The 71,860-nt window shown below is 40.1% G+C and overlaps 5 protein-coding genes and 1 long non-coding RNA gene across 7 annotated transcripts; 3 read left to right on the top strand and 3 right to left on the bottom strand.

Annotated features, from left to right (window-relative positions):
* The first annotated feature begins 3,361 nt into the window (after positions 1-3,361).
* On the top strand, positions 3,362-15,365 carry LOC107226266 (1-phosphatidylinositol 3-phosphate 5-kinase). 2 transcript variants are annotated; one of them, XM_015667026.2, is made up of 14 exons: positions 3,374-3,920; positions 4,297-4,511; positions 4,800-4,989; positions 5,579-5,816; positions 6,006-6,212; positions 6,299-6,516; positions 6,598-6,940; positions 7,029-7,389; positions 8,113-8,383; positions 8,639-11,387; positions 12,104-12,654; positions 13,060-13,392; positions 13,624-13,785; positions 14,077-15,365. In XM_015667026.2, the coding sequence occupies exons 1-14, from the start codon at positions 3,806-3,808 to the stop codon at positions 14,274-14,276; spliced, it is 6,153 nt and encodes a 2,050-aa protein (XP_015522512.2). In that variant the 5' UTR covers positions 3,374-3,805; the 3' UTR covers positions 14,277-15,365. The 2 variants fall into 2 exon arrangements, with proteins under 2 accessions (XP_046586048.1, XP_015522512.2); XM_046730092.1 differs by lacking the exons at positions 13,060-13,392; positions 13,624-13,785; positions 14,077-15,365 and having other exon boundaries at positions 3,362-3,920; positions 12,104-12,313; positions 12,394-12,566.
* A 959-nt stretch (positions 15,366-16,324) lies between these two features.
* Positions 16,325-17,876, top strand: LOC124292687. Its single transcript, XR_006902546.1, has 3 exons — positions 16,325-17,246; positions 17,624-17,713; positions 17,803-17,876. It is a non-coding gene; the product is annotated as an uncharacterized LOC124292687 (long non-coding RNA).
* A 7,924-nt stretch (positions 17,877-25,800) lies between these two features.
* On the bottom strand, positions 25,801-36,667 carry LOC124293009. The gene is made up of 5 exons (XM_046731904.1): positions 36,028-36,667; positions 32,546-35,632; positions 31,922-32,500; positions 26,035-26,236; positions 25,801-25,816 (listed from the first exon to the last, which is right to left on the bottom strand). The coding sequence occupies exons 1-5, from the start codon at positions 36,665-36,667 to the stop codon at positions 25,801-25,803; spliced, it is 4,524 nt and encodes a 1,507-aa protein (XP_046587860.1).
* Positions 36,668-36,775: 108 nt separating this feature from the next.
* On the top strand, positions 36,776-38,683 carry LOC124293008. Its single transcript, XM_046731903.1, has 3 exons — positions 36,776-37,635; positions 37,750-37,950; positions 38,575-38,683. The coding sequence occupies exons 1-3, from the start codon at positions 36,776-36,778 to the stop codon at positions 38,681-38,683; spliced, it is 1,170 nt and encodes a 389-aa protein (XP_046587859.1).
* Positions 38,684-54,684: 16,001 nt separating this feature from the next.
* On the bottom strand, positions 54,685-55,216 carry LOC124292883. The gene is made up of 2 exons (XM_046731368.1): positions 54,881-55,216; positions 54,685-54,761 (listed from the first exon to the last, which is right to left on the bottom strand). Exons 1-2 carry the CDS (start codon positions 55,214-55,216, stop codon positions 54,735-54,737), a joined length of 363 nt encoding a protein of 120 aa, XP_046587324.1. The 3' UTR covers positions 54,685-54,734.
* A 1,064-nt stretch (positions 55,217-56,280) lies between these two features.
* Positions 56,281-57,321, bottom strand: LOC124293007. Its single transcript, XM_046731902.1, has one exon. It carries the CDS (start codon positions 57,319-57,321, stop codon positions 56,281-56,283), a length of 1,041 nt encoding a protein of 346 aa, XP_046587858.1.
* Positions 57,322-71,860: the final 14,539 nt, after the last annotated feature.

Raw genomic sequence — 71,860 nt, 5'->3', positions numbered from 1 at the left:
TTTTTAAATCGAAATTCAAATTATTACGGTCGGTAAAGCGTTTCTTGTAGAAAGGGAACGGTTTTTCTACCTGCGCGTGTACTAAGGTGCTTAGGTTGTATAACCTTGCAGAATAAACTGTCCAAGCGTTTCAGTTCGTTTTTGACATCCACGACGTATAGACATACGAGTGAAACTCCCAAGAAAAAAATCAAGATCTGGCATCGCCGATTGATCGTAAGTAAACGATTTATCTAAAATTTTCTAACTTCAATCTTTAAACGTGTTTTTCCTGGAATGGTGTTTTTCAAAACGGTGTCCACTCTCAAAGGAAGAGTTTTGAAGATATCTATTTCTAATTTTGAGAGAACATTCTCAACGTCATTCTCTATCGCGCTATGGAAGCTTTTTTTTTGAAATCTTCCAATTTTTTTTTTACGAAAAACTGTCGAAAAAAGGGCCAAATTCGATACTTTTTGTTCAAACCGCCGCTATTTTGTCAAATTTCGAAAAAAAAACCTCCATAGCGCGATAGCGACTTTCCTACAGATTAATAACCTTTTTGAAATTTTTGTTTCAGATCAAAATTGCGGCCGCAATCGTGGACACCGTACAGGACCTTTTTTTTTAACGTGTCATTTCAACAATTTCTTTAATAATTATGCACTAAATATATGAACGTAAAAAAAATCATTTTGTATTCGGCATGAATGTATTTATTTATAAAAATAAAACCAAACCGATTAGTTTATTACAACATTAAAAAAAAAAATCGCGAAAATCAGTGATTTTTCGAAAGGTTACACTGAGACGATCCCTTAATTGTGGGTAAACTTTGGAATTTACAACATATCTCAAATGACACTTTTGTAGCGAATTCTCTACAAATGCTTTCAGGATCAAATCTGTGTCATTAAATACGGTTGCGTGGTAGCAATTGTAAAAAAATATTAATACATCCCTAATGTTATTTAAATGGTAAAACTTCAAATTCCAAGAACACCCTTTTAAAATCTACTGTCAGATATATCTTTTCGCGTAGATTCTTTGTGTTAAATATAAAACGTTTTTCAGATTAGAGCAACAAAACAGTTGCTTCAGGACGAAACACTTTATGATTAAGATATAATTGTCGGTAAGAAAAAATTAAAGATTATGGGGAGATGTCGGTGATATTTAAAAAATCGTTACTAGAAGATGAATGAAAATATCCTAATAAAAACTTTTAGATTATTATAATATCGGCCTCAAAACAAACTTTCAGCCTCCTGTGATGTAAGTATATGCGCAAGAAATTTTTTACAGCGGTGGGGTAAAATCTTCTCCGAAAGGTTTCTTGCATATACATTTTTATCGGAGGAGGTTCAAGTTTTCTTTCGAGGCATATAATATCACAACCTAAAAATTAGTGGTAGAATTTTTATACGACTTTTTTTGCCCGTGTAAGAATTGAAATACTCTATTTTAATAGTCTGAAAACAAATGTGATGTAAATCAGTTAATTCAAATACTAATAATAAATGCAATACAATAATACAAATATGCAAGACTCTGAGACAAGTTGGTAACCGGTGAAATTAATATAATTTAACATAACTGGGTGCATTATTTGAATAATTTCCGGTTAAATTTGATCCGCGTACTCCTAAGGTTCATGTTCTGACAAAAGTGTGATTGCCAGGTGCACCAACAGTGTACTCTTTCAATAGAGAAACATTGATGGCTTCGCCCATCTAGTCTGACCGTCTAATGAACGACTCAGCGCCACTGAAGCTAAAAGACCCAAGTGTGGTCAATGTTGCGCCCTACATTCTCGGGCTTACACTTCCAGACTGTAACCGCTTCCTGGTAGATCTCGCAACGTATAGTTAATTGATCACATGACTTTCGGCAATAGTTGTCACCTAATCAAATGTGATCACTAGCAACTTCCTGCTTGAAATATAAAACATACTTTGATAAATATCTGAATCCCACGTCTTACACTCATTTCTATTAATATTTATGTTCATCTGTGTTGCAGTTCGATCAATTGCAACAAAAAATTGCAGACCCTTGACTAATGCTAAATACGAGGTCCATTTCTAAATCAAATCCATCGGTCTTGTCAACTCAGGAATTACGTTTTTAATGACCGCCAAGTTTTGAAAGCACTTTTGCGCTTGTCAAATGATTTCGGCAAAAATATTTTTCTGGTACTAGAGTTTTTCTATCATAGGAAATTGTAAGTAGAAAAGTGATCGAGCTTGATCCGAAAAAGTTCGGATACTTTAACTAACTATGTACTATACAACTGAAGAGTTATAGAATAAATCACTTGTTATATGTGATTTTATACTGCTTCACTAAATATAAATGTCCTCATGTTCCGTCACACGTATTGACGTTGAATAAGAGTACTCAATAGTTTTGCTCTAGTGTAACATCTTTGCACGTGAAGTCAAAGCCCTAACAGAATAGCAGATAGCTAGTTACACAGTCGAATTACGCAAAGTGATCGTGAATTAAGGTTATACGAGCACTTTTGTAAACTGAATTTAGTCGTATGCGCAATATGCTTAATTATCAAATCTACACTAATTCAGTTGTTGAAGACTGAAGTTAAGCCTTGATGTTCGAATTCCGGTGCCTTGGAAAATTCTTAAATTTAGAGAAGGAACAGTGCATCATTTCTATGTATCCTGGCAACATGCAGATCCTCAAATAACATCAAACTACAGTAGGTTGAAATTTACTTGGGTTTTTTAAGAGTCTAATGGATTTCAAATCGATATGCATGAAGTATATTCATTGGAAATGTGAATTAACAATCGCAGTTAAATTAATTGTTTTGTAAATATCATACCATCGGTAGCATGTAAAGATGAAATATGTGGTGTTTAAGTTTTTAATCACGAATTTTCATTAAAATTACGAATGAACAACATTTTGTCTGGCTAAACATTTCTTTAAGGTTTTTTCTCTATTTTTTTTCATTGGGCACTGGGTGGTCTCCAAAATTATTTAGATATCTTCTTCAACTTGCTTGAGCATCAACTTTTATTAACCCACGTTTCAATTTTTCATTTTAAATCTGAATAGTTTTCTTGGAAGACTTGTTTGTCGCTAGAGTCGCTAGTTTCTCGCGTTTCGAATACTGCTGCTACCTATTGGTAAGTTTTTCATTCTGCGAGGCGGTCGATTATGCTTCGGCCAATCGTGTAAATATTCAAACGGAAATATTAAGAGTTGTGTTTGCGTGCTAAAATTTATCGTTTAATTTGTCAAAATTGTTTTCACGTACTTGTCATATAGGAATCATATACTTGTCGGTTATCTTTTTTTTTTTTTGTACTACGCGTTTGAAACTCTCAACTTTAGTTATCAGACAGATATTAGTTTAGTTTCTTCAGATTTTCGTAACTTGCAAAGTAATTGGAGAGAATGTTCAACCAAAACGTTTCGATTCAGAGTTTTCGTTGCTTTTTGACAGGTTCTTTGGGTTATTTCAATGACTTATTCCTACTTTTCTGGGCCAATCACAGTTTACGACACAGTGGCAAACACCAATGAGAATGCGTCTCTTCTACAGCGGCGTCGAGAACTCCGAGAATGTATCCGTGCTGCGACACGTGACTTGAATCAGCTGTTCCAGACAGATTGCTGTCAAAACCAAATGCAAACTTGAGATTGCTTAAGATCACTTCGAACATCTTCTTGGACGTAAGACGTTGGTCAGGACTACTTGTACTGTTTTAAGTTGTAATAGGCTGTGTACAAGAAAACCTGACAGTTACCATGAATATAATCAAAAGATAACTAACGCTGAGCTTAGTAGATTGGTAAAATGAACAAAAATATGAATTCCCCGTCGAAATTGACGGAATTTGCTCCACTGAGTCCAGAAGAGAATCAGCCAGTCGTTGCATCTCTCTTCTCTAAGTTGTTCAACTTTACCAAAGGTAAGTCACGTCTTGAATGTTTGAAGGTATTTCACAATCATCGGAGAATAATTAATATCAACTTCGTATCACACGCTTTATACTAAACTTTTATTAATAGCTACATTTGTAACATGAGGCGATGCCTCCCAAAAGAGATTACCATTTCGTAACTGCAAATGAACGTTCGTGAGAGATTAACTCTCTTGTTTGTGAATATGATAACTGGCCAGTCGCGTTAAAGAAAAAATTTCCTCTTATTTCAATCTGACTGATTTTACATTTTGACTAAAGAACATCAGAAATTTCTCATAATAATATATTATTGATGAAATATACATAATATTAGCAATTACGAAGTATGACATATAATATTCAGCTTAGTTTTAATACTCAGGGTCGTTGTCCAATGATGGCTCGGCAACCTCTCCTAACAATGATGAACAAAGCTCTTCCGGAGAATCAGAATCATGGAAACAATCTGATAGTGTGGAAAAAACTCCAGATGAAGATACCTCGAGCGTTATGAATTTGCCACTGGACACTATTGAAGGACGTAGCCTGCCTAATGTTCTAAAGCGTATCAGTAACATTGTAGCGCTAAAAAGCAGTGTATGAAATTTGTTATCAAGTAATGTTTTTTGTTCTACAGAGATCAACTTTGCACTTTTCTACAAATGTTTCCAAATAAGTCATTTACGTTACTCTACAGAATGGATGCCACTTTTATTCCAAACTTACTAAACTTTCGCTTATTTGCCTTCAGTGAAAATCAGAGTATGAGCAATCAGTATTTTTATATATGTATATATTTTATATTCTACATAAGGTAAAAATTGTGAGTTTGGTACATAAAGGTGAAATTACGTATGATGTATTAATTATAAAATTGTTTCATAGAATTTACAATCTTACAAGGATACGCAACTCAGGAGTTACTGGATGCCAGATAGCGTCAGTAAACAATGTTACGAGTGCGGCGAACGCTTCACAACTTTTCGTAGAAGACATCATTGCCGCGTATGTGGCCAAATCTTTTGTTCAAGATGTTGTTCTGAAGTGATTCCTGGAAAGATCATGGGTTGTACTGGTCAGTTAACGAAATAAACTTACTGTTTAAACAGGATAATTGCACCAACGAATGAACCATTCTACATAGATTATCATTCCACAGATTATGTATTTGAGATTCTGTGAGATTTTATTTTCTGTTTAGGCATTCTTCTTTACTTAATTTGGTTAGTCAAAGTTAATTATGGATTTGCAAGATATATGCAGTTAGGTTTTAACAAGGGATTCCATACTATTTCAAGACTTGAAAAACCAAATAAGTGAAATAAGACTGGCTTTGTGAAAATGTAAGAGTCTTCAAAACTTCAGTCTCACATATTTAATTGAAAATTTTTATACAACTCTGGGTTGAATTGCATATCACTTTGAAATATGTTAAGTACTGACTACTTAATTGCTGAGAGCGCGTTTTGAAGTAATAGAACTCAATGTTGAGTATCTTAGTGTTGTTGTTATTGCTGCGTATTGCCTGAGTCTTCTCTAAACCGTATGAACTCACATAAATCCCAGACATGGGGTAAAATCCCTTATTATATTTCCACATTGTTTCTAGATCTCATAATATATTATTGAATTACAATTATAAATGTTATTTTTTTTTTCTGTAGGTGACTTGCGAGTATGCACTTACTGTTGCAAAGTTGTTTTGTCCTATTTACAATCTTCCGACATGGGTGCTGACCTGACAGCAGATCTCAAAGCGTTACAAGAAGACTTACAAGTTAAGTATGGAAATGATATACCACAGGCAGCTCAGAGAAATGTCAACGATGATACAGACCCTGAGATCCAAGTCAGAAGAAAGACTAGCGTTGGATACATGGAAGAAAAATATGCTTTGGGATGGTACTTGAATATGCCACATTGTTTTTTTAATTTGCATTATTATCACCATCGCCATTCTCATTAGTACCATTAACAATATGATTATTATGCCACTTCGATATGATGTTCCAGTTGAAATTCTTCTGCTAAATCTCTTTCACTTTGATTATCGAAGTTTTACAGTTAATTATAATCTTTTTGACTTTCCAGCGCTTCAACAGGATACTTGTCGTCCGAAGAACGAACTATGGCTTTACAAAACTCAGCGTCTCTGAGAATGATTTATGAAGAAATATTCCGTTCTAGTCAGGCTATCATATTACAAACTCACCGACTCAGGCTGCGGAGTTACCCTAATTGCTGTCTGGGTAGCGAGCTAGTTGATTGGATGATAGCTCAAAATAAAGCTGCAACTCGGTAAAATCCACTGTTTATTTGGATTTGTCAAACGTAGTGATTGAATAATAAATTTGTGTAATGTTTCCATCAATCTTATTTCACAGTGTCCAAGCAACAGCGATCGGTCAAGCGATGCTAGAAGCAGGATTTATAGAGTGTATGCTAACGGAAAATGTGTTCACGGATGGTCCAACAATATTCAAACCATTGAAACCAGCCAGAGTCCAAACGAATTCAGATTTCTCAGCAGACAAGCGAACAACTTGCGACGCACAAGAGCCTGCCTGGGTGAAAACTATTCCTCAACACGATTCAACTACAGGTACGAATAAAAATTTTTACTGACGTTCTGCTAGCATTGAATTTACATCAATCACAGAATTTGAGATCGTTATACTTACAGATTCCGAAAGCGAAACTAAGCAACCGAACTCAATGTTTTCTACAATTGGCCGTATGCCATCATCCAGTTCAAGTTTTTACTTGGATTTAAATCTGGAAGCTTCGACGGTGACATTGAAACGTCCGACGTCTGAAGAATTAAGTGTACTTTCAGTTGATAGTATTGACAACTTGGTTGAAAAGAAAGAAGTCAATTTTACAGCACATGAATGTAACTCCGGTGTTCCAGACGAATTATTAAAGGATACACTTCATGTTCAGGACTACAAAGAAAAAAATAGTTGGCATAAATCAAATAACTTGAAAACTGCTTTCGGTGAAAGCAATGCTTACAATAGATTGGAGTAAGTAACAATAGTGCCGATTTAACTTTTAACCTGTTCAGAAGGATGATGTATTCAACCAGTACGAATTTTCATTACTTGTTTCCAGAACTGCTTACAAACAACACGAAGATTCGTTACTCAAACAACTTTTGAACAAAGAAGGCTTGGCGCAAAGCTGGTCAGAAACAATCCTTCCTATAGCGCATCAAATTGTTGATCAAGTTAGGCCAAATCTCAACCATGACGCCGACGACATGGATATCAGACAGTACATTCAAATAAAAAAGGTACCTGGTGGCAACAGAAATGAGTGCGGCATCATATCTGGCTTGATTTGTAGTAAGAATGTTGCTCATCGAGGCATGAACGCGATGATAGCCCATCCGAAAATTCTACTGCTACAATGTGGTTTGACATACCAACGTGTCGAAGGAAAATTACTGAGCTTAGAGCCAGTTATGTTACAGGTGGATACAGAAAATTTTTAAGTCAATCAAGATGTTCAAGGATGTATGGGACTACAGTCAGGATAACAAAGTGATGAAAAAAAAAAACAAGACAAAGAAACATAAAACATTACTAAAGCTAATCTAGTTAGATATATTATATCTAAATAATTTACGATGACCTGGCTCAAAATTTTAAATGCGAATTTTCCATGTAAATACCGTCGTCGGTTGACAACTGTAGAGAAATTACATTGGTCTATTATTTTTAATGGAAAAAAACACAAGGCTTGACTGATTTACTTTGGGTAACAATAATGTATTTATTATCAAAACACAAGTCTATCAGGTGTAAATTGTCAAAATTGTACACATCGGATTTTTATTTTACTAACTGATGAGATAAAGAAAGAAACAGTCTCAACAATTTTTTGTGCATGAATTTTTCAAATGCTAAACTAATGTGATTTCTCTATCGTTGTTGATAACAAGGTGTCTGTAGTTGAAATTCCGCGTTGAAGCATCTGCTTCTAGGTCACAAGAACTTTTTCGGCTTTATTCAATTCAATGTGGTTGAGTTACACTTTTCAAATCTTTGTTATGTCATGTTTTTGTTTCATCACATTTTTCAGCTAACTGTACGTCACATATATCCTTCATTTGGAGGGAAAAATGACTCCAATAGATGGAAAAATCGTTCAGGCCCAAATCGGTCCTATTATAAGTTTCACGTAAAAATTGCAGGAAAATGAATACCTAGGTCACACGGTTGCACGAATAACAGCACTTGGCCCAGACATTGTGTTGGTGCATCGATCCGTATCTAGATTAGCTCAAGATCGACTGAAAGACTGTGGTGTTACTTTGGTCTTGAACGTGAAGCTGAGTATCCTTGAAAGAGTGGCGCGATGTACCGGAGCAAATATTGTTAATAGCGTGGATGCCCATATAGCAGGGCGGTATCGTCTTGGCACGTGCCAAAAGTTCTACCTTAGGAATTTCCCAAACGAAAACAGTGAGTGAATATAGTCTCAGTATTTGATGACTTGCAGATATTTCCCTGTGACGACAATTTCACACACCATTCAAATAAATTTAATTAGGACAAAGTACTCTAAGAATAGTCTTTGGGCAACAACTGAATTGGTGCATGTTGGGATCCTTATTTCTTTGAGATGATCTGTTTGCCAATTCAATGTTTGGAATAAGCAGTAAAAATTTAATTGACTTGGTATACATATTTTTGCAATAAATTGTACTGTTTTTTCAGATGGAGTGAAAACGTTAATGTTTTTTGAAGGGTGTGCAAATTCGCATTTAGGGTCTACTATATTATTGCGCGGAGGATCTCAGAACGAATTGAAAAAAGTTAAAAAGGTGACATTGATGATGATCTTTTCTGCTTACTCGTGGCGAATGGAAAAATCATTCCTCATGGACGAATTTGCCAGACCTCCATCGCCGAAAGCTGATGCATTTCTGGACGAAAATTCACCTAAGAATTCAGTCGATAATGCTGACGAACCGGAAGATGTGCTGAGTATAGAAAGAAATGTTGACAGTATTCAAATAAACATGTTCCCAGAGAACTATGCTACTGCAAATGATATTAGCAAAAACGAATTTTCAAAAGGCGACTTTGTCTTTGATAAAGACAGAGATCTACCATTTGAAGTCAGTAGAAAAAATGATGAAAGTGAGACTCAAGATATTGACAATCCATTATTTAGTCCCGATACTTTCAAACAAGGTTCCACAGTACTAAAACAAGATTCAGATCCATACGATACTCTGAAATTATTCAAATCTAAATCGAAATCAGTTGCATCTCGTGATAAAAATAATGAAACTTCCAGCAGGTATGGAAGCAATTCTATTGAACAAATTATAAGAGATTCTGAACAGTTTGCCACAGCAAGTGAACAAAATATAGCTACAGAGCCGATCAAAAGCAATACCAAACCTCATAATGCTAGCGAAATAAATCTGATAAACAAAGAATATAAAACTGATGATGTTGCAATGGAAATGAATTATCCTAAATCTGACGATGAAATGAGTGAAAAAGTCAAATCAAAAGATAAAGCGGCGTGCGAAGAAAAACGTACTTATAGTAAATCTGTCAGTGATCACAGCGATCCACTGCATCAGTATTTGAATGAAGAGAACGATGTTTTCAATGAAGCTAACTTAACTGTTCAGCAATTGAGCGTTGCTGATTTACCATTATCCAATAAGTTCAAAAAAGCATTAGACGATACAATACTCAGCGTATCTCCATATTTAACATTTTCCATACCCTACCTAGAAACGGAACCAGGACGGAATTGTACACTCAGACAATTTTTTCCCAAAGAAATATATCATTCCATGCAATTCACAGATAAAGTCGAAGGCGTTAGGTCAAACAGTATATCTGCGGAATGTGGGTATCAAGATAATCAAATGATGAATTTGAGATTGAAACCACCTCATGCTTTTGTTGGGACTAATATAACTAACAGTGCGGACAGCCGGGAAGTTCAAACACTTTTGGCTAACTTCCGAGCATGCGGAAGTCGAATATATCCTACAAATAATGTTATAATGGATATGAAACCAACTGTGGTGCCGAACGACAGAAATGATCACATTGCCAAACGGCTCGACTGCCTGGATCCCTTGACACATCAGAGGTTATCCGTTTTGTTTTGCAGTTTTTCTCACAGCAGCAACACTACTCCAGCATTTTGCGTAAACCCTTGGGTAGTGAACATGGATTTGTATGGTAGAAACGACATTGCTTTGGGGCTTTTCCTCGAACGTTACTGTTTAACGACCGAATACATGTGTCCAGCACAAGCATGCAGGGCACAAATAGCTCAGCATGCTCGAAGATTCACTCACGAAGGAGGCTGTGTTCATATCGGTTTAAGCAAATTAGGGAACGAGCCGTTTGGCCAGGAAAACACCAATAGAATATTAATGTGGAGTAAATGTAACAAGTGTAAGAGTGTGTCGCCTGTTGTTCCCATGTCAGATGACACATGGTCATTGTCGTTTGCCAAGTATTTGGAACTAAGGTTTCATGGAAGCATTTACATCAGGCGGGGAAGTGATTCTTGTCAACATTCACTTCATCACGATCATTGTCAATACTTCAGCAGAAATAATATGCTGGCAATATTCAAATACGCACGAGTATCTCAATGGGAAATATCTTTACCGCCACCGCTAATAACAATCAATTACGATCCAAAGCAACACAGCAACGTCATAGAAGAGATGAAAAATGTGGCACTCAAAGGAGACGAGGTCTTTTCTAGCATTCGGGATAAGCTTGTTACCTTGGCTATCGACCCTGAAAGTTTGAATGCCATGAAACAGCAGCTATCGAAAGACCAGCAGTACTTCAAAAATAAAATTGAAGAAATTCAGTTGAAGCTAACATCACCAACATTAGAGAATAAGAAAATGGAGGGCAGAAATGCTGAGAAAATTGTACAGTCATTGATGTTTAGGATTGAAGATGGTATTGTGATTTTAAAAAGGCTAATATCCGAGGCAGTTTTTGGCTGGAATAACAGGATCCTAGAGATCACTGCCAAGAAAAAGGATGATAAGCAAAGGAGGTTCGCGGAACGAGCAATGACGACTGGGAGTAGCAATTTCATTGAATCAGAAGGATTCGTTATAGATGATGCAGCACCTGAAACACAACTTGAGAGTCCAATGTCAGCTGACTATAACGCTGTCGATGCAGTTACCGCAGTTCAAACTGATTTGCAAAGCGATTTTGTTGATAATTCAGATAATGAGGTAGTAGAAAACAGCAATCCCGAGGACATTGTAGTGATTCATGAATCCCCTAAAACTCATCATAGGTCGTATTCCGACGTGCTGCCATTGGCGTCGGACGATATACCGGACAAGAAGAAAAAGAAGAAAACAATATTATCACAATTACTGCCGTCGGTCCCCATCATCAACCCTATCCAGTGTCCGTTGGGTTCTCTTGAACATCATTTACTTTCATTAGGGTAGGTTCAATATGTGTATAGTAGAGCGCTTTTGCTACAGTGCTTAGTCTTTTTGAGGCTTTGTTCTAGACGAGATGCATGCATTTTTTGCATACATCCATAAAAAAATTGGAAAATTTAAAATGTGACACACTCTCATATGTCACATAGTACAAATACGTACGGTGTGCTTTAAATGTGGAAGATTTTGTGCAATGGTATCCACAGATATTTGAATAGAACACAGAGATTAAATAGAAAAATTAAAAATACATTTCATCGACAAACAACGTTATTGCTGTGTTATTAGAATTTTTAATGGAAGAGATAATTTGCAACGGTTTGGTGCATTGATGATATTTGAAAAGTCTAATCAACTAGAATATGTCAGTCATATACAAAATAATTTGTGCGAGTAAAAAAATTGAGATTTATCGATAACAGTTTTGTACCTTTTGTTCATGCATATTCAGAATTTGCAGCATCTACATTGCGATTAAATAAAATTTGACTTTTGAATTCCTTACAAATTTTCACAAGGTTTGAATTCCATTATTAAGTACTTTGTAATTTGCAATCAGTTGAAGTTTTATTTATAAATGAAAATTAATTGAATCTTAATGTACAACAGCAATGCTACTGAAATTTGTAAAATATCATAGAGAACTAAATTTGTACATATATGACATACCACTTACAGTATAAGTTACTGTATTAAGTAGACTTATTAATTGCAGGTCAGTCGTACCGATCGTTGTGTATGAGTCGGAACCTTCGTCCATAATAGCCTACGCACTTGATTCTCTTGACTATAAACATAAACTGCAAGAACTGTTACGATCTACAAAAGGCTCTGAGTTAAATCCGAGTCCACTTTACAAGCGGAAATTCTCTGATAACAAGGAAAACGCATCTGAATTGACACAATCAATAGAATCAAAACGGCCGTCAGTTCTTTCTTTCTTACGTGGCAGCAGTCCCAATCTTGCCAGTCCAGTTGAAACTGAAAAAAATTTACTGTCAACAGACAATTTGCCACAAACTACCGTCGCTACTCTTGATTGTGAAGAAGACAAAAAAGCACTTAAACATCAGAATTATATAGAAGTCCAGTTTAATGACACAACAACGAATTTCTTCTGCAGAATTCATTTCGCTTCACAGTTTGCTGCTTTGAGAGAAAATGTTTTACTTTGCGGCGAGGATGGATTCACCCGGAGTTTGAGTCGAAGCGTTCAGTGGGTTGCTAAAGGTGGAAAGAGCGGCAGTGCATTTTGCAAGACTAGAGGTAAATCATTTCCGAGTATACTATTGTAAAGTTCAACAACGGGTAATATAAAAAATCACCAGTGAAAACACTAGGTTTCTAACTCGATTATGGAATAGTGGTATTTTTGGAATTCTACGGTGAAATTTCTTATCAACCCGTAAAGAGCTGTGTTCAATGAGCCTTTTTGGTAATAAATATGCATAACATTAGCCAGTTTTACTTGATGTTGAATTTCAATGTGGTCTAACTTGAAATTGGAGCAAAAGAAACAATTATCTGTGTATTTGGTAAGCTTGCATTAAAGATAAGTACATATGGTGCCCAGCTGCAAAACAAATGTTTGTTCTTGATATGATTCTGAAGTTTTATATTTCTATTTAAAAAAAATCTCCCTATTATTCATGAATTTTGGTAATGTTTCAGATGACCGTTTTATTTTGAAGGAAATGTCTCGGTTAGAAATGCAAATATTCCTTGACTTTGCACCTAACTATTTTGCGTACATGGAAAAATGTCAGCAAACGAAGCAGCCGACGTTACTTGGAAAAATTATTGGAGTATACAGAGTATCGTTCAAAAACAATACTACTAACGCTGCTCTACGAACTAGTTTGTTAGTTATGGAGAACCTGTTTTATAACAGAATCATTAAGGATAAATTCGACCTAAAGGGTTCCGTGAGAAATAGACTAGTTAATCCCGAAGAGACAGATCACGAAGGAGAAATTGTTTTACTGGATGAAAACTTGTTGAACAGTAAGTAAATGGTGAAGGTCATCGAAACTGTTATGTAACACTCTTCACTTACAAGTGGTTCGCATCTGTTTTCATTTTCTTGATCATTCAAACATACTGAAATTTGAATAAAGTTCACGGAACCATAATTTTACTATGAGTTACTATTAATTTGTTTAGTGGAATATTATGCGATTGGTGAAGTTTTCATGAATTTGATCCAATAACTGAATAAGCATTGTATTATTTCAGTGAGCTGTGATTCTCCGTTATACATAAGACCTCATGCCAAGGCAGTTCTAAATAAAGCTATAGAAATGGATACAAAATTTCTAGCTGATAATTCTGTGATGGACTACTCATTGCTAGTAGGTTTGGAACCAACCACCGATGAACTGGTACTAGGGATTATTGGTAAGTTTGTTCGCAAATATGGAAACAAATGACGCATTAGTGTGATGGCATAGATAAATTCATATAATTTCTAAATACCATAACTCACTATATTCTTGAGTGAGGACATCTTCAAGATAGAGGATTTTATACTGTATATATATTTTTATTAATTTACAATAGTTCTCTGAAACATCTAGCCCGCCCCATGCTGGTGTTTAGCAAAAATAAGTAGAATAAATAAAATAGTTCTGCTTCCAGAAAATACCTATTTGAGACAACATAAATGATCCATTGTTTACTTTTCCATAGATTACATACGTACTTTTACATGGGATAAGAAGCTGGAAACAATTGTAAAGAGGTCGGGCATCTTGGGTGGTCAAGGAAAACTGCCAACTATAGTATCGCCAGAGGAATACAGAGCCAGATTCATAGCAGCAATGCATCGTTACTTTCTACCAGTGCCAGACAGGTGGACGGGATTAGGTCACGGAGTAGAATTCTCATAAAATAGATGTAATCCTAGAACATAGTTATAATCATGAATCCGTTTTTATGGAAAATCTATGTTGCTATCATTCAGAGATTGTCTACTGAATATTTAGTTTTATACAATTATCATCAAGTTTCCTAGAGTTTTCTAGGCATAAGAATATCGCGAAATGGCATACAATGAGTTTTGTAAGACAAAATGCAATATCTCAATTATATACCTATTTGAATTATCATCATTTTACAATTTAGGATAACCTTGCTAATCCGAGCGAATGTTGACCCAGCCTAGCTCACATAATCGAAAAACGTTGATAGTAGGGAACAAAGAAATCAATACATTTTTGAGTGATAACGAGTAAAAAACATGTATATTCGGCTATGAAGAAAACAGACTTATAATGATTATAAATAGAATTATACACACTAATTCACGAAAAGATGTTACAAAAGTAAAGTTAAACTGTCATAGACGTACGTATTAGAAGTCCTAAAAATGCAGATATTTTTACTGTCGCAAACCAGACAAGAACTCGAATGAAGCGGGCTCGAATAAGCAAGGCTTTACTGTTCCACTAGTAATTGTAATGCAGAGAGATTAGTCTTCACATCAATTTTTAGCTCAATTTTTTTTTCATTGTTAATGAAAATGAGCTAGTATAAGATACCAATAAATATAATGCTTATGTAATTATACTTGACATGAATCAGTGGCAAATGAGGTCATTATTTTGAGCTTGATATTTACTCAGCAAGATAATCCGTAAATTGATAAAATTATTAGTTATCAAACTTTCTATGAAAAATAATATATATAATATTATTTGTACGATTGATAAGTTGTATTGTAAATTAGATTTTGATATCTACTTCAAGTGAGTAAGTGATATCATACTCAATCGCATCATATTCTAAATATATTTATTGTAATCATGTGGTTCTAATTGGAAGGTGATGTAAATTGTATTATATTGTGGTTATCGTTGTTCTCAAGAATGAATTCGACTTTACACTATATTATGTGATGCAATCAATCTCATCAGTGAAACTATAATATTTCGATTCATTTAAAATTTGTTGTCATAGTAAAATTTCATAAAAAATTAGTTTTTACCTGGTTTTATTCCATTGTGTTCCACAAGTATCCAGATATTACGTAAGACAATGCCAAAAATTGGAATCATTCAAAAACATTCTGCACAGAACATTTTTATGATGAGAACGTACTAATTGTCAAACTTTGGTGTTTTTTTCTTTAATCCAATTCTAATGTTTTTGGACTTACTTGATTTAACACGGAGGTCTCCAAAAATTACAAGATTTTCTTTTTTACTAATAAATAGTTATTTCCAAAATGATTAGAAATGCGTTTAGGTAAGAATGTTACAATGGTTGTTTGTAAAGAATTACATTTATGCGTTATCACTATACTGTAATATGAAATTTCTCAAATATTCTTCAGATAATTAGTTAGGATCTATTCGGTGAGGAAAATGAGCTCAGAACGTTAGGGACAAGTAAAAGTACCAGAGTTCAATCATTTTGAACATTCTATAATTAGTATCAGTCTATCTGATAAAATACTACCTAAAATCAATAAGAGCTGCGCCTAGATACATTACTAATAATAAAATAACTTTCTAATTCAGCTAAAAATTCGACTAAGTTTTAACTATCCTCGTCGTTAATTTTTGGAGTTTTAATATCCAATTTCAAACATTGAACATAGTTAACTAAACTTCCAATTAAATGTTTTGTCATATTAACCGATTGGTCAAACTTTTTTACTGCAGCGTACTTGATCAAGTTCTAGAATCCGAGGTTCTTTTTCATTTTTTGACCTTCCAATTTGATTTACCAACTCTTGTTGTGATCAAAACTGATGTATTTGGTTACGTGATTCCTCCTGTTGTTTCTGTAATTCTGCACATTGATTGTTTCCATTATCCCGCTCTAAAGTCAAATTTTGCTCTTGCCCTGGTAACAATCGAACTAGGATTAGTTATTCGCATTATCTAGTTTTGCCATTCATACAACATACATTCATTTTAACAAAAGAATTTCCTGTTGTTTCTCTAGCAATATATTTTTGGATTTCTCTGTATATTTAAAATTAATCAATCATCCATCAGGTCAACAATGTTTCCGCGTATCTCCCACGCATTCGAATATCAACAAATTTTCAAACATTAGTTTTTGGAAATTTCGAATAACTACCCAAAAATATTTCGAATATTCGAGAATTTAATGAATTTCAGAACTAGCGGCTGCTCGAGAATCGGACGAAGTACAAATTTGGCGGTCGCTTGGTACGCGTCGTAATATCGTGAGCAAGCAGAATTCAGTGCCCGTACAGCGTTGACTGAGGATATTCGATGTAAGTGCCCGTATTGGCAAGGAACGCGACTCAAGCGACATCTGATGTTTACATTGAATCATGCTCGAAAGTCGCAAGATATGCGTAAAAAATAACAAGCTGCTATAAAAAAATTTATTTAAGGTTATATAAAAATATGTATATACTTTACGGTCCGGGCAGTTTTCAGGACTTATACATATAAGTGTATATATATATATTTTTTTTAATGTATTTATATTTACAAAATACTTATTACTTGTAGAGTGAAACACACACTAGTTGAGTGAGGATGCTACAGAAATAGGTTATACATTACTTACTTTATTCTCTTAATTGCGTTTATCCACTTTTTTCTTTGCTCTACTTTCCAACTAGCTCTTGGAAATGTGTAAAATTTACACTGACTATTTCTGCCTGTATTTTCACAATTAACAACTCAACTACTATTATGATCAACAATGGCTGGCAAAGGAATATTATGTCCACAAACAAATAAATTATTGGAAGAAACCATCGATGGTGCTTCACTTATTTATGATTCAGTTGAAGCTCATAATTGTGAACAATTGAGGTGGATAAAATGTCATGGACGTCCGCAAAAGGGGAAAAAAAGTGAGCTGATTGAGAGGTTAGGCATCGATATTTGTTTACTATGTGAAAACTTATGAAAAAAATTAATTTTTACATTTTTATTCTAATTAATAATGTCAATTAATTTGTTGTAGTTGAAAAAACATTGTAGTTAAGATGAGTATTACTCATGGTAACAATTTATAAAATAAGTCATTTATATTTTGCGGCTACACATGGCATAATTAATAAGCCAAATGTAAATGTTATACTAAATTGAATATTTTTAGTAGTCTTTATTATACATAATATCTTTAATACGAGATAGTATATGAAAGAGTTATTGAATTTTTAATTAAGATTAATACATTTTTATTATTTGATATTATTCATACTCTACCTGTGCAGCTGCTAAAATATTATCTTTTTTTGTAGGATCAGATCCATTTGCTTCTTCCATGTCAACTCTTTCATATTTTTCAAATAAGCTGGTTCTTTCTTTAATTAGCTATAAACAGGTTTGAGGTTATAACTCCGTAAATGATATTTATGTATAAATTATTGTATACCTTACCTTATTGATTGATTCATCACTATTTTTAAATTCTTGACAGCTTAAGGGATCAGGATTTTGTTCAGTTGGACCACTTTCTCCAAGAAAATGTATAGTGAGCAAATATAAGTATCCTTGGTAATATCATCAATAGATCTAAAACCTCGGTCACTTCTGCCGCATTTTTTCACCCATAATTCATATTTCTCACATTTTGCACATAAATTTATGTGTAATTTGCTTGAGGATTTGATTATCTTTTTGCGATATTCCAGACAAGGCTTTGGAAAATTTATAAAATAATATGTATTGCCTTTAAATGACTTGTACCGTGAGGTTCTCTGTACCGTGTATCACTTTTACATACTTCATAACAACACCGTTTCGTTGTTCCTTTTTTTACAAACAACATAATTATAATGAGTGGCAAAACATTTTTTCCCAATTATGTGACTTATTACTTTACTTTTTTTTCAATTATTTTACACTAAATATGCTTAAATTAATAATGTTTTATTTTTAATTGTCATATGCGGGCACTTTAACATGATTGTTTACAAAAAGCAGTACGAAAAAGATGGCTGATGCTAACGCATGCGCACAAAAAAATTTTTAGGAGAAAAGGCTCGGAACAGATTAGTACAGCGTCGTGACGCTAGGTAAAGTCTGGCAGAAGCTGTTGCCCGTGACACGAACATGCTCGGCCGGTGTTAAGGTAAATACTGCGATTCAGCTCAAGCCAATGTTATATATACAGGATGTCCCTAAATTGTGGGACACAGACCACCCAGCGTGATACCTGACTGAAATCCAACCGAGAATCTCTTTACCGGGAGTTCGTCCGACGCATAGTTCGAGAATTATAGGGTGTGTTCGGGGAGTCGCTATCCGCGCTATCTAGCGCTAAAATTTGTTCACGGAGCCTGACGGTGGTGCTATCAAATGGTTCGTGACGTCATCAATAGTGGCGTGTAACGTCATAAAAATTCACTGTCAATGCTATTTTTTCCGAGGTGGTGTAATGACAGCGTTAGTGTTTGCGAACTCTGTGAACTCGAACGCTATCACTACTCATCGTGATCCTAACCTCCTTCGTTCATCGAGCAACCAGCATTCCGACAGCAAAATGAACAATTCCGTCGAAGTCAAGACTTCGGCAATGTCGTCACTGTCACTCGATGATACGTCGATAATTTCCTGCGTTATTATCGTTAATATTCGCAAGAAATCACTACGATCCTCCATGTTTCACTCAAGCACGGTGCAAAGTCCCGCGCAAATGTGTTAAGATGGCCGAATGCGATCGCAACGCAAATAGCGTTCGTGGAGCGTGCAATCGCTGACACGCAATTGGCTCTCCGAACAGCATTAGTAGCGTTTGGGTTTTTAGTGTTGATAGCGACTCCCTGAACGCACCCATAAGCGATAGCGCTAGGCCAATCAGAGTGCACCATTTCATCTGGATTTGCCGCCACGGATGTTGCTGTTTTGTTCGTCTGGGTGAATTATTATTAATCGTTTACGAATTAAATATCGACACCTCCCCTCTCTCCCTGTTGTACCCCATCTCGAGCGCTGACCTCGGTATTGTTGCCGCGGCACACGCTGCCGGCCGCACACCCACGGACGCACACTCGTGTGTGTGAAACATAAGCGAATGCCCAGCTACACAATACTATGAAACACACATTTACGAGTGAAAATAAAAATAAATCTCCAAATAAATCAGCCGATTTAAGATTTAATGTTATAAAACACTTCCAATCATTGATGTATGCATAAAACTAGAGATTTTAGATGATTAATATGCCGTTAGGGTTCACAATTACTCATTCAATCAATCTGGCTTGAGATCTTCAGAATTATGCTTTCCGAACATTTTTTTGTGTCTTTGCAACATAATTTTTCTATTAGTTTTAAATTCATCATTGACATCCGATTTTTCAATAATGCGAGGGAAAAATAACTCGCTGAATTGACGTGTCAATAGTTTTGTAAATCAATTACGATTCACCTGAGTTAACACAAAATAACTGAATAAATGAGAATTCACTGAATCACTAAAAATGGTAACTGAAATCATGAGAATTATTTCAGATATAACTGAATTAGGAAGAGTTGTAATAAGTCAAGTTACTTTGAATTTGAAATTTTATGTTTAGAGAGAAAAATAATTAAATTCGAATAAGAAAGTAATTTTAACTGCAGAAGAAGAAAATTCCCAAACATCTGAATTCAAATGAAGCAATTTCAATTTAATAAATCCATCTGAATTTGAGGAAAAATAATTATTATTATTTGGAATAGAAAAATGAAGTCGAATTACATGAATAAATTCAATTACTTCAACTCAAAAAAATATGGTAACATTCAAATTCCCAGTTATTTCCTCGTCGATTCAATGCGGGTCTGGAGTGGCATGTAACGTTGAAATTGCGTTGAAATTGTTGAGATCAATGCTAGTGATGGCCACTTATCTGAGAATAATCGATGTATCGATTTATCTATTTCAAAAAAATAATCGGACACGGCTCGATTGAATTAGTAAAAATTAATCGATTTAGTAAATTTCTGCGTGTAGTCTTAATATCAGATGAGATATTTTGATAATTCATAGTCTTATTCAAAATATTTTTAAGTTTGATAAATTTCGAGTAATTGATACTTAAATCACATACATCGATACTGTATTGCATCGTCCGTATGAGTAAACAAGCGGCCTAAGGGGTTAGGTGGGTTACAAAATTTCACAAAATCGAATTTTTTTTTTTGCTCATTTTATAATTGAATATTTTGAGAATATTCCTTTAAAATTTTAAAACGATCCGAGTCATATTCTAAGAGATATAGCCTTTGGATATTTCACCCATCAGGCTATAACCGAGCGTGACGCAGGTACATGGAGGCAGGTATATCGAGGCAGCTGCTTAGCTATCGTTCGTTTGTCGTCTTTGTCCCTTGCTTTTCGCTTACCTTTTCTCCTCTCTTTCCCTTTCTATGGTCACATTGAATTAGTTATTTAACCTATCTTAGTACTGGAATTTAGTTGAATGTTGTCAGTCGAAATGCAAGGTTGCTTGAAGTTATAAGTATTCGTTGTGAATTTTATCGAGGTTATTCTAAATTTTGTGAAAAATGCATAAAGTTACAAGATCTGATCAAGCATCGGGTGCTCAGAGAAAAAATAGACCCAAAAAAAGAAGACAATCTTTCAACCCTAAGACTGCAGAGGTAGACGAGAAATCTTTCACCAGCACGTCTGCGAAAAAACTGAGGAGTCAAGACGAAATACACGTGCCAGAAGACGGTACTCTTGAGTATGCCATTATAGACTTTTTTTAGTATTTTTAACACTATCAACTTTAGTGAAGTGCGGTAATATAATAAATGAAAATGGACAGGACAAAGTGTGTAATGGTAAAGTTGATTTTAAACAGTGTGTGAAATTTGGTCTTGGATTTAAAATTCAGGTGGAATGCGAAAATTGTATGCCGAGAGAAATTTTATCATGCCGAAAAATTGGTAGATCATACGAAATAAATCGCAAGTTTATTTTTGTGATGCGAATACTAGGCTTAGGACTTGCTGGATGTAAAATATTCTGTGGTTTGATGGATATAAGTTCCTCATTCTTGAATGCATCAACGTACAATTTTTATGTTGATAGAATACATGAGTGCGTCATAACTGTTGCCGAATCAATTTTGTTGTCTGCTGCAAATCAATAAAAAAAATTAACGTGTGATGAAAATAATGTTGAAGATACGACAGATGTTAGCGTGTCAGGTGATGGCACGTGGAAAAAACGTGGGTTTGCATCATTATACGGTGTAAGTACGATTATTGGCTACTATTCTGGAAAAGTTATAGATGTTTTTATAAAAAGGTTCTATTGTAAATTGTGTGAAACGTGGAAAAAACAACTTACCACGGTAGAGTATGAAGAGTGGCAAGAGGAACACGTGCAAAAAAAACGAATGTAGAACCAATCACCAAGGACCATCTGGTAACATGGAAGTATCATCAATCGTTTCAATGTTTCAACGATCTTTAGAAAAATTTGGCCTAAGATACAAAAATTATATTGGCGACGGGGATTCCAAAACATACTCCGGAGTTCTTAATGCCAAACCTTACGGCGAAAATTTTGAAACAAATAAAAAAGAATGCGTCGGACATGTACAAAAAAGAATGGGTACCCGTTTACGCAATTTGGTCAAAAATACAGTGGAAATAAAAGAAACTAAAACCGGTAAAATAATAAAAAAAAAAAAATTCTTTCTGGTAAAGGCAAACTTACCGGCAAATTGATTGATAAATTAACAGTTTATTACGGATTAGCTATAAGAAGAAACTGTGATTCGGCACAAAAGATGAAAGACGCAATATGGGCAACTTAAGTAGATATACAAGGAGAGTTCTGGATAGAAACACCTTCTTTACCGACCAAGCCGACCAGTCCGCCTATATATGTATTAGGGTGGGTCAAAAAAATCAAGTATTTTTTTTTTTGGATTCGACACACGAAAACTAGTTCCTAGCTACCTCTAGAAAGTACTTACCAAATCTAAGCTCTTAATATTAACGGGAAGATTATGCTCATCATAGTTTTCCATTTTCAATTTAGTCTTATATAAAAATGGCCATATCTTATCACCAATAGATTGTTAAATTAGTTGCATCGTCAATATTTATAGGAAATTGAACGCTCTACAAAAATGGTCTCTTATACTTTTTTCATTAATCTAACCATTTAAAAGATATTCAAGGTGAAAGGTTGAAGTATTTTAAGGAAAATAACTTTTTGTTTTGAATTTTGTAACTTACTAAAAAATAATTATTGTCAAATGAGTTTCAGATATTTTCATAGGAAATTGAACGCTCTACAAAAAAGGTTTCTTGTGGTTAATCGATTACTGTAACCATTTAGAAGATATCCGCAGTAGAATCCCAATGCCTGTTGATTTTAATAGATTTTAAATAATTATTTCCAATTTATCCATTTATTTGATGGATTTTGAGATAATTTATGATCTATTCCAGAAAGAGAAGGTTTTTATTTAAGAAATATCATCAAATATATCAGCAGAAAAAAAAAATTCTATTTTACCATATGAAATTTTATAATTCAATACAGTATTGATACAAAAATATATTTTTTCTTTTTGTTTAAGTTATAAAAATTGACTTTTATTGCAATTCGGAAATTTTGCTCGATGTTCCTTGACAACTTGCAATAAATATTGAAACTGGTCTTCGTTTTTTGTCAAGCATTGGTTGTATTCAGATACCAGCGCTACTCCACGCTCTGCTGCGTCATTTACAACTTTTAATTGCCTAAAATAGTCTTCATTTTCTTTATAACTGTCATCGGAAGTCCACAATTCAATGTCAAGATCAAGAAAATCATATGGTAGGTCGAATATTTTAAATAAATTCAATGATCTCTGAGAAATAAAGTCACTCAAATCCTTTTGAATGATTGAATTTATGTTCTTTCGATCGATTTCAAATCTTTTAACTTTAGATTTAATACCATCTCGAGTTTTTACAGCTTCGACTATTTTCTTTTTCATATCAAGTGGAACAGTATTATCAAACAGTGATAAAATGGCGAGTTCATCATTTAAATACCACAAATGTGAAGTCATTTTGTCAATAGTTGCTGATGAAATTGAAGCATCAATCTTTTTGTATTCAATCAGTTGTTTTAAAAATTCTAAATCGTTATTAGCAGCTGCAATCGCAGAAGTTGATGAAAACCAAGCCTTCAAATATACCATTACTGTAAAAATGCAAATCTGCCGTAGACTATTCAATTCTCTGGTAGTGAGATCAAACTCATCTCTAAAAATAAATATTCTTAGGCTATAGATGGCCTTCGCCATCCATCTTGCATGATGAAATATATTCTCAAACAAAAGATAAGACATTACTTGCAAACTGTCATTCTTTCGAAATAAACTCAGATTCTCATGAATATTGTAAAAATTCATAAATTGAATGGATAAATTGGAAATAATTATTTAAAAACTATTAAAATCAACAGGCATTGGGATTCTACTGCGGATATCTTCTAAATGGTTACAGTAATCGATTAACCACAAGAAACCTTTTTGTAGAGCGTTCAATTTCCTATGAAAATATCTGAAACTCATTTGACAATAATTATTTTTTAGTAAGTTACAAAATTCAAAACAAAAAGTTATTTTCCTTAAAATACTTCAACCTTTCACCTTGAATATCTTTTAAATGGTTAGATTAATGAAAAAAGTATAAGAGACCATTTTTGTAGAGCGTTCAATTTCCTATAAATATTGACGATGCAACTAATTTAACAATCTATTGGTGATAAGATATGGCCATTTTTATATAAGACTAAATTGAAAATGGAAAACTATGATGAGCATAATCTTCCCGTTAATATTAAGAGCTTAGATTTGGTAAGTACTTTCTAGAGGTAGCTAGGAACTAGTTTTCGTGTGTCGAATCCAAAAAAAAAAATACTTGATTTTTTTGACCCACCCTAATATGTATACATCCCAGACGCAAACCCTTGAAGTTACCCCCCACTCTCGTAAGATAAAACGTACTCTGCCGGCCGTTCGTCGGTAAGACTGTCGGTAAAAAATCCTCCAAAAGACCATGATTGTCGGTAAAAAATCCTCCAAATGACCATGATCGTCGGTAAAAATGCCTGAAATTGCCGTGGTGTTACCCCTGGTGGGATAAGTTGTGTTCATTGTCGGTAAGGAAAGCATGCTCATCGAGCGGGGATCGATAACCGCATTACCGAGCGCACTCCGTGAATCCTCAGGCGTTCGAGCGGTCCCCGTGGATCCTCGAACGTTCGACCGAGAATCCTGGCTTGTGTCAGGTTTTGAGAGCTTCCGGAAGGTTTGAGAAGATTCTCACGGCCTTGAACGAATGTAGGCTGACATACAATGCGTTCGACAAGTTTCGACTTGACGGCGAGCGGCATGCGGTCAAAGGATTTCGATGCGACGTTGAATTTGAGACAAACAATTCTCGGAATCGAGCGGCATGCGGTCAAAGAATTTCGGTGCGACGTTGAATTTGAGACAAACAATTCTCGGAATCGTCCGACGAAAACAATTCTCGGAATCGTCCGACGAAAACAATACTCGGAATCGTCCGACGAGTTTCGACTTGACGGCGAGCGGCCTGCGGACAACAGATTGCGGTGCGACGTTGAATTTTGGAAGGTTCTGACGTACAATCGATGACACATCATTTCGGTAGCTTCTAGAAGTTTTTCAAGGATTCTGTGTACCTGGTGGGAGGAATACGGATATGAAAGGCTGAAATTCAGGTCCGAAAGACAGTCTTGCACCTTCAGCTCTCATGAAGAAAACTCCAAGTAAAGCAGAACTAAAACAGCGAATCGATCTGTTCTTAAAAAATATTCACGACTTGAAAACCATTGTGAATCAGAAGTCAGAACTAAACAAAGTGACAAAAAAGTTCGTAAATCTAAATTTATCAAAAAAAACACGTAACTGTTGAACATTAAAAAAATGGATTTCACAAAACTGAACAAAGTGGCAAGCATGACCGAATTCCTGCCGACAAAGAAATTGACGGAGCTAGAAATTTTCAAAATCTACAAAGTCACCAATATCCGACGAGTCCAAACGAGGTTTGGACAGCGTATCGTCACAGATCTGAACGATAAATTCAGCATATTCTTACCGGCACGGATTGTGCGACTGCTCAACGAGGACGAGACTCAGTACCAGAAATTGACGCAGACGATGGAGGAGGAGCGGCTGCTCTTGCAGTATCTGGGCGGCCAGTATGGGCAAATCGAGTTCAAAGATGCGTCGACTCTCGCCTAACTTGTACACCGTACCAGGACAACGTGTACAGCGTCTCCTTCTTACACTACTGTTCCAATTATATATGTATAGAAGAATCAATTACAATAATTAACATTTGAGAAAATTGAACAATTGATCGATGTAAAATTTTTTTCAAAAAATGTTTTATTGAATAAACAAAAAATGCGTATTCATTTTTTTTTGTTCTCTTCAACGTTTTAGTCTACTAATGATCTGAAACAGAGAAAAAAAAACAAGTAATGTAATTTTAGAAAATTGAAGAAACCTAGGATCATGTAAGTTTTATAATTGTTATGATACAAAAATAAAGAAAGCAAATAAATTTTGTCAACATCATGAAACTATTGTATCACCCGATACTTTGAAAACGAAAAATTATCAAAAATGAAAAAAAATTGTTGTTTTTTTGTTAAGATGTAATATCAGCTTACACTTTGCGAAACCACCAGGTGCCGTCAGATTCCTGTTCCAGCACCGTCAATACTCCTGCCTGGTGCACGTAGATTTCACTTTCGTTGTTTTCAAAAGCAGCAATTGCGATTTCGATCCCGTTCATAAGTAAGTTGACCGGTAATCGACACGTCCATTCTCGTGGCACTCTGATGGTGGCCGTAATCCGTACGTACTCTATGTCTGAGGAGACATCAAAAAATGAACACACATACGTTTGAAGTTTTGATTGTCTATTGTTAAAATTTGAGAAAATAATTCCATCAGACGTCCAAAGTCTTGATTGCCCATTACAGAAGCTTAAAAAAATTGTAATATTCTGATACAACTCACCGATCGAGATGGTGGTGAAATTATTTGAACAATTTGTTGAAGCAAGCTGAAAAAAAAAACGCACACCCGTTAAATTATTTCTATTCACTCAAGTAAGATCGAAAATTGTTGTACACTCAAGGTAAAAACTGTATGAGTGCACTGATTTCAATCACCCACCTTGACGGTTTGCAAGTTCAACTGCTAATGAATTCATCAGACGGACGGAGCACCCCACTCTGCGTACAGCTTCTTCGTATGTCTTAGGTTCACGATTAAACTAATACCAAATCATAGAGTGGTTGACACTTGTCGGTTACGTTTGCAGGATATATCCTTCTCACTCTGCCCTACTGCACTAGTGCGTAGGCCTGGAAATCGTGAAACTGACACCGTGGGCAAAGTAAAACATCCCCGTAACGCTCCTGGAGAACGATATCTACTAGGCCTATCACAGTTGCATGTATAACTCTAGCGATTAGTTCACACTCACAGCTCTCTCTCGTACATGAGGCGTGTGAAACTCCTTCGCCAAATTCCAAGAACTGCCTTTCTATCTTCCACGCGCTGCAGGTTCATTCGAGTAATATCTTGAAATTTTTTTCGCTCAAGAATATTGCATACGGTTGTTCCCGAACTTTCGGTAATGTGTGTGTGAGTCACGTCGGTGTTTACCCATAAAAGAGACCGGGTCAGCGTAGAGCGGTCATTGTAGAGCAAGCTTTGTAACTCTATCTTTGTCAAGTGTGTGTGATCGAAAGAAGAAGAAGAAACATGGATTCCGAAAAGTGTTTGAAATTAATACAAATTATGGAAACGGCGTTCAAGATTTTATCTGAAAAATCGTCACCGGTAGAAATTGCAAAATGGATTCGATTCGGAACCCAAAATACCAGGCTTTTGAATAAAATCTTACGTAACAACGTCTCAACGATCGGGGAGAAGACAAGAATTTTGACTACAATTGGAATTCTGAAATCGTTGACAGTCAAATTTCAACAATTTCAAAAAGTGGGTGACGAATTACGAAGCCGACGAAGAAGCGATCGAGTACGGTGGGAAGATTTGGAGACAGCTTTCGAGAGTTGAATTCGAACGGGAGCCATTATCAATCTGCGGCATGAAGATTTGAACAGGTTTTTGGAAGATGCGAAACACCTCGTCGTTGCAAGACTGAAGAAAATGCTACGAAAAGTGGGAAGTTTAAAAGCAAACTGTGTCTTGTGTTGTAAATTCAATATAACGAAAAACGCTGAACTTGTTGAGGAAATGAAATATTTTAACACCAGAAACCAGATCATCCTCCAGCCAGCTGACATACACGGGTGATTCGAAGAGAACGTAAAGCAAAAAGTGTTGGCCAACGTGGAAGATTTTCAAGAGAGAGACTCTGATTGGTCGCTGACCGAAATAATCAATTTGACTGTAAATATCAACAAGTACGTGCCACTGCGAGGCGGTGTGTTCACATACACACCACTACCCAAAGATATTCAAGATAAGAAGGCTGTCGTTAACATCCGAAACAAAGACGCGTATTGCTTCCTCTGGTCGGTCACCGCAGCCCTCTTTCCAGCCAACAACAATCCCAGCGAAATCACTTCGTATCCACATTTCAGCTCAGTGCTACAATACGACGGTTTGCATTTTCCAATGTCTTTAGACCAGATTCCAAAATTTGAGAATCTTAACAAACTTTCAATTAACGTTTACGGTGTAGACAGTGCGGAAAAACAAAAGCCCAGTGAAATTGTACCCATTTATTTGAGTCGAAACAAGTCTGACATGCCTACAATCCATCTTTTAGTAATATAGTCTGAAAACGACGACGATGACGATGATAGTATGGAAAATGTTGAAAAGAATGTAACACATCATTTTGCATGGATTCGGAATTTATCACGGTTGACAAGTTTCCAAATTTCTAAACGTAATGGTCGTACTTGGTTGTGCGATAGGTGTCTATCACACTTCCAATCTGAAAGGTGTTTGATCAAGCACAATGTAGATTGCATGAATTTGAATAAAACCAAAGTTATCTTACCGACAGAACAGGACAAGATTCTCAAATTTAAAAATTTCAAGCACAAAGAAACCGTTCCGTTCTGCGTTTACGCAGATCTAGAATGTTTACTGCAGCCCACACATGAAAGTTTTGGGGAAAATAGAACAATTTATCAGAAGCATCTTCCGTATAGTATAGCTTACTATCTGCATTGTGCGTGTAACGATTCGCTTTCAAAATTCAAAATTAATCGCGGAGAAACTTGCATCCAATGGTTTGTGAACGAGTTAAAGGCATTGGCACTTTCGTTAGAGGGATATTACAAGACTGTTGTACCGATGGAACCACTAAATTTCAATCAGATCAATGAATTTGATTTATCGGCAGTCTATCATATTTGTGAAAAACCGTTTACGCCTACAGACGTGAAACATCGGGATCACTGTCATTTCACGGGAAAGTACCGTGGTGCTACTCACCGCAGCTGTAATCTAAATTACCAAAATTCGCACACCATCCCAGTGATATTCCACAATCTTTTGGGTTACGATTCGCATTTTCTGATCAAAGCCCTGGGTACGTCATTCGAAGGTACTGTTAAACTATTACCTGTCAACAAAGAAAAGTACACTTCCTTCACTAAATTCGTTAAGGGAACGGATGTAACGTTCCGTTTCATAGATTCGTACCGTTTCATGCCTAGCAGCCTCGATAAATTATCGTCGTATCTGGACGATTGTCAAAAAACAATAACACGTAAATTCTACAGTAGCTTGAACAAATTTCGGTTATTGACTAGGAAAGGTGTCTTCCCGTACGAATACATAGACAGTTGGGAGAAGCTCGAGGAGAAACATTTACCAGCCAAAGAACAGTTTTATTCAAAATTGAACGACCGGAATATATCAGACGACGATTACGCACACGCGTGCGACGTATGGCAAACTTTTAACGTCCAAACTTTGGGAGAGTATTCGGACTTGTATTTACAGACGGACGTGTTTTTACTGACGGACGTGTTTTTACTGGCTGACGTTTTTCAAAATTTTCGACAGAATTGTTGGACGACGTACAAACTGGACCCGTTACATTACTACACAGCGCCCGGTCTGTCGTTTGATGCAATGTTAAAATGTACAGGCATCGAACTCGAGCTTCTCACCGACATAGGCATGGTTGTGTTTATCGAAAAAGGTGTTGAGGACTCGGGACTGACGGGTTTATATAACTGAAGTATACGAGAAATAAGGTATGAAATAGTAGGATAGCGAGAGCGTGTGTTTAGGAGCGTGTCTGCTCTGTGGCCCGTGTCCACAAGTACTGACTCAGCGGTCGTCTACGACTCTATAGAAACACCATAGGTGGCGCGACCTAAAGGCACGTTTTCACAACAAAAGGTATTCGTGGTGGTGTATCACAGTGTTCGAACAGATACGCAAAGGCCAACAACAGGTACATGGGAGAGGAATTCGATCCTGAGGTCGAAGAATCTTATCTCATGTACTTTGACTTTAATAATTTGTACGGTGCTGCTATGAGCTTTGCTCTGCCATACAGTTCCTTCGAATGGGTATCAGACTTCAGACAATGCGACGTTCTTACCATCTCCGACGATGCGGAGTTTGGTTACGTGCTGGAGGTAGATTTGGAATATCCTGCGGAACTGCATGAAACTTATAAGGATTTACCATTGTGTCCGGAGCACTTTGTACCTCCGATTTCGACCAATAAACAGCCAAAATTGACGCCCACGCGATTTTTCAAGAAAAACTACGTTGTTCACTACAGCGTTTTGAAACAATGCTTACAATTAGGCTTAAAATTACTCCAAATTCACAGAGTTCTCAAATTCAGGCAAACCCCGTGGCTCAAAAAATATATAGATTTGAATACCGATTTGCGAAAAAAATCTGACAACGAATTTGCGAAAAATTTTTACAAGCTAATGAACAACGCAGTTTTTGGCAAAACTATGGAAAACGTGCGAAAGTACAGAGATGTTCGATTGATCACCGAATGGGATGGACGGTACGGTGCGAGAGCTACCACAGCCAAGCCTAATTTTCACAGCTGCACCGTTTTCGACAAAGAGATGGTTATCGTCGAAATGAGTAAGACGAAAGTCAAATTGAATAAACCATTGTATGCAGGTTTCTCCATCCTGGATCTATCTAAAACATACATCTATGATTTTCATTACAATTACATTAAGCAGAAATTTGGCAACCGAGCAAAATTAATCTACACGGATACCGACAGTTTGATTTACAATTTTACCGTCCCCGACATATACGAACACATAAAGGAAGACTTGCACAAATTCGACACGTCGGATTATCCTCTTGACAACGTTTACGGAATACCTCGAGCAAACAAAAAAGTTCTCGGCTTGATGAAAGACGAGAATAACGGGAGAATCATGTCGGAATTTGTAGGGTTACGAGCTAAATTGTACGCATTCCGAGTCTTGGGAGATGAAAAAGACAACAAACGTGCCAAAGGTGTTAGAGGATCAGCGTTAAGAAAAATAACCTTCAACGATTATTTGGACTGTGCGTTGAAACGTGAAAATCTATCCTCTAATCAGCATTTGATATTGAGTCGAAAGCACGAGGTATATACCGTAGAACAGCAGAAAGTAGCACTGAGCTGGAATGACGACAAGCGGATCGTGTTTCAAAACACGACCGACACGCTTCCGTGGGGTTACAAGCCTGCACCGTAGCTTTATAATTACCGTAATCTGTGTAGGACTTAATTTATAACTGTACCATGATGTATAAAGTATTATTATTATTATGTAGGGCTTAATTTTTACAACTGTACCATGATGTATAAAATATTATTATGTAGAATGGTTAATAAGAACGCTCCGAAGTATAAAAAAATTGTACAACGATGCATGTGTCTGTTGATTGTCTAAAAAAACAAAGATGCATACTTGTCATGTGTCGGGTATTGTTTAGAGAGAAGGCAAAAAGATATGGATCATCGATGTGGGATCCGCGAATTAGTGATGAGAACGAGTGTGAATGAAACGAAAGTGTTGTTGAAATGGAGAGAGATAATGATTACCGATAAACGAGACTTTTATTGGTTTCGATGTGGCGATACAGACCGTATCGCAAGAGAACGTTACAGAGAGTGAAGATTTTACAGAGCGAGAGAACACATAGATTATACACATACATGATTTCGAGATAGTAGACAATACATGAGATACAGCTGATGGGTTTTGAGTCGCGACACGGGCAAGCGGCGAGATTTGACGCAGAGACGGCAAGTAAACATTGCACGCGAGTGTGCGTACATGTGCGAGGACGATTTTGAGTATCGCGAGACACACATTTAACTATTCGATACCTTGCCGAAACATACCGCCCGCTTCGCTATCGGTAACGATCGCGAAATTAGATTATGCCGCCCGCCGTGCGTTATTTATTCTTAGAGTCAATAATAGTCTTAAGAGGACACTGGAAGCACACACAATTTTACGATTGGACGTTTTAACACAGAGGATTTCGTTTTAACGGTCACAACGCGAACGAGACCGTCGGTTCCCGGATGCACTTCGATCACTTTCGCGAGGGGCCACACAGATGGAGGTAGATTTTCGTTTTTTACGAGAACGATGGATCCGATTTTGATGTTCCCGTGATGAGTCTGCCATTTCGAGAGGTTTTGGAAGGACTGAAGATACTCCGTACTCCACCGTTTCCAAAAATGCTCCAGCATTTGACGCGAGTGTTGCCAATGCGATAGCCGTTGAACTGGCACCTCGATGAGTGTCGGCTCAGGAATTGTGTTCAATGCTGAGCCGACGAGAAAGTGTCCTGGAGTCAAGGCACTTGGATCCCGTGGATCGTCCGAGATAGCGCAAAGAGGTCGAGAATTAAGCGTGGCTTCTACTTGCGTGAGGAACGTCGCGAATTGCTCGAACGTTTGAGTAGCTTCTCCGATGACTCGTTTGAGGTGAAATTTGACTGATTTCACTCCGGCTTCCCATTTTCCACCGAAATGAGGCGCGGAGGGAGGATTGAACCGCCACTGGCTTCCGTGTGATGCGAGGATGTTTGCGATTTCTGAGAACTCCTTTGACGATGCAGCGAGAAGACGGCGAAGTTCTGAGTCTGCGCCGACGAGATTCGTTCCACAATCGCTTGCGATTCAGGCACAAATTCCTCGTCGAGATGTGAAGCGTTTGTACGCCGCGATGAATGCCTCCGTCGTGTAGTCCGAAACTAGCTCGAGATGCACAGCCGAGGTCGTGAAGCAGATGAAGATAACGATATATCCCTTGCATGATTTCGCTCCTCTTCCGCGGGAGGCTCGAATCGAGAATGGACCAGCGTAGTCAACGCCAGAGTGAAGAAACGGCCTTGATTGCGTGACTCGAGACTGAGGGAGTTGGCCCATCTGTTGGCTGCTGAGGGTGGCGCGATGACGCGCACAAGGAACGCAACGATGTATGAACATGCGGATCGGTACTCTTCCTCCCAGGATCCAGTACCGCTGTCGGATTGTAGCGAGAGTGAGTTGCGGACCTCCGTGGAGCGTCAACCGATGATGATGATCGATGATCAATGTGGAGAACGATGATTCGCGAGGCAAGATGAACGGGTGCTTTTCGTCATACGAAAGCAATGAGTGATTCAGTCGACCACCGACTCTGAGGAATCCGTTCGAATCGATGAACGGCGTGAGTCGCGATAGTGGATGACTTCGAGTGAGACTTAAGCTTGTCTCGATTTGGCGACTTTCTTCTGCAAAGTACGCCTGCTGGGTCACCTTGGTCCAAAACAGTTGGGCGTCGCTCAATTCGAGAGTAGAGATCGGTCCGACAGTGATAGACGTGTTTACGCGATTCGATGTCGTCTTCGCGAGGAACCGATTTGCTGCGCGTTTACACAATGATGTGACTTTGAGGATAGTCGATAGTTTTGAGTAGCGATCGACGAGATCCCAGATTTGTAGCGGCTTAGCAGTTGCGATGTGCGTCGACAGCCCTTTTCTTTCCTCGAGATGAATGTTTTCTTCCGGTCGCGGAGATAAGGATGGCCAATTGACAGAAGGCTTCGAGAGCCAGGATGGTCCGAAGGTCCAAAGTTCTGATTTTTGGAGTTGCTCCGGAGATGCACCACGAGACGCAAGATCAGCGGGGTTTTCAAAACCCGAGATGTGATACCAACGAGCGCGCGCGAACTCTTGGATTTCCGTTACGCGATTACGAACGAATTCCTTCCACCGCGATGGGTGGCTTTTGATCCACGCGAGCGCGACTGTGGAATCCGTCCACAGATAAACCGGGGTGTTTTCGAAATTAAGAGTCTTGTCCACATGACACATCAACCGGACGAGAAGATTCGCAGTACAGAGTTCGAGACGAGGAATTGTCACCTTCTTTAGCGGCGCTACTTTAGTTTTCGCGCACACTAGTGAAACGCTCACTTCGTGAGTGTTGATATACGTTCGCGCGTAGATCACTGCGCCTAATGCACTTTGAGAGGCGTCCGCGAAACCGTGGATCTCTATCCCGAGAGATGCTGAACTTAACCCGATCCATCGTGGGATGGTGATAGCTGAGATGCCTTGAAGATCTTGTAGAAACTCGATCCATCGCGAGGACAATGAAGCTGAGAGCGGCTCGTCCCAGTCGAAACCGAGTGCCCACAATTCCTGCATAAAGATTTTGGCTCTGATCGTGATCGGCGAGAGCCATCCGAGAGGATCGAAGAGCTGCGCGGTTTGTGAGAGAACTTTTCGTTTCGTGAAATTGTCCCGAGTTTGATGAATTTGCGGAGAGAACGCGAACGCGTCGATGTCTGGTCTCCACGCAAGACCGAGAGCCTGAAAGAATGGACTTTGATCGAGATTCAGATGCATCGCGATCTCTTGATGGTTTCGAGAAATGTCAACGAGAGTTTCTGGGTGGCTTGAAGTCCACTTTTGAAGTTCAAAGCCGCCCGCCTTGAGCAATTGATTGAGTTCGTTGATTTTCTCGCGACCTTGATCAACGTCCTCTGCTCCTGAGAGGATGTCGTCGACGTACGTGTTCTCGAGAATGACGTGGCTCGCAAAGGGATACTGCTTACCTTCGTCCTGAACGAGTTGATGAAGAACACGGATCGCGAGATACGGAGCGCTTGCAAGACCATACGTTACCGTAGTCAGTTGATATTCTTCAATCGGTAGCTCTGGTTCTTCCCTCCAGAGGATTCGCTGAAAATCTTGGTCATCATTGTGGACCAAAATTTGTCGGTACATCTTGACGATGTCTGATGAGAACGCGACTGGATATTGTTGCCAGCGTAAGAGAACGTCCGCGAGGTCGGTTTGCACTTTTGGACCGACGAGAAGATTGTCATTGAGAGAGAGTCCGAGGTTGGTTCTTTGAGACCCGTTGAACACGACACGCAACTTTGTTGTTGAACTGCTGTCGCGAACTATACCGTGATGGGGAAGATAAAACACGCGGGAATTGTCTTCAGGTGTATTGATAGCGCGACGCATGTGCCCGAGTTCACGATATTCACGAAGGAAGCTCGAGTAAGCCTCCTTGAGTTTCGCGTCGCTACCGAACCGTTTCTCCAAACGAAGGAGCATTTGATGCGCGGGATTCCGCGAGTTGCCGAGCTCTACCGAATTGTCCTTGAGCGGCAGCCGAACTACGTAACGACCGGTCGCAGTTCGAGAAACCGTTTCGCGAAAGTGTTGCTCACAACGCTCTTCTTCGGAAGTTAGTGCCAAAGGTTTCGACACTTCTTCCTGCTTCCAAAACTGCTGCACGAGATCGAGCAGTTCGTGATCGAGGGAGCATTGGAAGCCTTGGACTGCGCCATACGAGGGGCTTGCTGCTTCCGCTGAAACGCAGCCGGAGAGGACCCAACCGAACTGAGTTTCTTGCGCGATTGGTGTTCCTGGTGCTCTTCTTCGAACTCCTTGACCAATGATGTTGCTGTAGATGTCAGCTCCGAGAATTACGTCCATTTGACTGGGATGTGCAAAGCTTGGATCCGCGAGGTTGAGTCCTCGTAGATGAGGCCAGTCTTCGACGAGAAGTCGAAATGAGGGTAGATACGATGTGAGTCGTGGAAGCACGAGTGCCTCCACCTGACACGAGAACGAGGTGTGAGCACGAGATTGGAGTTGCAATGTCGCGATGCCGCGAGTCACGGCCGATTGATGGGCTCCGACGCTAATGATCGGTATCGTTGCTTGATGCCGACTTAGTCGCAATTGTTGCGCTAGTGACTCCGTGACGACTGAACTTTCGGATCAAGATGATTCATCTTGACCTTGGAGATTTGTTGATTGAAGTTATTCTTGGATATGAAGGTCACAACTCAAAACACTTTTTATCGTGTTAACGTTTCGGCCCTGGTGGGGGCCCTCCTCAGAACAATTTTATTTAAATATCTGTCACGAACAAAATAAAATAAAATAATGTACAAATAGGTTTGACAAAATAAGACATATTGGTGTAAATAATATGCAAAGGTGTTGAAGCAAGTATAAAAGAGGAATTACCTCATATGAGATGACACTTCCATTTACATAAATGCGTGTTGGTAATTGATGAATAAATAGAATAAAACAGGTAATAAAGACAAAAACCGAAACACACTACGTTCGCGACACGTAATTCTTCCAAAGTCACCTGTTTTATTTGGCCATGTAGGAAATGTGATACGATACTTTGTTGATGCATTGTCCTGTGTATCTCCCACTGATCTTAGATACTCATCTACTGGTGTTGGGACTGGGTAGTTAGCACTCTTCACATATGATAACAACCTTTCTTCATTGAAAGTTGTTTCACCTCGGTGTGCTTTTATTGCTACTTTTCTTGCATAAAGATGTTGTGTACAATACCACGTGAACATTGATTTTGATACAAACTTAGCAAAACTTTTATCGACTGTGTGAATGACGTCGTATTGTCGTTCTACTAGAGGGATAAATCCCTCAAAGCTGTCTGCAAAATCATTTCTCGCTGCGTATGGTACTAGTCCTTCGAAACCTTCTGTGTCGAAATCTAACCACATAGGGTCATTTTTCGGAGTGGTTTCCACCGTTGATAGCTTCTTTGGCTGAGGTTTTGAACCAATTTCTGGCTTTGGTGCCGTAGCGATTGGTCCTGGTAATGGTTTTGGTTTGGAACCGCCACCTCGTCCTTTCCCATTCCGGGAAGGTCCGCCTCTACCTCTGCCTCTAAATCCTCCTCTGCTAGAAGAAGATCCTTCGTCTGTAGCTGATGGTATGCTTTCGTTAGCTGATTGTTGTTGGTGTTGATTCATATTGAAATATGTAATTCAACTTTCGCTTCGCCGAGCTCCGCTCTATAACCTCAAATACTCAAAAGAAAATTTGGGGATGTGTTATCGATTGTTATCGACGTACTAAAAATGGGACCTAAATATGGCATTCCTTTTAAGAATAACCGCATCCCAACCAACAAACTCATATCGGATTTCGAATCAAAGATTTCCTGCATTCCTTCCAATTCTCGTAATACGGCCCGGCAAGATTTCACCAACACAATAAAAAAGTTCATTAACACTCCTGCTCCCCTTAACGCCGATAAGAATGTCCTTCATAAAATCAAAGAAACCAAGATCTTCCAAAACAACAATCAGGACTTGCTTTTCTTGAAGGCGGATAAGGGAAACAAGACTGTTGTGATGAACAAACTAATGTACGAGGCTAAAATGTTGCAACAACTATCTAACAATAATTCTTATAAAGTTGTTAGATACGATCTCACCTCTACTTTGCAACAAGAAGTAAAAAAACTAACAACTGATTGGGTCAATAGCAAATTCATCTCTAATCAACTGAGACGTCAAATTGCAAAAACGGATTACCTACCACCTAGAGCTTACGGACTACCGAAAATCCACAAACCTGATACACCGGTACGAATTATTGTGTCCTTCACTGATAGTCCGACGATTAATCTGGCTCGTTTCCTCAGTAAATGTATAGGTAACAACATCATACCTCCCTTGTCACGGATAAGAGATAGTTTTGCGTTGGTGAATGCTATTAGTGACCTTCGTCTTCCAGCTGATTATATTTTAGTTTCACTGGATGTTATATCCTTATTCACTAATGTACCACAAGATCTTGCAATTAACGCTGTCAAACAGCGCTGGCATCAGCTGGTGGACAAAATTCCGGTCCCACTTAACGAACTCTTAAAAGCATTGCAAATATGTTTTAAGGCTGCCATATTTAAATTTAACCACAACATATATGCTCAAACGTATGGTTTACCGATGGGCTCACCGCTCTCTCCAATTTTGTCTGACTTGGTTTTGGATGACCTTGAACAACACTGTCTTAATAAACTAGACTTCAAGCCTTCATTCTTTTTCAGATACGTAGACGACATAATTACAGCTGTCCCTTCGCATAAAGTCGCAGAAATGCTTTCAGTTTTCAACAGTTTCCATCCGAGACTACAATTTACATCTGAATTAGAGTCTAATCACCAAATTAGCTTTTTAGATTTCCTGATTATCAATGATAATCAGCTCATTAAAACTGATTGGTTCCACAAGGCTACTTGGTCACAAAGGTATTTAAATTACCATTCTCACCATCCCAGATCATACAAAATTGGAACGATTAATTGCTTAGTTGACAGAGCGATCCGACTCTCAAGTATGGAATTTCACAATAAAAATTTGTCCTTGATTCAGCAGGTATTATGTAAGAACGACTATCCACCTCGCCTGCTCAACAAACATATAAAGTTTAAATATGATTCCATCTTGTCACCTACCAGCCCTAACAACAATGTCGATACAACTACTACACAAACCATTCAAAAAAGCTATATTTCCATCCCATATGTTGCGGGTTTGTTTGAGTCACTCAACAGAACATTCTCCAAGTACAAAATTCAATTTGTGGGCAAATGTGCACATGATATATCCTCGATGTTTGATTCGGGTAAAGACCCCTTACCCCTGGGCAATCGCTCGGGTGTAGTTTACAAAATACCTTGCAATCATTGCAACAAAGCTTACATAGGCCAAACTAGTAGACAACTACACACCAGGATATCCGAACATAAACGCAATATCCATGAACACGAGGATAATTATACTGCATTGACGAGACATGCCATCGATTTCGACCACTCTTGTAATTATTCTCAAGCTAGCATTATTGATGTTAAACCTTTGTATTATAATAGGCTACTGTTAGAAATGTGCAATATCGTAGCACATCCTAATTCTGTCAACCGTAAACAAGACATAGAACATTTAAGTAATATTTACACCTCTGTGATACGACCATTGTAAATTGTCCATTACCGACTGAGCTTGCTCTCGATTTTACCTCCTTAACAAAAAATTGTTTTCCGTTTAACCCGTTGACTCTGCGTTCTCTGAGAACTATCGAGATCGACCTCCTCCCACTACACACTAGACGTTCAACTTGTGCTCATGTGCTCTGACTCAACCATAACGGCTGTGCATTTTATTTCATTTTATCAAACCAACAATAATTATGAATTCGTGGGAGTTACGTGTCGCGAACGTAGTGTGTTTCGGTTTTTGTCTTTATTACCTGTTTTGTTCTATTTATTCATCAATTACCAACACGCATTTATGTAAATGGAAGTGTCATCTCATATGAGGTAATTCCTCTTTTATACTTGCTTCAACACCTTTGCATATTATTTACACCAATATGTCTTATTTTGTCAAACCTATCTGTACATTATTTTATTTTATTTTGTTCGTGACAGATATTTGAATAAAATTGTTCTGAGGAGGGCCCCCACCAGGGCCGAAACGTTAACACGATAAAAAGTGTTTTGAGTTGTGACCTTCATATCCAAGAATAACTTTAATCAACGAACTTTCGGATCCTTGATCGAGTAGAGCGCGAGCGATGATTCTTTCTCCAGTCTCCGGATTCGAGGCGATCAATTGCACTGTGGCGAGAAGAACTGGAGAGCGCTTGATCATTGTAGGCTGAGCTGAGTGGTTGCTCACCTGAGAGGCGCTATTCGAGATTTGTGCGTTCTGCACTGCAGGTTGCGCTACTGCAGCCTGTCCTTGAGATGTGCCGCTGTTAGCAGCTGTCGAGATTGAGGAAGAGTTTTGATGCAGCAAGGAATGATGTCGACCGTTGCACCCGCGACACGTTTTGTTGGATCGACAGTCCTTCTGTTGATGTGGACCAAGACAATTGAAGCAAAGCTTTTTCGCAGAAACCACTTCCCTTCTTTGATACAGAGATTTGTCGCGAAAGGTCGAACAGAACGCGATGTAGTGGTTGCCTTTGCAACAAGCACACGACTGTTCCTTTGATTGCGCTGTATGTGACCTTGTCGTCTGAAGATTTGACCTTCCTTGCGATGAGTGCGGTTTCGACGTCGCGATTTGATTATGAGCATGAGCTTGCTCCACGGCTTCGAGGGTGTGGATGCGACCGATGAGAAACGCCTTGAGCTCCGCAAACGTGGGGGGCTCGAGTTTCTCGCTAACACTTTTCTCCCACTCTTCGAGAGATGCTGGGTCGAGCTTGCGAACCGTCATGTGCACGATGATGTGATCCCCTAATTTCTCGGGACTATCGAGAAGTTCGAGCGCGCCAAGAGCTTCGCAAGTGTTGCTGTGCAAGCTCTTCAGTTCTGATCACAACTTTTTCGTGACACGAGGAATCGCGAAAAGTGTCGCGAGATGAGAATCCGTCAAAAGTCTCTTGTTTTCGTACCGTGAGACGAGAGTTTCCCAGGCTCGAGGGAAGTTTTCTGCGGTGAGAGAAATGTTTTTGACAAGTTGTAACGGTTCATCGGTCACACTGGTTTTGAGGTAGTGCAGCTTTTCCACTTCTGAAAGTTGCGAATTTTCGCGAACCATCGACGAGAAGAGGTCGTGAAACGGCTTCCATTCTGAGTAGCTGCCCGCGAAAGTGGGCAGTTCGATACGCGGTAACCGTTTTGATGATCCTCCTGCTGGTGCGTCTTGAGGAGCTGCAGCGGCTTGCACGGTTGCTGCAGGCGCAGGCTTTAGCGATTCGAGAAGATCAAGCATCACTCCTTCGCCACTCAAGAAGTGCTCTTCACACAGCCCGTACTAATCTTTCGCGAAGTACGAAAGCTTTTTGATCGCGTCGAGTTGATCACCTTTTGCTGCGAACTTGATCTCGCTGATCTTTTCGTGATTCTCTTGGAACTTATTCCAACTTGAATTTAAAGCATTAAGCCGCGACTTCACCTGCCCGTAAGTGATTTTTGCCTCGCCGAGCTTGCGCAGGTTGTCGACGGCACGAGAGATGCGCCAAATGTAGTCGTTTTGACGTTCGATATGTTCTTCGATCGACATGTTGATGTACGAGAGGATTTAGACTCACGCGACGAACTGAGTTTTCACGAACGAGACACAAACACACTGATAGTAGCGCGACGCGATTCACACTTCGAGAGATCGGTGTTGTTGACGCTCAGATCTTAGTCACGGTCACTACAGAGGACACCGCACGTTTGAATTTAACGGACGCGACTGATTTTTGTTGATGGTTTTCACCGATAACGAGATTGTTCACTTTGATAACGTGAACTTTCGCAACTTGATGCACGTGCGATAGTTCCGTTTCACTCACTAGCTAATTCGTTTTCCCGTAAGTCGCAACGATTCGTAGATCCGATTCGATTCGCGACTGATCCGGCTCGAAGGACCAAAAAATGTTTAGAGAGAAGGCAAAAAGATATGGATCATCGACGTGGGATCCGCGAATTAGTGATGAGAACGAGTGTGAATGAAACGAAAGTGTTGTTGAGATGGAGAGAGATAATGATTACCGATAAACGAGACTTTTATTGGTTTCGATGTGGCGATACAGACCGTATCGCAAGAGAACGTTACAGAGAGTGAAGATTTTACAGAGCGAGAGAACACATAGATTATACACATACATGATTTCGAGATAGTAGACAATACATGAGATACAGCTGATGGGTTTTGAGTCGCGACACGGGCAAGCGGCGAGATTTGACGCAGAGACGGCAAGTAAACATTGCACGCGAGTGTGCGTACATGTGCGAGGACGATTTTGAGTATCGCGAGACACACATTTAACGATTCGATACCTTGCCGAAACAGGTATAAAATATAGAGACACATACGTTTCTACAAAAAAAATTCATTTATTCAAAAGTTACATGTCCGATTCGTTTATCCAACTGTTGTGTGTATTGTCAAAACCTAACCATTCAACTTATATTTTTCTTCCACGCTTCTTGAGCACCTTCTCCACCAGATAGATATCCGGATGCTTAACCTTGAGGAGCTCTTGTTCGTAGAAACCACCAGCGATGGGTTGATCTCGGTAGTCTTCGAGCTTGTACGTCACAGGATGAGTATTTTCCACTCGACTTATCGTGAATATTTCAGTCGTCCAATTGGGAGTGTAACCTTTCTCGAAGACATTTTTGAATTTGCTGATTCGAACTTTGTCGCCAGATTTGAATTTTGCCGATATAGTAGGTATCGCTCGAAGCCCTCCGTACGCCTGACGCAATAACAGCCTCTCGTTTGCAACGGTGACATACGACGGTTTCATTCTTATGGTTCGGTGTTTGGTGTTGTTGTAAGCCGAAACCAAATCAGATAAGATATCGAGCCACTTGTGGCTTCCTTGCATGCTGAACCGTGTCCACATTTTACTTTTCAGCGTGCGATTGAAACGTTCACAGATCGAAGCCTTCAAATTACTGTACGTGGAGTAAAGTTTGATTCCGTAGCGTGTCATAAGCGATTCGAATTTCGAGTTGTAAAATTCCGTTCCTCTGTCAACGTGTAAATTTTTCGGTACCCGTCCTCGGACAAGCACAGATTCCATTGCCTTCGTAACATCATCTCCAGACTTGCTCTTTATCGGTATAGCCCACGCATACTTTGAAAAGATATCAATGCTGTGAGCATATACTTGTAGCCTTTGTTTTGTCCAGCGTACGACGTCATATCTACAAGATCCGCCTGCCAGGTCTCGTCGATGCCGCGCACGTCTACGCGTCGACGCGGGTAATTCCGGCGTGCAGGTTTATGCAGTTCTGTCACCAGTGCTTGCTTTTTCTCGTTCATATTCCAACGCTATTAATCTGGTGTCCAATTTGGAAATGATTTCCGCGTTTCGAATCGACAAGTCTCTGCCTGTTTCAAAGTCTGTGTAGAAGTTATCCAAGGCTTTCTCCGTGGTGATCTCCAAAGCTTTGATCATTTGATTGAGGTTGTCGATTTGTTTTTGCAGCACGCTGAATTTTCGTCATAAGGTTTTTAAAGTTACAGCATTGTACGGCTCTTCGGGATCTGCGACGTTGCACAGTCTCTTGTTCTGTATATCGTAATGCCCATCCGCTGTTATTTGAAACCCGACACCCGGAGGACCGCGAGTGCTCACAGCTGTGTTTTTATTCAGCTGACGTCCAAACACGTCGACGCTCATCTCGTAAATGATTGCAGAGTCGACGAGAATTGACTTATAAATGATTCCGGCTTCCCGCAATTCTTCCAGAATCGACATAATTTCATTGTTGTGACTTGTATTCCCAGCCGCTTGAGATACCAGGAGTAAACGAAGACGTTCCACCAGCTCGTTAGCGTCGTCCCAGAAAATATAATCTGTTTTAACTTCTTGTCGAGTAACCCAAGCCTGAGGTAGCAGAACACCTTTGCCCGTACGCTTCGACATCTGTGACGATGGTGATACGTCTTTGCCTGACGTAGAAATATTCAGCAGCTCAGCAATTAAACGTTTCAATTTGGCGCTCTGAGCGTTTCGGATAGGTTCGGTGGCGCTATAGTACTTTCTGTGAGCATTTGTTGCGAGAAGGATATTTCTGTAATTCTCCCTGTCGTTGCGGGTAACGTGAGCGCTGTTGGGCATCTTTTTAAACAGCAGCTCCAGCAGTCCTTGAGTTTTCGGATAGAGCGTGCCGCCTATGCGATCGGAATCGCGCTCGAAGCTTATCGGTGAGTCACCAACCATCAGCCCGGCAGTAGAAAGACTCCGTACCCCGTACACGGTATCCAACTCGTGCTGTCTTTGTTCATCGTTGAGCATCTCAAGATATTCATCCTCTGATCTCACCGACGATTCCGTGACGGTTTGATCCTCTTCCTCTGCAGTTGCAAAAGAATCTTCCATTTCGTTCTTCGGCTCATCCTTCGTTTCAGTTTTGAGTTCTTCCTTCACCTCTTCCTTGACAAGTTTCGTGCCTCGAGAAACATTGACTAATTTCTGCAGCGGGGTTACCACAGGTTTGAAGACATCCTTCATTGTTTCCTGCAGCGACTCTTTTCCCGTCTTGAGGATTCTGTGCTTACGACGAATCGCATTATTCGCTTGAGCGATACGATGCAAGACTTCTTTTTCCTTACGAATTTGCTGCATGTTGACACAACTAGTTCTGGAAAGCTACTGTTCCGTTGTCTTTGAAGATCGTGTATTTTATTCTTTTGTCATGTTTATGAAATTGTCAAATCCCCTCCTATACCGACAATTACCGAGCTCTCTATCCTTGTCGATCACTACGAACCCATATTTGTCACCGTTCCAGCATGTCGCACACAAGTCTTTAAACTCTACGTACGACATATCGGTATTTACATGATCGTTGTACACATGTCTCAGTTTCACGTCGTCTAGTTTGAATAAGACCAGCAAGTTGGTGTTGTCGCGCACGAGATGCTTAGGGATTCGAGCGTACGTCTGACGAAGATAGAAACAGTCTACGTCGTGATGTCTACCCATACAAAAGTACGCGTGTATGTTATCCTGCTTCTCGCACGCTACGTCATCGAATATCATGATCGAGTTAGGTTGCGTCTCGTTCGGTGCAATGACGTGCTCATGCTCGTTAAAGGGGTAATACTCAACACCGTCGACATTTTCGAGCACTTGACTCAGAAACTTGTATTTCGGTTGATTGAGAGATTTTGAGTAAACGTACAGGTTTTCGAACCTCAAACCATTTGAAAGCGTTATGAGCGTGAATGAAGCGTTGGTTCTGCCACAGTTAGATGGTCCGCAGAATACCGCACGTACACTACTCGGCAACAATTCGCCATGATGCTTCTCTGTTTTGTACTCTGCTGCGTAAATTGGTCAAAATTCGTCACGGGCAGCTTGGTCGATTGTGTCTCGAACCTCATCTCGAACGTGACTGCCTGGATTTTCTGTGAATGCATCGGTGAAAACAACTTTCTCTCAGTCGCACAGCGGACATGATTGTGCACACACGTGATCGTAAGCGATCGTCAAAAAGCGACCAAGTGGAAAAGGTTTGGTAAATAGCATTATCAACAAACTCTCGATCGAGTTGCATGTCCCGGTTACCAATACTGCGGTCCTGGTACGAACTTGACAAAAAGACTTGCGAGAGGCGATTTCGGTATCAATCCTCTCGATGCAGCGTGTAAGAAACACGATATAGCGTATTCGAAAAATCGTGAGAACCTTCAAGCTAGAAGCGTTGCGGATAAAATATTAGCCGAAAAAGCCTAGAAACGGGTTCTTGCAAAGGACGCAAATTTGGGTGAGAGGGCAGCCGCTTGGGCTGTAGCTAACACGATGAAGGTGAAAACAAAGTTAGGCATGGGGTGTCGAAAACCAAAGAACGTGTCCTTGAACAAAATCATACAAGCGGCAAAACAGTCTATGATTCGGAGCTACGACGGGAAAACGAGCAATAATTCTACACACCTAAGGTGCTCGAGAAGCTGTAAAAAAAGGTGATAAACATAATGTCCGATCACCACGCGTTCTACCGATACCCTCAAAAGTTGGCGGATTTCTACCTTTTCTCATACCTATTTTTGCCGGTCTCAGCGATACGGGTGCGTTAGCGGGAGGTGCTGCGGGTATAGCAAAGGCTGTAAACGATGCGAGCGCGGCTAAACGAGAATTGGAGGAAAGCATACGGCATAACAAAACGATGAAAGCGATCGCCTTAGGTAAAGGTCTCCATCTCAAACCTTATAAAAAGGGTTTCGGTCTTCATCTTTCAAAAAACTAAATGTCAAGCTACCACGCCGAGCGTTGACCAACTGGGATTTGCTGAAGTATGCAAAAATCATGAAAATTCCGTACTTCCGAGGTGTCTTTATGCGCAACGAAATGCCCAAAACCGGGCCGCGTAAAAACGAAACAGCTGTAGTCAATCTCGACGATTAAGATGGTCCTGGGACACACTGGGTTGCGTATAAGAAACGCGGCAGCGATGTAGTTTACTTCGACAGTTTCGGTCATCTTTAACCGCCGTTAGACCTCGTGAAATATCTCGGTATCTTGGTAGCGTTAAGTACAACGACGAAAGGTATCAAGATTACGGTACATTCGATTGCGGACACTTGTGTCTGAAATTTCTAAGCGATGAGCTGTATAAACATGGCACGTAATTTAATAACGTCAGTCGAGCGCTCGCAGTCATGGATGATTCGTTTACATTAACGATATCGGGAACGTCGTCGATTCTCGAAGCGCAATATTTTCCTCGGATCGAACTTGCTCTGAACAAAAATTATGTTCTCGGTCTCGTTGAACTGTTGACCTTCAATTCCATTTCTAACGTCGATGTCGGTCACAATAAAATATACGTAGCCAATAAGGTAGTCACTATATCCACTGGCAGCTACGAAATTGAGGATATTGAAAAGTATGTTCAAGACGCGTTAAAAAATACCAACATTGAAATCAGCATAAAGCCTAACAATAATTCGTTCCGCAGCGAAATCTAATGTAACCATATCGTAAATTTGGAACCTGAGGATTCTATTGGTCAGCTTCTCGGATTTACACCGCGCGTATTGGCAGCTAACCAAACTCACCATTCGGATATGCCTGTTACTATTCTCAAGGTCAACGCGTTACGAGTCGAGTGTAGCATTACAACGGGCGCCTACGTCAATGGACATAAAGTGCATACTATTCACGAATTTTTCCCTATCGTTCCACCGGGATATAAGATCGTGGAAGTACCGTCGCACGTCATTTACCTTCCGATCACCGTCAAGACCATAGATCACGTACAGCTTCGGTTAGTCGATTAAGACGGAGATCTGGTTCATTTTCGCGGAGAAGTTATAACTTTGAGACTGCACATCAAGGGTATGTTCCGATATACACTGCGACCACTGTACAGTGTAACGTGAATTTAGTATACTGGGAAATCGTTCCTTTATAGTCAGTTACAGCGGGTTGCCACTCAATGCTAGGGTATGGGGACCTTATTTGATCATTCCGAAAACTTTTAATACCAACTCAAACGACGTTAGAAATAAAATCCTCAAGTATTTGTAAATACTTTAAATTTTATACTAGATTTGGTGACAACCCTGTTTTCTAGTAGCGCACTCTACTGATAAATAAATCAAACAAATCAGACTGCTCACAGTTGAAGTAAAATTAGGTAGCGAGGTAATCGCAAAGTTTGTTGTAGCTGGTTGTAGCTAAGCACATGCGACTGCAGACTATGACCGGAACGGGTGTAGGTTCGGTTCCCAGCTGGAATATTTTTTTTTTTTTTTTTTTTCAATTACAGATACAATTGATAAATATTTTTTAATAGTGATAATAAAAACAATAAGTACTGATGAAACAATTTAAATTAAAATGTACAAATAAAATTCATGTTCATGGCTTACAAATAATGTTTTTTTTTTTTATTGAATAATAATATAAATGTCAGACAACATAATAAATATTAGACAACATAGTAAATACATCTTTAAAAAGTAAAACTATGACATATTTTAAATAAATGCTAGTGTCATTATTATTACATTATTTGGCTACACCTCGTAATTGTGCTGTTTTTGCAGCACTAGCAGAGCGTACTTCAGCAGATTTTAATTCGCTATTACGCCTCTGACATTCAACTTGAATCAGTACAGTCGCCAAACGATTAAGAAAATAATCTTTGGTCGATTTCCTATGTCCTTCCTCAACACATAGAATATGACATTTTAAATCAAAATGTAAATCTAACAATATCACAAGATCCTTATAAATATTTAAATGATGTAATTTATTTGACTATTAAAGAGATCAATCGCATACTTAATAAACTCAGTTATTTCATGAGAAAATTCTATTTTACTCAATGGCCCATCCGAATTCTTACTATATGAAAAAGCATCACAGTTACCGCATGTAAATTTTTTACGTAAATTTTTTAACAAAACTTTTTCGACGGTTTCAGCATGAAGTCCTTGGTTATTAGATGTGCTAAAGGTAGAAAGTAAATAGTCAACATCTAATTCTCCTTCTTCAATATGAAATATTGTAGATGCTTCATCTGTTTCTCCGATGACAAAATCAGAAGTATTAATGAGAGCAAAGATATTACTTTTATTATTAGCTTCTTCGGGTATTGGATTATCAACGTCTTCAAAAAAAAAGTCTTCAGCTAATAAACTTTGATGATTAATCGAATGTTGAGAATCAGAATAGATTTGATTATTTGTAGGTTGAATACTAACACTTCCTAATGCCAACATTTTTTCATTATCACTGGAATTGATTTGACTAGTTCCAGGTATACGACTGTTATTATGAAAAGTTAACATATTGCTATTTTCATAAGAATTGTTCATATTCACGTCAGTAATCAAATCAGTTAACGTAATCAAATTTTCTGATATGCTGAACTCACTATTTTGATTATCCAATTCCAAATTGGCATATCTCGCAATAAGTAGCGACTTGAAAACATTCTCAAAATGAGCACAGCATAAATTGTCATTATTACCCTGCATGTGTCTTATTAGTCCGAAAAAATTTTCTAGTGAATCTTGAGTTGTATTTCGAAGATTAAATTCCGTTAAGCCGCCTTCGGATAACAAATAGGACCTTAATCCAATCAAAGCAGTTAGAATATCAGTCAATGCTTGAGGTGTGGGCGTCCGTATTCTTCTATCGTTTGGATTTTTAACCTTTTTCCAACTACCGTACTGAAATTTCAAAGTTCGAAACATATTTGATAGTTCCACCCACTTCTTGTTATGCCCAGAGTCTTTAGTCACATGACGCCGACTACTTTCACGTTTAGGATCTGTTTTTTTCAAATTACTACCGTTCATGTGATCGAACGCATCATCCAATAATTGTAAAACCTCGGCAGTTTCTGCAGCAGTTGGGTACTTTTCGGGGTATTTTTTAGCGAATTCTGCCATTGCCTTACCTAAGCTAGAACTAAAGATCTGGCTTGCATAGCGCACTTTCATTTTATTCTTTGAAGATGGGAAGACATGTTCTTCAATTATGCTGATAACTTCATTATTATCTTGAGCATGACAAAATAGAGCAATGATATCGCGCCAGTATGCCTTTTTCCCATTCAGTTTGTAACGGTTTTTTTTTTTTGAGGTTCAACCGATACGTTTTGATTTTATGTTATATTAGAAATCTAGATATATTCAATAAACAAAATACATTAAATCAGGAGGAAACAATGTAGAGCACAGATTTATTGAGTTTTGGTATAACCTTTTAAAAGAACAGGCAATCATAGAAAATCTCATTCACTCTTTCATTCACACGTTAAAATTACTCAATGCGATTACCGACGTTTTGTATATAATTATTCTGGTAAAATTTTTGTACCATATTAACGAAAGACTGGCTCTCTTTTCCTTTATGGTTCAAATTTAAAAATGATTCTAGTGAAAGAATGAATCTACTAACAAAGGACTCTAAATTATGGTGAGATTACAATAAAGTTAACAGACGAAGATATAAAATACTGACTTAAGAAGGCTATTACAGATTTGTGGCACAATCCACCTACAAATCAGTAATGAAAAGATGACTTAGCTCGGAATATCTCTGATGAAGAGAGGTGGCCTAACGGCTCCGTAGATGATCATGGATGTTGAAGTTCTTTGATATTCCTTTTATAGAATCGGTCTTCACCGATTATACTGCGTGGTCGTTCGTCGATCAGATATTTGGATTTGTTCCTTAGGCTCACAGGCTCCGAAAGATTGGGATTGCGTTGGGTTACACTTCTTGTATGAATCGTCGTCTCAAATTTTTTTTTTTTTTTTTTTTTTTTGGGTGGTTTTGTTTTCCCAAATGTTAACGAAATTATAAGAATGTGAATATGACAGGACTAGACTTTATATCGACCGTTCGCTTCGACCCCGGCTCGCACAGAGAGAGAGTTACACTTATTTCACCGGATAGGTGATCTTGACCGACGTGACACCTAGAGTTAAGCGTTTGCCCTTTATTTTGAAACGTTGTATGTGCTTAAGGCGCGTACATACGAATTACTTTATATTCTATGTGACTCGCATGTAATATCGTTACATCACCCCCCCCATTTTCGAGATTGTTGTGAGAACGAAAATATCGAAAATTACTCGTTATCCTATATTTGCAGTAAAATCTAAAAACCTCTCTTTAAATTACTTCTTACTTATCAATCATTCAATCCATTCATCCTTCATCATTCATCATTAAAATTATCATTTTAAAATCTAATCACATTTTCTTTTAGCAAACATTTTGTTTAACTGGACTTACATCTAAAAAATTCTATAATCTATGCATGTTGGACTTATTAGAACATTTGAAGGATTCATGACGAGTTTTTCGTGAATTTTCATTACAAAAAATTATCTGTTATTTAGCACTTGGATTTGTGGGCTGATAATATTTGCGTAAACTCACACGATTGAAAGTTCCCAAGTTTTTGTTTTTATTTTTTGTATCTATTAAATTATATGCATTTTCATTAACTTTTTTGTTTATTTTGTACGGACCTTTAAACAAATGGAAGAATTTGTGTGTTAATTTATCGATAGCGGAGGATGGATATGGTACACGTAGTAAAACTAGATCTCCTTCATTTAAAATTACAGTTGAAATTGATTTTTGATTCCGGCTTCTATATTCAAAATTTTTCTTCAAGTTTTCTTTGGCTAACAATATTTTAATATCGTGACTATTTTCAATTCTGTCTGGAAATTTTACAATTTTTGTTAATTCATCATGCGCTGTTTTATTAAAATGAAGTTCGTATGGAATAAAACCGGTGCTATGGTGTGTTGTTAAATTTAATAATTTTTCGATTTCTTTGACATATTTTGCCCATCTAGTATGCTTATCATTGCAGAAGGTACGGAAAAATCTCCCCAGTTCTCTCATCACTCGTTCAGTAGGATTGGATTGTGGGTGTCTAATTGATGAATAGCAAACTTCTACTCCTTGTTTTTCTAATTCGACTTTCCATCTAGCAGCTGTGAATTGAGTTCCATTGTCGGATAGCAATCTTTTTGGTTTTCCTACGTTTTTAAAGTACTCGTTGATTATTTTATTTAATGCTATTGTTGTAGTAGCTCGTTTTATGGGGTATAACGTAACTAGTTTTGAAAATGCATCTATTGCAACTAACAAATATTGGACTCCCCCAATAGATCTCGGCAGAGGGCCATAGAAGTCAATTGTAGTCAATTCGTTCGGGTGATCAGCTGTTACCTGCTTGTACTTTCCTTGCATGCTGTAGGATAATGCCTTTGTTCTTTGACATGTGTCACATGCTTGAATACGTTTTTTGATACCTTCTCTCATTTTTCGCCAGTAATAATATCTGTTAATATATTGGTATGTTTTATATACACCCATATGACCTATTTTTTCATGTACAGAAATTACGAGTAAATCTACTATACTTTGTGGGATTACTACTCGCCAATTTTGATCGAATTTACTTTTATAAAACAACAAGTCTTCATGTACTTTGTAACAACCATCAGATGAATCTGTATTGCATTTATTTATGATATTTTTCAATTCCTCATCTTTTATTTGCAATTGTTTTAAATTTTTCAGGTTTCTTATCAACGTTGGATTCATTTTAATAGTTTGAGATGCGATTTTGTTTAGTTCGAGTTCTACATTATCTACTAGCAGTTGGTTTATTTTTGCTATTAGTAACTTGTTACGTTCGTTTGTACTTTGTTTCCCGTTGATATTTCGGCTGAAAAAATCTGCCACCACATTATCTTTTCCTTTGCAATGCTTGACTGTGAATGTGTACTGTTGTAAGATTACAACCCATCGTGATAATCGTGGACTTAAAAACGGTGCTGTATTTATAAAAGTTAATGCTTTATGATCTGTTATTATTTCAAATGGACTTCCAATTAACCAAATTCTAAATTTATCTAATGCATACATTATTGCCAGTAATTCCTTTTCCGTAGTTGTGTAATTTAATTCTGCTTTCGACAAACATTTACTTATAAGTGAAATAATTTTATGGTTATCTTCCTCATCAATTTGGTACAAAATCGCACTTATTCCAAGATCGCTTGCGTCTGTTTGTACTCTACATATGACGCCAGGTAAATAGTGATTAAGGGTTACACAGTTTATAAAACTTTCCTTTATCTCTTTAAATGCTTTCGTATGTTTCTCTGTCCATCTAAACGGTGTATTGTCTGTTAATAAATCTCTCAAGGGCGTGACATAGTTCGAATATTTTATGCTAAACTGCCGGTAAAAGTTACACGCTCCTAAAAATCGTTGTAAAATCAATTTACTTGTTGGTACTGGAAATTCTCTAATCACCTTGATTTTGTCTGGGTTGGGACTAACTCCCTCAGGTGTTATAACGTATCCGAGAAATGCGATTGACTTCTTACAAAAAAGTGACTTATTTAGACGAAGTGTAAAATTGTGTTTCATTAAACGATCAAATATTAGGCTTAGGTGTTTCATATGAGAATCAAAATCAGTTGAGGTTATTAAAAGATCATCTATATAACAAGTCAGAAAGGAGGTAAATTCATTACCTAATGCCATATTTAGGGCACGTATGAATTCACTTCCTGCCGTCTTGAGACCAAATGGAATTCTGCAAAAGTGGTATAAAGTGCCACCGTGTAAAAAAGCTGTATATTGACGTGAATTTCTCTCTAGCGGGATTTGCCAATATCCATGTGTTAGATCAGTAGATGTCATGTATTTTACACCATGATATTTTCTTAATAATTCATTTATTGGTGGTGGACATTCGTTATCAGACTCAATTATGTCATTTATATATCTGGCATCTAAACATAACCTCACTCCATTCTCCCTCTTTTGTACTATTCGCAATGGATTGCAGTATTGACTATTTGATCTTTCTATAATTCCTGCTTGAAGCATTTTCTTTATCTCTGCATCTACTGCTTCTCTAAGTTTAAATGGTACCGGGTATGATTTTTTAACGATTGGCTTGTCTTTTAGTAATTTGATAGAGTGTTCATAAATGTTTGTACATCCGGCTTTCTCTGAAAATAGTTTTTCATATTTAATTAGCAATTTTTCCAGCTCAACTTTTTGCTCTTCACTTGTACCCATAAGATTATTCGCGATCGACCGGACAGATTCGAAAAAGTTTTGATCATTTGTTTGAGATCTTGTTACTTGAATTTGTTCTATTAAAATTGATTCGATATTTTCATCCAATTTATCTTTAAAAAAATTGTGATCTTCCGATTCTACTGTTTTCTGGCAAACTAAATTCTTTTTGTAAAAATTATGGTCTTGTGATTCTATTGTTTCTGCGTTATTTTGTTCATGTTCGTTTACATTTTGAAATACAGATTCATTACATTTTATATTATTTTTTACACATATCAAATTTAGATTTTCTAATTCATTATTTCTCGGATTATCTCTTTGATCTACCGATGCAATTTTATCAAATTCATTTATTGCTACACATATATTTTCCTTATCTACTAAAATATTTTTATCAATTTCATCATTTTCTACAAAGATATATTTTAAATTTATTTCTGTTTCTTCATCAATTTTATTCTCTTCTACACAATCAGATTCATTGTCAATTTGCATCACATTTTCATGTGTTTCTGACATTTTATCATCATTATCACATTCAGGATCTTTAGTTGTGATATTTTCAAAAACTGTTTTTATATCTTCATCATCATTTTTATTTTCTTCATTATTATTCTCTTTCTTTGAATTCTTTTTAAATATTTCTTTACCTATTTTTTCATGTTCTTTTTCTGAATCTTCAGTTCTTAAAATTTTGATATATATTTTCGCGTTTTGTGCAAATGAGCTCAACCTTTCCGCAGGTTCCCGGTCGTATGAGAAAAGTGGTGGAGCTATTACTTTACCTTTAATACTAATTGTTTTCTGACCGTAATCTAAAACTACTTTATTAATATCAAGCCAATCGTTACCAAAAATCACACTACTAGACAGATGCGGTATAATTAAAAAAGCTGTTGTGATTTTCTGCGATCCCATATGAACATCAACCAAAATTTGTCGCTTAACCGCTGTGGGCTTTTTCCCAATTGCTGGTAAAACTACTACATTTGTAACTGGTAGTTCATTTAAACTATGATTACCTTTGAGAGATTTATATACTTTTTCAGACATACATGTTACTTGGCTTCCTGAATCAAATAAAGCTACCATTCGATAATTTAACACATTTATTACTACATTTGGACCCTTCGATAAGTTTTGTTTTACTCTTTCAATTTTTTCTTCAGCATTACCAATTTCGTGCATTAAGTCCTCAACTAAATTTGCATAATCCCAACTCGATGTCGGACTTATACACATCGAGCTGTTTATTAGTTTAAATTTCTATTTGGACTGGTTTGTAAATTATTGGTGTTAGTTTGCATTTGAGTTTGTAATGACTGTATCTGATTATTGGTTCCTGAGAAATAAGGTGGTGGATAATTGACGTTTGGTAAATTCATTTGGTTGCTTGTTGATGTTTGAACTTGCGGTTGATATTGCCATGGTGATAAGTTTGTACCAAATTGAGGATTTTGATAAAAGTTGTTTGCAGCATTTGGATAATTTTGTTGCCTACTTGTATTATTTATCTGTTGCTGTTGTTTATGTTGAATTTGCATGTTGTTTACATTATTCACTTGATTGTTGTTACTTTGATTTTGATATTTGTGTTTATTATTGTTTCTTTCTTCATAATTTACATCTAATTGCGATAAAGCTTGTTCTATTATTTTTGTATCCGCCATATTCACAGTTGCTAGAGTATCACGAATTTTATATGGTAATTGTTGGATAATGGTATAGTTTATTTCGAACTGGTCTAGTTTCGGTAATAGGTATTTTGCTTCCTTAAGCTGTTTAAAAAAATATGTTTGAAGTGAACCATCCTGTTGATTATACCTTCTTGAACTCCACCTTGTTTTGACTTTAACTTGGATTGGAATGGAATAAAATTTATTTTTAAAGGCTTCTTTAAAATCATTATACGTGTTGATAGTTTCTTTACTCGCTTCCCACCATATTTTTGCTCTACCTGATAATTTACTTTCGACTATCGACAATTTACACTCTTCCTTCACACATTTTAACCTGAAATAATTTTCCAAATTTTCCAAATATTCAATAGGATTTATAACTTCTTCATCTGTAAACTCGGGAGCTTTGGCATCAATGTGACTTCGTTGCAAACTTACTATTAACTCACTCACCGATATTTGATCGTTATTGGTAACTGGTTGTTGAACTGGATTCTGTATCTGTTGAAGAGCCTGTCTTTGTTGTTCGTTCTGGAGCTTCAACAATGCGACTTCGTTTGCCAGCTGTGCGTTAGTTGCTTGTTGTGCCTGTAGCTGTTCAATCGCATTTCGTAAACCCGCGAAACTCGCCATTTCCTCCTTCAAACGCTCCAGTTCTCCCTCCATCTCGCTTGTATTATTTCGTATTTGACTATTGCCTGCTTTTGATATGTCAGGTTCTGACCTCCTTGGTTTATTTGTGATCCTTGACCTAGTTTTAACAGGTGTTCTTTTAATCGTTGGTGCCATGTACTTTTGAAATTCTTATATTTCTATTTATCGCGTAATATATGTTTCTTACAATTACTACCTAAGGTCAATCATACAAACATTCAACGACGAAGTTTCAAATTTAATCCTATGTTTACTTTCTTTATGTCTAAACTTTATGTTCGGGCGCCATTTTGTAACGGTTTTTTTTTTTTGAGGTTCAACCGATACGTTTTGATTTTATGTTATATTAGAAATCTAGATATATTCAATAAACAAAATACATTAAATCAGGAGGAAACAATGTAGAGCACAGATTTATTGAGTTTTGGTATAACCTTTTAAAAGAACAGGCAATCATAGAAAATCTCATTCACTCTTTCATTCACACGTTAAAATTACTCAATGCGATTACCGACGTTTTGTATATAATTATTCTGGTAAAATTTTTGTACCATATTAACGAAAGACTGGCTCTCTTTTCCTTTATGGTTCAAATTTAAAAATGATTCTAGTGAAAGAATGAATCTACTAACAAAGGACTCTAAATTATGGTGAGATTACAATAAAGTTAACAGACGAAGATATAAAATACTGACTTAAGAAGGCTATTACAGATTTGTGGCACAATCCACCTACAAATCAGTAATGAAAAGATGACTTAGCTCGGAATATCTCTGATGAAGAGAGGTGGCCTAACGGCTCCGTAGATGATCATGGATGTTGAAGTTCTTTGATATTCCTTTTATAGAATCGGTCTTCACCGATTATACTGCGTGGTCGTTCGTCGATCAGATATTTGGATTTGTTCCTTAGGCTCACAGGCTCCGAAAGATTGGGATTGCGTTGGGTTACACTTCTTGTATGAATCGTCGTCTCAAATTTTTTTTTTTTTTTTTTTTTTTTGGGTGGTTTTGTTTTCCCAAATGTTAACGAAATTATAAGAATGTGAATATGACAGGACTAGACTTTATATCGACCGTTCGCTTCGACCCCGGCTCGCACAGAGAGAGAGTTACACTTATTTCACCGGATAGGTGATCTTGACCGACGTGACACCTAGAGTTAAGCGTTTGCCCTTTATTTTGAAACGTTGTATGTGCTTAAGGCGCGTACATACGAATTACTTTATATTCTATGTGACTCGCATGTAATATCGTTACAAGTTCGATAACGTTTCCGTCGTACATCCATTTATTTTTTTCTTCAGTTTGGCTCCGCAACCAACCACCCCAGTCACCCATGAAACAATTTCTTGTAGTTTTGATTAAATGAGCGATATCACAAAGAATAAAAATTTCTTGATCATATCCTAAGATTTTAAAGAATACACCTTCTCTTCCACCTTTCGTTTCGTTGCGGAGAGCATCTATAGCAGACTTGTTAGCTTTCCCTTGATCAGTCACAACTCCAACGACATGAAGACCAGCATCTACGATATCTCTAATAGTTTGTACAATAATTTTTTTCAAATCTTTTGAGTTAAATCCAGCCTTAGAAAAATAATAGCAGATTGGTTGAGCAAAAGAAAAGTTGATACCAGTTATCATGCCAACTAATACAGAACCAGCGATATCTGAAGTTCTATTGCCCGATCCGTCAGTAGCAAAACCAGTAACTGATGCCGAGCCGGGCGTAAACATAAGTCTTTTTTTTAGTTTCGTTTCGTCCAAAACAAACAAGACGTTCTTATCTTCAGGCTTCAAATTTTTACGCCTAATAGCCTTTGTAACATGATCATTTGTTCCAGGTGCAATTGGTACTTTCTCAAGTAATCTATTCAAGGTTCGCTTCGAAGGTAGTGAGCCAACTGAACTCCGCAAATGCTTGTAACCAAAATTACCATGTTTTGCCAACGAAAGTGCAAATATTTTTTGATCCATCGAATAACGATTACCTTGTGGCTTACTGTGGTTATTATTTTGTTTCATTTGTAACATATGTCTCAATGCTGGAGACTTTGTATTGTTTACTACAGAAGATGCGGCACTATTGCTGCTGCACTGCAAACGGTTGATAACTTCCTGTTGTTGAATAATAATTTTCTCCAGCTTACTAACACTTCTTTTTTCTTTCTGAATCTCTCTTAACAATACTTCCTTTTTGGGACTTATTGTTTCTCCTTTCAGACCGACTTGATTCATAATAAGTTTTTTTGTATTACGCTCCACAGCACCTACGTATAAAAGATTATTAAAAAAAGAAAATGATATATATATATATATATATTAATAATTTAAACAATAATTAAAGTAACTTAAAATGAAAGTGAGTTAGTTTATAGCATTTTATTGTTATATAATTAGGACGTTAATAAGTCATTGTATATGTTGTAACGTGGCAGTTCGGTTAGGCCTGCCCGTTACAAGAGACTCCCTGAACCCTGGGCGAGATCCCGGAATCAGGGGCTAGAAAATCGAGTCGCGGAATAATCTTAGAGAGCGCCAGAACTGGAGTCACGCACCCGAGCTTCGACAGGGACGAAATAGAGCATTGCGACCAAGATATTTCAGGTTTTTGTTTTTTATTTTTTTTTGAGTGCACCGGCCACCCTCCAGCGACCAACTCCGACGCCGAACATCTTCCGAGGCAAGGCGAAACCACGAAGATCTCGCGGGAAGGACGCCGAGGCTGCGGAGGGGGAGGCAACGCAGATCCCTGCAGCGCGGGAATCCAAGGCGGACGCGATTCCCGCTGGCGGCCGGCGCGCCGCAGCCTCCCCGCTCACCCCGCTTAGGCCCAACCAAGGCAACCGCGAGGTACCAGCTAGCGACGAGGGAGCACCACCCCGCCCAACCGCAGGACTACGTAGAGCTGCGCGGGAGACGACATCGCGATCTAGCCTTAAGTTCTGCGCCGCGTAGAGACGACAGGTGCGCGGCAAGTTGCGCAATCCCCAAAATCGATGACCGATCGATTGTTGCGCATTCTTAGGGTGATGACGTCACGAAAAATTAGCGCGACGAGATCGGCGTTGCGACCATCCGAGATCACTCTAGTTCTGGCGAGTGAACGAGGTAGTCGTGTTGTTTTTCGAGGTAGAGTTTGCGGTAGTTTTGCGCCAGTGAAAGCTTGTTTCGTTGCGAGGACGAGGGCGATGAACCGTCACGAGGGTGTAGGCGAATTCGTGTGGTGGATGTGGAGCGGTAAGCGCTGTTAACCTTCTTGCGATCGAATTTCGAGAGTAACTGAGTAAAGGCTTATCAGATAAAGGATAGCCGTTTTGGAATTTGCGTGTCGAAAAATACTCGAAATTCGTTTGCCGATTCTTTTGCTTGGTGACCGTAGCCTGAGTTGCGCGCAAGGGAGTAGCGTTAATTTCGGGGGATCCAGGAAATCGAGTCGAGCCACGGGTTGAGCCGAGACGTTATTGTCTCGAGTTTGAGTGTGACCGAAGTCCGTTACACGGGGTCATTTCACTTCGTCCGGTACATCCTCCATTCTCGTGTAGGTCGCGAGCAGTCACGGGGAGCATTCGAATTCGCGACTGCGTCCCGCCGTCGCCGAGGAAGTGAAGCTCGGGTGCGCGCTGATAAAAATATGCGTTTTTAGAGGAGGATCGCGGGTGTCGCGACGAGCCTCGCCTCAGTTTAGTTATTTTTTTTTCTCTTTTTGTTTGCAGTACCAGTTAGTATTAAGTTGGCGATCAGCGCCATTGTGTAAAGGACTTTCGCGAGCAGCGCATCGAGTCCGATTTTGTTTTTGGTTTTTACGAATTAGGGTATTATTAAGACGGCGACTAGCGCACGTAGGCCGTAGAGGTCTCCTAGATTTATTCACCTTTTTTTTTTGTTGTTATTTTTTTATTTGGAGTATTTCTCCCTTTCTTATTTAGTTTAGATAAAAGTTAACATTGTATTTGGAATCGCGAAGGACGACTTGCGTGGTCGTATTACCATTCTTTTTATTTTTTATTTTTATTTCTTTTTGTTTTTGTATTATCGCTGATGAGAAATATACCATTGGAATTTTATAGTAATTTAGCCACATCACGTGTTGGCTTACTTGTGTTGCAATTCTCTCGACCCAAAAATTACCCCTCCCCTCTCCGCGGTACTGAGCTACCGAGCATATGGTCGCGGTGTGTCGTATTACCGATTTCGAGGCGTGTTGATCACGCCAGGCGCCCAACAAATTTCGCGATATTGTTTCAGGTTCAGGATACCTCGCGGACGCCAAATTATTGTGCACGCGGTAAGTTCCCGGTTATTTGCTCCGAGTGACCGAGGTGCAGAAAAATCCACGTCACAATGTGTATGTCAACGTTAGTATAATTTATTTACAATTCATTTATGCCAGTTTCCTGACATCTTATTGATACTACTTATGAAATCATTTGTAAAATATATACAATAGAAAAAAAAAAAAATTGAAGTTTCAGCTACGCGTAGTTCATTATGTAGCTTGGTTTTTTAATGTATATAAATCTATAAGATTATTTAACTTTAAAAAAACTTCTTTCGCTACAGACCATTGTACCTTAGAAATGCATTCTTTCAACTTCATATTGAATAGAACGTGCATTCTGTTAAGATCTCTCCAGTTATTATTCCCAGTTTCAGTGGGTATATTATAATTGTTTATTAGCCATTTATCATCACGAACTTGGGTAAACAGGTCTAAAAAAATTTTAACTTAGGTTTTTATTTGTGTATTTTCTAATATGAGCAATATTAAATGCTTCAAAAATTTTAATGTCATCCAAAGTATTTCATTACTTTATGAATTTTGTGATATGAAGCTTCCGAATAAAGTCTCTAAACTTTGAACTTGGGTAAGCTTTACGTTAATAGATTCACCAACTTATTCCAGCTGCTATTTGAGATATAAAATTTCGGAAAATACAGATAATATTGCTCAACTTTGAAGGTCATATTAAAAGATTAAAAAAAAAGTAGATTTCTTTTATAAGGAAGCCATTCGACGTGCTTTTTTAAAACTTCCACCTCAAAAAATAAAAAAAATAATTAAAAGTATTCTTTTCTATGGTATCTTTTAAAGAATTTATAGTAAAAAAAAAAAGAATACAAGCAAAGACAGCTAAAGATATCAAAATTATTTGATTCCAGAAACAATGAATATTACCTGAACTTTGGACTATTCGTTTTTTTTTAGCTGATGGCGGACTCGAGATGATTAATGAGTCATTAAAATTTTCAATATCCTGAAAATAAAAAAAAAATTTTATTAATTTTTCCATTCAATTTCACAAATACTTTTCTGTTGAATATGACCTTTTCCTAAATTTATGTTCTTTGCTACTACTGAAAGAAGTCAAAGATGAAGCCTGGTTGTCTGTGATACAACATAATTCGTTAGTAGGTGTTATCATTAAAACGGGCAAGTTATTTCGACTGTTTGATTCCTATTAATAATAAAATGTGTTTATAAATTTTTTGGATATTTCTTTAGTGTCCATTAAAAATATTGTGGAAAATTACCTTTGATTCTCTGATCGTTACATCGAGGTGTCCCTGTTGACATACGACTGCATCTTCTAGAACGACTTCATTCCTTTCATGGATATAACTATTTATTGATTTTGAAAATCTTACAGGATTTGTAGTTTTGGGTCCGTTGAACGCATTATGGAAAGCATACTGGTTAGAATCTTTAATGGTGTCCACTTTTACCTGCAAAGCTATAAATATAACAGGATATTAGTCAAATCAAACTAATACAAACATATTTTTTTTCAAGGTTTAAATGTACTGTGACGTGGATTTTTCTGCACCTCGGTTACTCGGAGCAAATAACCGGGAACTTACCGCGCGCACAATAAATCGGCGTCCGGCGAGGTATCCTGGATCTGAAACAATACCGCGAGATTTGTTGGGCGCCTGGCGTGATTAACACGCCTCGAAATCTGTAATGCGAAATATCGCGACCATATACTCGATAGCTCAGTACCGCGGAGAGGGGAGGGGTAAATTTTGGGTAGAGAGAGATGTAACACAAATAAGCCAATGCGTGGTTTGGCCAAATCACTATAAAACTCCAATAATATATTTCTCGTTAGCGATGTTACAAAAAAAATTAAAAATAAAAATAATCATACGACTGCGCAAGTCGTCCTTCGCGATGCCAAATACAACGGGTTAAATTTAATCCAAAAGAAATAAGAAAGGGAGAAACAAACAAAATAAAAAAAAATGAATAAATCTAGGAGACCTCTACGGCCTTCTTGCGCTAGTCGCCGTCTTAACAATACCTTAACTCGCAAAAACCAAAAACAAAATCGGACTCGACGCGCTGCCCGCGATCGGCCTCAACTACGACGCTACTCGTCACTTAATTATAAACCGCTAAACAAAAACGTAATCTCGATCATACTCGACGCGCTAATCGCAATTCTGATTAAATCTAGCTGGTGTCTTATTTCTACGGGCGCTAATCGCCACTTTGCTGATGCACAATAATTCATAAACTAAATCAAAAAGGACGTGCCTCGACGCGCTAATCGCGACCAAATTAATCACTCTAGAAAGCTTTTCTAATCGCGCGAGTGTATAGCGTATTATGACGCATCCGAGCTCAAGTCGTAGTCTCCATTCCCCCTAAGTTCACCACCCTTTTTACGTACGCAGACTCGACGAGACCCTGTGCAGCGGAATTTGGCCGCATTCAATTTCACTCCGAAATTATTCCCCACGCGAAACCGTGGCTCTACGCGTTATCGCGAAAACTCAGGCTACGGTCATCCTCAAGGAGATCGGCAAACAGATTTCGAGCGCTACTCTAACTATAAGATTGCATGGGCCGACCGTTTATCGGTGTGCCAATTTAACTGGCGCTCGAAATATGCCCGCAAAGAATTATAGGCGCTTACCGCTCCGCAGCCACACCAGAAATTTTCCTACGCCTGTCTCAGCCATCACGAACACACAGTATCTTTGCTTTTTCTTTTCTTTTTAACTTCCTCGCCACGCAACTATCGCTACCGGTCGCCAGGACGCAAGTGACGAGTCCTGCAAATCGGAGCCGCAATTCGAACATGCCCCGAACATAGGCGCCATCCATAGTCAAAATTTTCCCGCTCGCATTGGGGTTCTTGTTACGCAATTCTTACAATCTAGCGTATCGCTATCGTTGGATTCCGCTGTCGCGGGGTGTTGATTGGCTGACCAGTCTCGTGTACCCCGTAGCTTGGCAGTGGCGTGGTGATGACTTCGCGAGGGCACCTGTCGTCAGTTGGGCGACGGAGGGGGGGGGGGGGGGGGGGGGGCTACGGCTCGCCGGCCACCAACGGGAATCTCGTCCGCCTTGGATTCCCTCGCGGCAGAGCTCTCCGTTGACGCTCTCTCCGTAGCCTCGTGCGAGGCCCTCCTTTCGTCGCGATCCGCCGCGATTGCCATCCAGTAACGTCGTTCTGACTTGCTGTCGATCCCCTGTCCGAAGCCGCATTTACTCGCCACCCAAAAAAAAAAAATAAACAAAAATCCTGAAAGGTCTTATTTGCTAAACCGGCGATGGTCCCCTCTTAGAGTCTCGGATGCGTGACTGTTGTCCTGGCGCTCTTTTTCGAAATGAGCCGCGGTCTACTCCGCGTGCTCCCTAAGTCTGTGGTCCGTCTAGAGTTCGGGGAGCCGTGTGGAACGCGCAGTAAAACTGCCACGTTACAACTCCCCCCCCCCCCCCCCCCCCCTAGACGGATCGCGGGGTGACAGAGCGCCAGCGCCAATTCCCGCGAACCGAACTCCTCGAGTGACCGTAACCTAGGGCCCCTGACGTCAATGGGTCAGGGTGCTCCCTCTCTATCGACGGCATTCACAACCCCAGCCCCAAAAAAAAAAGAACAATGCAATATAGTCTGTCCTTAGTTATGTAATTTTATTCATTATGTACACCCTTTACACCAATACAGCAACCGAAACCCAAAAGTGAAGAAAGAAAAGGAAAAAAAAAGGAAGTCAAAACAACAAAAAAAACAAAAAAAAAAAAAACAAACAAGAATGGAGGGGAAAGAAAGAAAAAAAAAACTAGGCCCCTCGGCGGGCCGGTAATCATTCCCGGCGGCGGGCTCGCGGGGTCGCCCCGTCGCGCGGTACTCCGCGTCCTCTTCTGCGGTTCGCTAGCGCGATTACTAGTGGCTGGATTTCTGGCCAGTGGGCCCGCAGCCTCTCGTCGTCCAGCGTTGGCCCCAGCGCTGCGCGGGCTCGCGGGGGTAAGTCCCTGATGCGGGGGACAGGTTCCTGGACCAGCCGCGGTCGCGGCTCGCCCCTCTCGTAAGCGGCTATGGCAGCTGGGGTGTTATTTACCCACGGCCCGCTGGGCCGCCTCCAGCACTCTGGGCACGTGAACTTTGTCATCCCGGGCCAACCACACTGGCGGCAGAATAACCCCAGTGGGACATAGCATCGGGGGTACCCGTGCCCCCTCTCCCAGCAGTTGAAGCAGCCGCCGGGCGGCAGCCACCTCCTCCACGTCTCCTGTGGGGCTCCCTGGGGCCACGGTCCCCGTGCGGGCGGAAGGGGGGGAGTGACGGCCCCCGGCCCGGGCAGCAGCGCGAGCCGCGCTGCATCGCGAAATGCGCGGAGTACCTCCGGGTCCTCCGCGGCGGTGTGGTCCACTGTTGGGAAAGTAATAGCGGAGGTAAAGTATACCGCACTTCCCACCTCTGGGTAACGCGCCTCCCATCTCATTCCCTAGCCTCCCCAGACTCTACGTACGGCTTCAGATCCTTAATGTGCTGTTTTCCGAAACACTTTCCCTCGCTATCTTCTAACTCATACACGACGGGCGAGATTACATTGACGACACGAAACGGACCGGTGAATTTTGGCGCCAATTTTGCGGCGACCTGTTGGGCCGCTGACGACAGGACTCGGTTTCGCTTCCAAACCCAATCCCCTACCTCGAAACGGACATCGCGGTGCCCTCGGTTATAGTAGTGCGCCTGTCGCTCGTGGGCCTCCTCGAGATGTTTCGTCACTAAGTCGCGCAATTCACATAACTTCGCCATTCGGTCTTCCCAGACCTCGGGACGGGGAACGGAGATTTCCGCGGGACCTTCTACTAGCCGACGCAATTGCAGCCGTGGTTTGGGATCGCGACCTAAGTTTAAAAACGCGGGACTGACTCTTAGTGAGCTATGCACAGCGGTATTATACGCAAATCGAAATTCGTGAAGGTGCACATCCCAGTCCCGGTGATCTGCCTCGATGTAGGCCACGATCATGGTCTTTAATACGCGATTCACCCTCTCCACGGGGTTAGCTTGCGCGTGGTACGGCGGTACTTTCGCGTGGGTAATATGATACGCAGCGCACAGTTCGTCGACGGCCTTATTCGCGAATTCCGTGCCGTTATCCGTCAGGAGCACCTCCGGGGTACCCCATCGGGACAGCACGAGGTCTTCCAGCGCGGCAAGAATGTTTTTCGCGTTGGATTTCCGCAACGGCGCTACCTCCACCCACCGGGTAAATAGATCTTCAAAAACCAACAAGTACTCGAACCCGGCGCGACTTCGGGGAAATGGACCCATAACGTCCGCCGCAACCACAGTCCAGGGCGTGTCGACGACCCGTCGACCCATGAGGCCCGCTGGTGGCACCTGTTGTACCTTGCACTCCTGGCAACGCTCGCACGCTCGGACCATCAAAACTATATCGCGATACATCCCGGGCCAGTAGTAGTCGGCCCTCGCTCGCGCGTAGGTCTTTTCGACGCCAAGATGCCCTGCCTGGGGGTCCTCGTGGACTTCCGCAAAAATCCGCGATCGCTGCTCCCTCGGGAGCACCAATTTCCACGGCGCCAAGTCCGCTAGTATTGGCTCGTCTAAGGGGTCCGCCCGGAAATGGTATAGACGCCCATCGACTACCGACCAAGTTCGGAACTTGTGTGGGTAGTCTAGGACGTCCTTTACGCGATGCTGGTACCAGGGATCGACGACGACTTCCCAGACGGCCCTACGCTCCGCCCCTGGTCTACCGTCTCCAGCCACGTCGAGGGCGGCTAGCTGCTCCGTCCCCTCGTTTTCGCCCTCGTACATCCGCGATAGTGCATCGGGCACATGGTGCATCGCCCCCTTTCGATGTTTAATCTCGCAATCATACTCGAGTAAGTCGAGCGCCCACCTACCTAACCGACCCGTCGGATTCCGCAATTCCCGCAACCATTTTAGGCTCGCGTGGTCGGTTATCACCGTGAAGTGATAGCCTTCCAGGTATGCTCTAAACTTTTTAACGGCCCAAATCACCGCGAGACATTCCTGTTCGGTTGTGGAATACTTCCGTTCCGCATCCGACATTGTCCGGCTCGCGTACGCGATCACACGCTCAATACCGCCAATCGTCTGTGTCAAGACTGCGCCAATGCCAAAACTACTCGCATCGGTCTGCACTACGAACTCGTGCTCAAAATCGGGACAGGTTAGAACCGGAGCCGACGTTAACGCGGCTTTTATGCGTTTGAACGCGGCTTCCTGTTCGCTACCCCAGTCCCATCTCTTATCCTTACGCAATAGCCGGGTAAGGGGTTCCGCCACACTCGCGAACTCGGGGATGAATTTTCGATACCACGACGCCATACCCAAAAATCGCCGCAATTGCCGTAGGTTTTTCGGTGCAGGATACGCTAGAATAGGTTCCACCTTGTCGGCATCGACTTGTAGGCCGTCCTGGTTCACCTTGAACCCGAGATACCGGACTTCGCTACGACAAAACTCACACTTTTCCGGGTTGATGGTAAGCCCGGCCAACATTATCCGCTCGATCACGCGAGATAGCCATTTTAAGTGTGAACGAAAATCGGTGGTCACTACAATAATGTCGTCGAGATACGCGAAGGCATGCGGCTCCATCTCGGTAGTAATTAATTTGTCTATTAACCGCTGAAAGGTGGCCGGGGCTCCGGTAAGCCCGTATGGCATCCGCACAAACTGGAATAATCCGCGACCTGGGATCGTAAACGCCGTTATTTCGCGACTCTCGCGTGTCAAGGGAATCTGGTGGTAAGCTTGACTCAAGTCTATAGTCGAGATGTACTTGGCCGACCGCAATTTATCCAATATACCGTTCATAAACGGGATCGGGTACGCATCCTTTTTCGAAACGCTATTTACTTTTCTAAAATCCAAACAGAACCGATATTTTCCGTTTGGCTTCTTGACCATCACGATTGGCGTCGACCACGAACTTTGGGAGGGTTCGATCACTCCATCCGCGAGCATACGGTCTACCTCCTCGTTAATAGCCTCCTGCACTTTCGGGGATACGAGATAGTACCGCTGCTTGATCGGGGCGCTTCCCTGCACGTCTATTTCGTGCTCCGCGAGATGAGTGAGACCCAAGTCTCCCGAGACCTTCGGTAATTCTTTCGCTAAGAATTCCTGTAATTCGCGATTCTCGGTATCCCCTAGCTCTACGATACCGCTACAACTTGACACCTCGGTAACGGGGATCGGCCACCCCTCCTCAAATTTTCCCTCGTATTCCGGAACATTCGCGATTTCCCATGATTCGCACGCGCCGTCAATCGAAAAGCCAAATTTTCGCACGAAATCCATGCCCAGGACGCTATCTCCAACTAAGGTGGGGATTATCCGCAACGAAAACTTATGCGCGACACCCAGCAACGTTATCGGCAGCTCTACTTCTCCGGTTATTGACTCTACCGATCCATTCGCCAATACGACACTCGAACAGCTGGGTGATTTTACCGGTCGCCCGTACTCTAACGCAATTTGGTGTCCGATCGTACCGAGAAATGTTCGCGATGAGCCGGTGTCTAACAACGCCCTGACCCATGTGCCCCCGATACACACCCGCAAAAACCAGCGTTGACCGAACTCCATGGTCTGCATCGGAAAACACGTCGCGATTTCCCCCTCGACGCCACGCAAGGCCGTGGTGTCTTCCACTCGGGGCGCCGCGCCGACACTTAGCGGGGCTGCCCTCCCTGGTTTCCCGAACACCGCGGACAATCCGTCGAATAGACGTCGTCGTATCCGCAATAGTAGCAAAAGATTCGCAAGGGGTCTGGACAGCGGCTAAATCGGTGACCGGGACGATGACAATTCATACATAACTTTTCGTCCCACACCTTGTCGCCACGAAATTGTTCGGCCCGGGACACGCCAGGGGCCGGCTGGTTAACCGAGGGGGCCGCTCCCCTCCTTGGTCCTCGCGCGGGTCGCTTTGGTGAGGTCCGCCTCGTTGGAGCCGGGCTTCCGCGACTTGGCTGTGCACCGCTCGCTTTACCCCTCTGGGTCGCCACCGCCATTGCCTTCAATAATTTCTCCTCGAGCCCTTTCACCTGGGCCGCGAGCAGCTTCTCTATCGTCTGCGCTACTGTTGGCTCGATCCCTGCTTCTGTAATTGCGGCTAATCCAGGTTCGCCTCGAGTCGCCGCGGTTTTGGTCCGGCACGCTAATTCACTAATGAAGGACTCTTTCGGCGTGGGCGGGGGGCGGTATTCGCGAGATAACGCGAGGTTTCGTTCCCGCTCCGTGGCGAGATAGATCAATTCGCTCCACGTACGAATTTCCCTTCGGCGGAGGACTTCGCGAATTTCGGGACGCATGTTCTTAAAAGCCAGGTCTAGTTGCTGTTCCATAGTGTACGGACGCGGCATCCGTCTCAACAACCCTCGAACGCAGGAAAGATATTCCGTCACTGACTCTACTGGTCCCTGAGTTCGCGACCTAGTCTGGTCCTCCACGCGACTTCCGACTGTCCCGTCCCCGAACCACAAACGTAATGCCGCGCGAAACTCGTCGTACGTGACCCAGCTATCTCGTTCGCAACGCAACCATTCCAAGGCCACGCCCGAGAAGATCATCGTGAGCGAACTCAACACTTCGTTCTCGCTCAACTCCGACAAACTACGCCACTCCTCCAATCGCGTTAAGAAATCCTCGACACTCGGCTCGCCAATCCCAGAGAACTTGAGGTTCCACCCTCGCAGGGCCCTCGGGATGTCACGGATTGTTTCCCGGGTACGCGATTCGATGTTTGAATCCCGGGCCCAGGTCGGCCGGGCAGCGGTCGCCATATCGCGAGGGATCGTGGCGGGATCGACCGGTAGCGACCGGAACTCGACCCGCGGAGCTGGTGCCCCCGCCACTAACCGGGTGGAATCCACGATGGGTTCCTCGAGCCCATGTCGGTGCCCCTGGATTGGGGAGGCCTCTCCCCAGTGCCCCTGGGCTCCGCTCGCCAGTGAAAACGGGATCGAGTGGAAGGGTATTTGCGTCGGAACCTGGTACGCGGTCGGTCGCGAGGCGCTACCATACACCGCCGAGGTGGTGATAGCCGCCGAGGCGACGGCTACGCTCACCACCGTACTCGTGGTTGCTACCGTGGTTAGCCGAGTCGCGATGGTATATTCACGGGTTCTAACAGCCGCGAATCGCTAGCCCTTCGGGGCTGTTCCCGCACCGGTTCCGTAACGGTCGCTAATTCGGCCAACCCCGCGAAGACATCCTCGTCCTCTGGTTCCCAGGTGACCGTCAAATCCCCGCGCTCGCGCAAGAGGTGTCGTACGTACCGATCACGACGCACCAGTAGGCTACCGGTGGAATTTACCCTCGCGGTCACTAACGCCAACTCGAGCTCATCGCTGGTCATGTCGTACAACCACGCGCCAATGGGTACTTCCGCCATGTTGACTTTACCCGCGAAAATGAAGAGCAGAAATGAAGGTAAAAGCACGCACAAAAAAAAAGAAGGAACAGTGATGAAAGCACAAGCACGCAAAATCAAACTGTTCGGATCGAAAGACAAAAGCCGTAGGTAGAGTCTGAGCGCAAGCAAGGGTATCCAATAGGGACCCCTCGTATTAGTGAAATCACCGCTAATATTTTACTGATAGCCTTATTTGCGAAACAAAAGCGCCAGCAGAGGAAATATGGTACACAAAATGAAACAAAACCACAAAAGAAAACAACAAACCAAAAACAAAAGACGAGCTGAAAGAAAAAAAAAAAAAAAAAAAACAAAAAAAAAGAAAAGAAATGAAAAGAGAGAAAGAAGAAAAAAAATATTTTGTCGCGCCAGTAACAAACAAAAAAATAATCTTTGGCCGCAATGCTAAAAGCCGTCGTTGAACACACAACAAAAAAAAACCACAAAAAAAAAATAATTCCGAAACCGCAGAAGACAGGGAAAAACAAAAAGAAATCCGAAATCGAAAATAATAACAAAAGAAAATAAAATATGACACAATCAAGAGATAGGCGATAACGGCAGGCGATTTTATTCCTATTATTAGAGAGGGGAGGTATGAATGTACGTGGTGTGCTTTCTAGTCACCCGGTATATTCGTCAACTCGTAGCCTGAGTCGTAAATCGCAACTTTTCGATGTTATTCGCCACCCTTTGTATACAATTTTATTTCCTCGCTACGTATTCACACCTGTCCCGCTGTGTTCCAAACGTCACACGCTTGACCGAAGTGTCTCGCGACCTCTCTCCCCCGAATTCTCCGAACGCTGTTGTTTGGTTCCGCGCGCGCTAGCCGTTGCTAAGTCGAAATTTCCGAAACGCGCAACGCTACTATCTTTCTCGGAAATTTACAGCGGAAATTTCGCGAATGCCCCACGTTGGGCGCCAATTTGTGACGTGGATTTTTCTGCACCTCGGTTACTCGGAGCAAATAACCGGGAACTTACCGCGCGCACAATAAATCGGCGTCCGGCGAGGTATCCTGGATCTGAAACAATACCGCGAGATTTGTTGGGCGCCTGGCGTGATTAACACGCCTCGAAATCTGTAATGCGAAATATCGCGACCATATACTCGATAGCTCAGTACCGCGGAGAGGGGAGGGGTAAATTTTGGGTAGAGAGAGATGTAACACAAATAAGCCAATGCGTGGTTTGGCCAAATCACTATAAAACTCCAATAATATATTTCTCGTTAGCGATGTTACAAAAAAAATTAAAAATAAAAATAATCATACGACTGCGCAAGTCGTCCTTCGCGATGCCAAATACAACGGGTTAAATTTAATCCAAAAGAAATAAGAAAGGGAGAAACAAACAAAATAAAAAAAAATGAATAAATCTAGGAGACCTCTACGGCCTTCTTGCGCTAGTCGCCGTCTTAACAATACCTTAACTCGCAAAAACCAAAAACAAAATCGGACTCGACGCGCTGCCCGCGATCGGCCTCAACTACGACGCTACTCGTCACTTAATTATAAACCGCTAAACAAAAACGTAATCTCGATCATACTCGACGCGCTAATCGCAATTCTGATTAAATCTAGCTGGTGTCTTATTTCTACGGGCGCTAATCGCCACTTTGCTGATGCACAATAATTCATAAACTAAATCAAAAAGGACGTGCCTCGACGCGCTAATCGCGACCAAATTAATCACTCTAGAAAGCTTTTCTAATCGCGCGAGTGTATAGCGTATTATGACGCATCCGAGCTCAAGTCGTAGTCTCCATTCCCCCTAAGTTCACCACCCTTTTTACGTACGCAGACTCGACGAGACCCTGTGCAGCGGAATTTGGCCGCATTCAATTTCACTCCGAAATTATTCCCCACGCGAAACCGTGGCTCTACGCGTTATCGCGAAAACTCAGGCTACGGTCATCCTCAAGGAGATCGGCAAACAGATTTCGAGCGCTACTCTAACTATAAGATTGCATGGGCCGACCGTTTATCGGTGTGCCAATTTAACTGGCGCTCGAAATATGCCCGCAAAGAATTATAGGCGCTTACCGCTCCGCAGCCACACCAGAAATTTTCCTACGCCTGTCTCAGCCATCACGAACACACAGTATCTTTGCTTTTTCTTTTCTTTTTAACTTCCTCGCCACGCAACTATCGCTACCGGTCGCCAGGACGCAAGTGACGAGTCCTGCAAATCGGAGCCGCAATTCGAACATGCCCCGAACATAGGCGCCATCCATAGTCAAAATTTTCCCGCTCGCATTGGGGTTCTTGTTACGCAATTCTTACAATCTAGCGTATCGCTATCGTTGGATTCCGCTGTCGCGGGGTGTTGATTGGCTGACCAGTCTCGTGTACCCCGTAGCTTGGCAGTGGCGTGGTGATGACTTCGCGAGGGCACCTGTCGTCAGTTGGGCGACGGAGGGGGGGGGGGGGGGGGGGGGGCTACGGCTCGCCGGCCACCAACGGGAATCTCGTCCGCCTTGGATTCCCTCGCGGCAGAGCTCTCCGTTGACGCTCTCTCCGTAGCCTCGTGCGAGGCCCTCCTTTCGTCGCGATCCGCCGCGATTGCCATCCAGTAACGTCGTTCTGACTTGCTGTCGATCCCCTGTCCGAAGCCGCATTTACTCGCCACCCAAAAAAAAAAAATAAACAAAAATCCTGAAAGGTCTTATTTGCTAAACCGGCGATGGTCCCCTCTTAGAGTCTCGGATGCGTGACTGTTGTCCTGGCGCTCTTTTTCGAAATGAGCCGCGGTCTACTCCGCGTGCTCCCTAAGTCTGTGGTCCGTCTAGAGTTCGGGGAGCCGTGTGGAACGCGCAGTAAAACTGCCACGTTACAGTACTAACAACTTATAGAAATGTCGGACAATACATTTGGCTCAAACTCATCAAGGTCTTCTTCTGTTAATGGTATTGTACTTTCACTGAAAATTGATGGGATTGCATTTTCATGCAATCGTTGCCCATTTTTTATCGATTTATAGTCGTCTGCTTTGAAATGACAACTACAGATGAATCTGATAGTGGAAAGTTTACTTATTGGTAGACCAACAAAGTC

The sequence above is a fragment of the Neodiprion lecontei genome, chromosome 2 (genome assembly GCF_021901455.1).
Source record: "Neodiprion lecontei isolate iyNeoLeco1 chromosome 2, iyNeoLeco1.1, whole genome shotgun sequence".
Taxonomy (NCBI): domain Eukaryota; kingdom Metazoa; phylum Arthropoda; class Insecta; order Hymenoptera; family Diprionidae; genus Neodiprion; species Neodiprion lecontei.
The sequence above is the reverse complement of the archived record's forward strand: the minus strand, read 5'-3'. Positions and strand labels throughout refer to the sequence as shown.

Coding starts and splice junctions, on each gene's coding strand:
- LOC124292883 (XM_046731368.1), bottom strand. CDS start 55,216: ATGGCACCAACGATTAAAAGAACACCTGTTAAAACTAGGTCAAGGATC. Junction 54,762..54,880: donor CCAATAACGATCAAATATCG/GTGAGTGAGTTA, acceptor AAATTATTTCAG/GTTAAAATGTGTGAAGGAAG.
- LOC124293007 (XM_046731902.1), bottom strand. CDS start 57,321: ATGAATCAAGTCGGTCTGAAAGGAGAAACAATAAGTCCCAAAAAGGAA.
- LOC124293009 (XM_046731904.1), bottom strand. CDS start 36,667: ATGAATCAACACCAACAACAATCAGCTAACGAAAGCATACCATCAGCT. Junction 35,633..36,027: donor TACATGGCCAAATAAAACAG/GTGACTTTGGAA, acceptor CCGAAAGTTCAG/TCGTCACGGAGTCACTAGCG. Junction 32,501..32,545: donor CACATCTCGACGAGGAATTT/GTGCCTGAATCG, acceptor TCGTCGGCGCAG/ACTCAGAACTTCGCCGTCTT.
- LOC124293008 (XM_046731903.1), top strand. CDS start 36,776: ATGGGACCTAAATATGGCATTCCTTTTAAGAATAACCGCATCCCAACC. Junction 37,636..37,749: donor CACAACATATATGCTCAAAC/GTATGGTTTACC, acceptor ATTCTTTTTCAG/ATACGTAGACGACATAATTA. Junction 37,951..38,574: donor AAGGCTACTTGGTCACAAAG/GTATTTAAATTA, acceptor GTATTATAATAG/GCTACTGTTAGAAATGTGCA.
- LOC107226266 (XM_015667026.2), top strand. CDS start 3,806: ATGAACAAAAATATGAATTCCCCGTCGAAATTGACGGAATTTGCTCCA. Junction 3,921..4,296: donor GTTGTTCAACTTTACCAAAG/GTAAGTCACGTC, acceptor TTTAATACTCAG/GGTCGTTGTCCAATGATGGC. Junction 8,384..8,638: donor GAATTTCCCAAACGAAAACA/GTGAGTGAATAT, acceptor CTGTTTTTTCAG/ATGGAGTGAAAACGTTAATG.